Consider the following 72,089-nt stretch of genomic DNA (forward strand, 5'->3'; position numbering starts at 1 on the left):
TTGGCAAATAATAGTTAAGTGAGAAGTGAGCTTAAAAATATTTGCTTTATTTGTGTTTTTTTGGATTTATATACATATTTATTTAACGATATTGCTGCTATTTTTGTCTAATTCAATAATTTCACACAGATACATTTCAATGTTGTGTATACCACCTGTCCGCCCGCTTGCATCATAAAAGCCAAATATTGATAAATTTTATTGCTTTTCGGTAATTTTTATTGGTAATTATTTATTTGATTTGCGTATTAAAGTGCTGTGAATGTATATATGAATGTGTGGTACTTAAAATACGCAGTTTTTGCAAGTGTGCGTTTTATGCAAATTTTTATAGAGCGCTTTTAAACGTGTCCGTGTGTGTGTTCACAAAAACTAAGTGGCCTAAATATTAGTTTGTAAGCACCGATTTATGACAACTATTTAAATTATTTGTAAATATTTGCTATTAATTTCAAGCTCTTTTCATTAAATGTTTACATAAAAATAATGTGATTTTAAGTGCGAAATTTTATTGCTTTAAAATAATCAGTGTTTTGCTCTCAAAGCTAAATACCCTAAATAGTTGCGCGAATAGAAAATGTTTTAGCACAAAATTTCACTTGAATTTTTTCATACATATAACTGATATGTTTGTACATTTTAAGTGTTGAGACCCTGGCTGGCGGTTTCTACTATTAAAGCGCCACTGATGCATCAGCCTCTTTAAAGTTGAAATGCAGGCAATTTGAGCTGAAGAAAGAGAAAATTTACAAATAAAATTAGTATTTAGTAAAAGAAATATTATTTAAGTGGAATGAAGTTAAATAAATGAGTACACTCGGAGACTCCCCAAAAAGCTTACTGCGGTACAGAGTAAATAAAAATTTTCCCTCAAAACTGATTTCTGTTTATAAAGACTTACTCTCATTCCCAGCAAAGAAAATACATTTCTACTTATATTTGAACCATCCTAAAGGTTTAGTACATACAGACAACCATCTGCACAATGCAGAAGCTGCACTAGTGTACCCTTCTAAAAATATGCTTGGCATCCTTCGAAGTCAGGGATCGAAAATAATTATTATTTTAAAATTGTCAATGAAGAAAATCAAAAGCTTTCAAATATCGTAAAACAATTTCGAATACTCATCTATACATGCCAATTCTTTTTTGGCATCGTTTCTAGCACATAAAACTATAAGAATTAATCAGAATTTATAAGAAATTGAAATTATAAGAAAAAAGAGTCTATTAGCATCTTAAAGCATAGCCCTAAATCCAATTTCGAGCTCAAGAAATTATCTTTCATTAATATGAAGCTAATATAGAGATTAATATTTATTTAAGTAGTATGAATGCACTTGGAAATTTCTTGATACGAGGAAATTATTTTCGATATAATTTTTTTGTATAGCGCCAGATGGCGCTAAATATTAAAATAATATTTTGATTTTTAATTTTTTAAAAGCTTTAGCTTGATTTACATAGACATAAAAACATTTCGTGCAACCACTTTTTTTACGAGGGTTATTTGAAAAGTCCGAGCAAAGTCAGAAAGATGGCACTACTGGCGCATATCGAGGTTATGTTTAATTAGTAACATCTCTTAAAAGAACATTCACCAAGTTTAAGCCAGCTGAATCCATTCATTTGTGTTTGATATACGTTTATATCGAGGAAGTCAAGTGATTTTCTATCACAACAACGAACCAGCTCGCGCTCATCAATTGTCGGGAAATGGGGTTCGAACTCGTTTCACATTCCCTATATTCTCCAGACTTGGCTCCCTTGGACTATCATTTGTTCCCCAATTTGAAGAAATGGCTGGCGAGAAAAAGATTTTACTCAAACGAGGAGGTGATCGCAGAAAAGAATGACTATTTTCCAGGCTTGGACGAATCCTATTATTCGGAAGGGATCAATAAACTAGAACAGCTTTGAACAAATTGTATAAACATAAAAACATGAAATAACAAAGGTTCACCGCAAACAGTTGAATATTTTTTTAATTTTGCATAGCCTTTTCAAAGAGCCCTTCAATTACAATTAAAAAAATCATATATAATTTAATATCAAAAATAATTTTTGCTTGTAAACGATATTGAACATTTTCTTACATATTGACGGATTTCGAACAAGTGTGTTATACGAGTTTGAAATAAAATTGGCAACATCGGATGAGAAAGAATTGTCAAAATCGGAAACGATTTTTGAGCGACTTCATACTTGCACTTCTCTAGTCTATAAATTTATGAGCTATAAAACTGCTTAATCGAAATTTCTTTTAAGATTCTGATTGAAAAGTGTGAAATTTTGATGGAAATTTGTGTATTTGTTCTTTAATTTTTACAAAGTTTGAAACTTGGACTTACATAGTTTTTGTAGTAGAGTGAACTATGCTTTCATAAAAAATATTAGGTGCGCAACTAAGTTCTCGCTGTTTTTTTGATGAAAATGCAACTTTATTCTGAAAGAAATGGTTACAAGTGAATGATTGAAAGTATTGCCCATCGCTGGCTACTACTCTTTCCAATCTTTCTGGTACATCTCGTATGCCGAAGCGGTAAAACCATTCATCTTTTTATGCTATCCACGGATCAAGCCATTTTTTGATATCTTCATATGAATGGAACTGCTGGTCAGCTAGAGCATGTGCCATCGATCAGAACAAGTGATAATCGGACAGCGCAATATCTGGAGAATATGGCAGGTGGGGTAGGATTCCCCTTTTCAGTGTTTCCAAGTAGGTTTTAACGGGTTTGGCAACGTCAGGCCGAGCGTTGTCATGCTGTGGAAAAACTGTTTCATGCCTCTCCGCGTATTGCGGCCGCTTCTCGCGCAGTGCTCGGCCGATGATGGTTTCACTTGGTTTCAACAGTTCATAATAAATAACACCAACTTGGTCCCACCAAATACATAGCATAACTTTCGCAGCGTGAATATTCGGCTGAGGCGACGACGCAGAAGCATGACCGGGCAGTCCCCATGACTTTCTGTTTTTTAGATTGCTGTAGTGAATCCATTTTTCATCACCCGTCACGAAGCGATGAAGCAAACCCTTCCTTTTTTTCCGCTGGTGCAGTTGTTCACAGGGGAAAAAATGACGTTCAACATCCCTTGGTTTTAACTCATAAGGATCCCCTGTTTCTAAATCATTCCCAAAGCATGCAATCGCTTGGAAATGGATTGGTGTGTAACTTCTAATACTGAAGAAATCTCTTCTTGCGTTTGACACGGATCCTATTGAGCAATGCCTCCAATTCTGCGTCTTCGAAGGTTTTTGGCCTTCCTTCACGCAGACGGTCGTCAACTTTGAAGCGACGGAACCAATCTTGGCACGTTGTTTCATTTAAAGCAGCATCTCCATTGACTTTTTGTAGCTCTCGATACGCTTCAACCGCCGTTTTTTTCGAATGAAAGAGGAAAATCAACACTTCCCGCAAATGACGATTATTCGACTCAAAATCCGACATTTTCACAAAACCAAAAGTATACGATACCAAAACAAAATCTCTAATGTGTCGAAGCAGTTTGCTTACCATATGTCTAAGCTTGGTTTATGACGTTTAGGTTATGTTAGAATCTACTAGCACACACTGCTGGCGGCATCTTTGACAAACAGCGGGAACTTAGTTGCGCACCTAATATTAAAATTAAATATCATAAGATAAAGTATAAGATATATGGTACGCAGTTAGTGGTTTTAGAGGAAGAAAGCAAAAAAGCTTTGGCGAAAACCGAGGCAAAATACCGTACGACAAAGAAAGTGCATTTGAGACTTGAAAAGCTAGTAGCTATGTACAATAATAGTCAGTTATTCCATCTGCGGCATAGTTACTTGAATAAAGGCTTCCTGGAAGTTTTTAAGTCCGAACTGTGTGAACTTTCACATCAAAAACTAAGGCGCTTAGACCTCAGCTTGTAGAGCTGCCTAACTCATGCAAGAACAAACAAATATTAATTATTTTAATTTCTTTTGTAAAATTTAAAATATTTTTTTCAATTTCAAACAAAGTCAGCGTGCAAAAATCCGTGCACACAAAGTCGGTGGTGGTCTCGAATAAAGCCTATTGAGTAAAATTGGCGCTTGTCGCAAATAGCCATATCTAAGTGTGACAGCTATTGAATTCAATTTGAAATAATTATATAACGAGCCATGGCACAAGAACGGAGTTGTAAGCTTTTTTATTAATTTAATAAATATTGCTTTAACCAATTTTTTTTTCAGCACAGAACGCGTAAAAGTAAGCCACAATCCATGGCACTGTCGAACGATTCCAAACACGTCAGAAAATCACTTTATCAGTAACGCGCACGGTTTAAATTCATAAAAAAAGTAAAAAAAAAACGGCACAGAAGAAAAAAACGACTTCATTGCTTCAAAATATTTGCAACTAAGTGATGCGTAAAATTGGCATTCCTGTCAGTATTTGAAGTGTATAAAGACAGGCGCTTGGAAATATTTCATTGCCAGGAACAGAAAACAAGCAAAGTGAGTAGAAATACAAGATAAAAAAGCATGCATAAAACAGACAAAACGCAAAATGGCAAAAATTGCGAATATACTAAGCATAAAATACTAAAATAAAAAGGAAAAAAATGCATAAAAAAGAAATTAAAAAAAAAGAAAAGCACAACAATGGAATGTTGATAAGCGCAACGCATAACATCTTAGGCCAACTCAAGGTTTTCAGCTTCATCACTTGTACACTTTGCTTGATTTTGCTCGTTAAACAGTTATTTGTGTAGCCTTAACTGTTAAATTAATTTTAACAGTTTGTTCGTTTGCCGCAAAAACCACACGCTTTGGCCCAAAGTGCAGTTAACTCAACTAACATACACACAAACACACACAAGTGGACTCAAACTAACTTAGTGTACAAACAAATCGATTTGTTACGCCAATGACAGGTGTGCGCACGTGCGTCTAAAAGGCGCTAGGGCTCAAATCTAAGCACTTGGCTAAAAGCCAGGTCAAGTTTTTGCTAAACAAAAAGCTGCTGACTGAGAAAAAGGTGTAAAAACTGACCTGGGTTAATGCCGTAAAACAACTGCTTATCAGCTTTCTGTACGTATGCCTTTTTCGTTCTCTTGGTTTTTTTCATTGTATATACAGTTGTTGTACTGTACTTCCCTCATTTGTATTTGCTCAAACAAGTTTCAGCTTTGCGGTGGGCAACGAGCGAATCAATTTGGCGACTTAGCTTCACCTAAGCTAACTTAGTAGCATATCGTGGCACGGACACCCACGCACACACACACAAAACCCATCGCTTTGAGTGCTCAATACGCATACATATACGAATGATGGATTATGTTTACTTTGGTTGAAAGTAGCGCAATATTGCCAATGACTTTTTCTTAGTTTTATTTTTTTCCTATTTTACGTGCACTTTGTGTGGTAATTATTTACAGTTTTCCGCAAATCCCTTGCTTCCTCTCCCCTTCCCTCCTCGTTACTATTTAGTTTGTTTCTTGATTTTTTTGTGTCGCTCAATGGACATCACAACTTGTGCGCTAAAGGTGTGACAGGCCTAAGCGAGAATTTGTATCTCATAAATATTTTGTTGATCTATGCATTCAGGTTGAATTCATTCATATTCAAGTTGGTGTAAAATACCATAAAATATCTATTTCGTAGTTGATCAGTTAGATTCGGTTGAATAAATCCTTGAATTGCTTTGGCCTTTGACACTGCCCGAATATGAAGATGTATGCTTTGCAGTGGATAGCCAAAATATACAGCAAGTATTGTAACCCATGAACTGCTATTTAGTATAAGAAGTCAAACTAGTCCGAGATGGAGTAGTACTGCACCAGTTGCAAAATGTATAATTTTAAATATATGCCAAAAAAATATTTTTTATTATTAGGAAGAAACCAAAACGAGGTTTCATCGGCATGTTGAAAATACTAGTTGCTTTCATTAAAATAAGAGAAAGATAAAAGTCACTCATGGAGCTCAAATGAGTAGAAGAAAATTCCTGTGGCTAAGGCCCGAAAATCCTGAAGAGAATGTACACCCTGATAATTAGATGTGATCTTTTGAAAAAAGATTCATGAAAGCACACCAAATGAACTGGAGTACAACTGCCTTTGAAAGGGAGTCCCTGCCTTTATAGGACTCTGAACTTAACTGAAAGCATAGATGCTGGGATATTTGTCCCCAAAACAAAGCTGACGGTGGCGTTACGTAGTTTTAAGAGCATCTCCTATGGGAAAATGTATGTCATCTGTATGCGTGCCTAGATAAATTGCAGAAAATCATCCACAAAGATCAGATTACCATTCTAAGCAAAAGCCCGGCTGCACTGCAGCCTTCACCTTCCGTTAGTTTTTTAGTTCCATAAACTGACTAAGATCTGAGCCTTTTCTGGAGATAAGATAACATACCAACAAGGAGCTCAAGATACAACGACAACAATGTCCATATAACAAGATTTAAAGAACTTATAAGCCTCTTCAAGAATAATCTGAGAAGCTCACTGGTATTCTCGTCAGGTACTGGAGATGGTGAGGTCATCTGCACAGGGTCGGGGTATGGACTTATAAGTCTTGACCACTCTGGGACTCATTTTCAGAGAAATCGCCGCATTTGCTGCGGTACTATATCAAAAAGGGGAAGTAAGGGCGCTTAACTCAGCCCATTATCACCTTGGATTTCTTAAAAGAAATGGATTTTGACGAATATTATGAAGGTCATTAAAGGGCCTTATGCTCGAAATGCATTCCTCTATTACACGTGACGCTGAAGGCTCGTTATATTGGGTTTGCTTTCTAAAAGGAACAGAAAGTATCTTTTTTTTTTATTTAAATTTTTTTGTTTTTTATTTACTTTGATAAAAATTCAACATTTTCTGTACTCGTACTTAACTTTTATGACTTTTTAATTCAATTAGCTCTTGTGGCAAACAGTCGCTGACTTGAAATTTAGCACGCAAAACGGATCCATGTCACGCCAAGTTAAGCCATTTCACGTAGCCAGGGACTAGAACGTAATACTGGCAATGCCAGCAGCCTTTTAGGTTTCTTCAATATTGGTTAGCCCTCCTTTGCTAATCTGGTAAATTTTGCATATAAACTATGGAAATATAAACTACTAGCAAACCCGGCCCGCTTCGCTGGGCACACTAAAATAAAATAGATATGGTTTAGAACAGAAAAGATATGGTTTTCAAACTATTTATTTCTTGATTCTTTATTTGTCTTTGAGTAAATATATAATGTTGTTGGCTTCCCAACATGTGAACAGCCAACGTATAGTTGACCATGGGTGAATACTGGTTCTTCTAAATTCATCCCGCATATTTCTAAAGTTTGCCCTTGTGATTTATTGATAGTTATTGCAAATGCTAAACGAATGGGCAGTTGCAAACGCTTGAATTCAAATGGCAATTCAGGTGGAATCATTGGAATTCTTGGTATTAGAACGTCTTCATTCTTGAATTTGCCAATTAAAATAGTTGCTTGGATAACATTATTCATCAATCGTTTCTTCTGATGTCGCGTTATTCCGGGCATTTCTCATGCGCCTATTATTATTTGTCGAACGACCAATATGATTACGTGATTGCCTTGGCATTTGTACTGTAATAAACATGATTGTAATTATGGTATTCTGAGATTTTAATATAAAACATGTTTTTTTTTCAATTTTGTGGAAAGCCCAGATCAGGATTATTTTATTTTGTTGTTATTCTCTTAAATCATTTTTTTTCTTCTGAAAATTGTTGACAATTTGCTTGATAAGACTATTAATTTTTTCATCAAAGTTACGCATTTTTCGTGATCTTCTTTCGCATCCTTTAACAATTTCTTTTGTTTTTTCACTTTTTTTTACCATTTTTTTCACTCATGGTGTATCGTAGCTTATCGCATATGAACCGAAAAAATAAATCCACAAAACATAATTTCATTTAAACATTCGGATTTCACATTAAATTCTCAAATTTCGTAAGAAATTATTTACTGTTCCTAAATCCACTCCAAAAAAATTCACAAAAAATGTTTACACTTTGCACTTACGTCTTCTCCTTATGACGTCCAAATCAGAAAGAAATATTGACACATTGTAACTCACACTGTCAACTTGACAGTTCAGTTCCGCCCCAAGCGTTAAAAAAGTAAACGGCATTATGGCTGGTTCAAAAGAACGCTGTACGCGTTGCCGGTGTTCCGAATTACAACCAAACTTTACGAAACGCATTTTCAATACTTACTTAACAATGTGTGCAAGTTTGGTTTAATTCGGTGCAAAGACACGGCGGGTCCACGTTTTGGCATATATTTCGAGACCCTAGTCATCAATAGGTATGAAAATTACCCCGTTTTAAAGCACTTATCAACAGCTTTTATTTGATATCCATATTGTACATACACAACCAAAGGTTACCCGGGTCCACGTTTTGACCCTTATCTCGAGACCCCAGTCACGGAGCGGCATGAAAAATACTCTCTACTAAAGCATTCACCAACAGCTTCCATTTGATATCCATATTGTACAAATACATCCTAGGGTTACCCGGGTCCACGTTTTGGCCTATATCTCGAGACCCTAGTCACGGAACGGTATGAAAAATACTCTATACTATAGAAATCATCAACAGCTTCCATTTGCTACACATATTGTACAAACACATCTTAGGGTTACCCCGGTCCACGTTTTTGCCTATGTCTCGAGACCCTGGTATCCAATTCTTAAAATTTCAAAACACAAACATTCTCCACATGTGTCTCTTCAATGTGGCAAAGTTTGGTTAAAATCGGTTAACCATTCTCCGTAAAGTTCATCACAACGCGAAAAACGGCTGAATTTTTATATGTTATATATAGATTTTAGGCATTTATGTGAAGGAAAATTATTAAAGTTGCCAGATTGCCAAGTCGAATGTATCCAGAATGGATCAATTGAATGGACTGAAACAAGAGGGCCAGATTGCTAGTTTCATACTGGTTAAATCGCTGTTGGAGTAATGATAAAATCACTTGAAGCTATTCTAAATTATATTTAAATATTTTACAAAATACTAACAAAACGTTTTTTTTAATTAATTTTTAATTGAAGTCCTAATCTATTGGTGAATGAATAAGAAAGCAATTACTGGACGGTTATGGGAGGTAACAGGCAAGCCAAAGGCTTAATTGCGAAAACATCAGCAAGAAGTTCCAAAATACTTCTCAACTTACCAATAAATCTGCTGTAGTAGTCCGTTTCTACTAGCCGTCACGCTTTCTACTGGGCAGCGCAGAGAATCGAATCAGCGAATATTATGCGTCCAAGAACGAGAAGCAGCAGAGCTCTTAGTGCATTGGTGCACCGCTTTTACCAGATCCAAATTTTGCGTCCTAGAACCATCATATCTGGAAGCAAATAAACGAAGTGACCTCTTGTCAAAACACCTTGAGTATATTTTTTAAAAATACTTTAATCCGGAAAGCCTTTAGGCGAATGTAGGTTAATGAGATAGATTAACATGCATTAGGGTGGGTTAAATTGCATGAAACGCATGAATGCATGAAATTTGTTTTTCGAAAACGCGCTCAGTGGTTTTGGATGCTACATAAATTTTAGGAAAAAGTTTCCAGTAGAGCAAAGTTCTAAAGTCAATTTCGAGCTTTCCAAAATTTTTAAAGTTGCTATATTTAATTATTACAAAGTTCACATGAAGATGAATATTTACTAAGGTATTTTTTTTTTTTAATTTTTTTCTAATTATAAATTTTTTGACAATTATCAACGTAAAACAAACAAATATTTTGGCATTCGACCTTTTTTACTTTGAGAACTAGGTGTATTTTTTTACTTTCTCGCCATCTCTATTTTCGCATTAATTTTAAATAGCTTCTTTTCAAATCTGGTGCGTATTTTTTCTTAAAATTTCATGCAGATTCTAAAATTGGTAGGCCCGATGCCGAAAAAAATTGTGCCATTGAAATTGACCCGCCCTAATATACATACATATATATTTAATTGGAGCGTCCACCCTTTTTGGGTGTTTGGCCGAGCTCCTCCTCCTATTTGTGGTGTGCGTCTTGATGTTGTTCCACAAATGGAGGGACCTACAGTTTCAAGCCGACTCCGAACGGCAGATATTTTTATGAGGAGCTTTTTCATGGCAGAAATATACTCGGAGGTTTGCCATTGTCTGCCGAGGGGCGACCGCTATTAAAAATGTTTTTCTTAATTTTGGTGTTTCACCAAGATTCGAACCTACGTTCTCTCTGTGAATTCTGAATGGTAGTCACGCACCAACCCATTCGGCTAGGGCGACCGCCCTAATATACATACATATATATACCTATTTGACATTCTTCATTAACTAATATAATTTTTTGAAATCATAGCTATCAACTTCAAACATTTTTCCTTTAAAATTCCATATTTCATACGAAACGAATATTTCATTCCCAGTTTCAGTTAAGCGCCACAATGCCGTGTTATTCTTTTGCTTTGGCTCATTATGGCCTCATCTTTGAACTTAATGAACGTGTAATTGCCCATATTTGAATTGCAATCAGCTGCTGGAAGTCGCTCATTAAGGTAATGGATTTACGCAATGGAAGAATAAATGAATAAGAGTATTCTATTTGCATAAATACATGGCCATATAGTTGTAGGTATATTATTTGATGAACACAAAAGTGGTCAAAGGTGAAGGAAAAAAGCGAGAGCTTGAGAAAAAGAAGAAAAATGTACGTATTTTTAATATCACGGTTGATTTTCTTAGTAGCTTCATTTTATAAAAATAAGTTGAAGGGATTCGCTTGAAAAATAAAATACATGTACCTCTTCCTCTTCTTATCAGCTTCAGTTAGTTCTAGATAGGATATTGTATGATAGGATAGGACATTGTATGATTGTATGATTAGTATGATCACACACCTCCCGCATTTATTATGAAGGCACCACATATACTTATGCAAATTCGATCGTTTTATTCCTGTGCCGAACATAGGGCCTCAACAAATTGTTTCCAATGGCCCCGATTTTGAGCTGGTATTTTAACTTCACTCCTTGCTTTATTCGTCTTTTCCATCTCAGCCTCAAAAATCCTTATTAAAATTTTATACGGTCTTCCACTGCTGCAAATGGTATGCGGGCTCCATTCCACTGCAGTTCTTGTGACAGCGTAATTAAGCATGTACATGGCCAAGCTAGTTCCATTTTCGTCTGATAATTTCCTTAACAATAGGGATCTGCTTTGTGGCTTGCCAAAGCAAAGTGCATTGAATGATATTGGAATGGAATGGACCTTACGCAGACAACGGTTAACAAACACCATATATCGGCAGGTTTTAAATTATTTATGTATTATTTTTTAACTTCAATTATTTTCTATTAAAAATATATTTCACTATGTTACCGAGGCCACAAAAATTTTAATTTTTATACAAGATTTATAAAAATTCGACCAATTTTCATCAAAATTTTGAAGCCCTAATCAGAAAAATATTGGGAACGCAGCCCATAAAATTTCAGTAGATAAAATGGAAATTTGAAGTGACACAAAATTTTCGTTGATTTTCGGTAATTTTTTCCGTTGACGGGTTGCGCATTTTCTCCATAGAACGAATGCACGCAATGTTTTTTTTGATAATTTTAGGGGGTTCATAAGAAAATACTCGCTATGCACTTTCACTAATTTAGCAGAAAATGTAAGCAAAATATGCATAAGGAGGCGCAAATTAATCATCCGAGTGGAAGATTTATAATTCTATTTTTTGCAATTTGTTGTGAGAACTGTACAGCTGGAGTATATAAACAGACAAGCAATAGTGCACGTAAAGAGCAAAATAAAGATTTTCATCACTTTCCTTTATTTAGTGAAAAAACGATTCAAAACCAAAAACAGATGATTAATTTTGCGTCACCTTTGTAAGCAGGAAATTTCGCGTTTCTTCTGTAATTTATTTGAGGTAAGTAGCGAGACTGGCTTTTAGTAATAATATTTCAGTTTGTAAGATATTTGATACACAGTAGGCCTCATGGATGAAATTTCGATTCGTTTTTGAGCTTGATTTTTATGCTCTAGCTCAAGATGAAGCTCAATTTATGTTTGTCCTTATATTCTTACTTAAGTGATAGATTTTAACAAAAGCTTGACTGATCTTAAATTTTCCCACTAAATACTACGCTTGCTAGAATAAAGATGAAATTCAATTTTTTTATTTGGCCATTTTGACTGTTTGATTCCTTCAAATACTTTAGATGAAAGATGGAGACTTAAACTTGCATCATTATCTTTTCCAACTCTTGAATCACTCATATGCATTTTAGATATGGTCTTAAGCTCTTCCAACGATTCAGTCTTTATTTTCTCGATCGTTGCAAATCTCCATCCTTTCGTGGATTTTGAAATACATCGTTTTGATAGAAAATAAATTCCGAGTACACCAAAACTCGTACCATTGTTAAATCTACAGAGAAGAACTAAAATTGAAAACTTACGAGTGCGTTCCTGGCATGAAAAAGCTTCACATAAAAAACCATCAGATGCTCCGGGGCGGAATAAAACTGTAGGCTTTTTGATTTGTGGACAATAGCAAGACGCATACTACAAATTGGATGAGCAGCTCAGCGTAACACCCAACAAAATGTACGCGTCGATTATATATATAAAATATTTATTTTTGCCAATCGATGGTACTGCGGCGTAGAATTTATTTTACCTACCTATCAAAGTCGTCAACAAATAACATAAATTTCTGCTCAAACACTCATAACATATAAAAGCTAATTAAAGCTTCATTAATATCAATCTAAGGCGCACGCCCTTGCCATATTTATACTCACCAAGAACGATGTGATTTAATGCGCTAACGTGATATTTGCATGCTTCACATATGCACATAATGGTTACATGGAAATTTAGCTAGCAAGACACATCCTTCAACGCACAGACATACATACAGGGGCCGCGTGACTTGTACATACTCGCACATATGTGCGTATGCCACAAGAAAGACAAGAAGTGTCAAAGTGTTGCAAGCCAAATTACGCTAATTAATAACGTGACATTTTATAAATCCCAGCGATCTATCTTTTGAGTAACGTCCCTGCGATAAAGAAAGAAAGTAGGTGGGCAAAGCAGTAGACGTAGTGTTGCCACACACACGCTAGTACAACAGTTAGCTATTTATTTATGGGTATGTGTTCCACCAAAGAACACCCAGCATTTGACAGCCATGCTGGGTGTCCTTCGGTGGGTAACTTCCCCTTTGATAATGCGAGCCAAAAGCTGCTAACTTCATTTTGTACCCACATTTTTATCTAAATCGGAAATGAAGCGATTATTTAGCTAACAAAATGGCAGCTAACATAGCTGACACATTAGCAACTATACAGCCACTTACACTTTGTACACTCCACATACACCCAAAGCCTCTGACAGGGTGCGCGTGCAATAATGCGGCATGCCTCCGTATTAAGTTGTTGATCAAGCGTTTTAGGCAGACGAAATGTCAACTGCAGGAAGTTGGGCGAGGTGGGCGCTGTAAATTTCGGAAGTGAGAAAGGTGGCTAAGTAAGAGAAAAAAATTAACTAATATACATACATATAAAATGTATATTAAAGTATACAAGGTGGCGTAAAATTAATCACCATATCGGGAGATTTATAATTTTTGCAAATGGGGTCGCCTCACACATATTTGACACTTGTGAAGCTGTCCAGTGCAGTATACAAAAATACCAGCAATGGAGCGCGTAAAGTTATATAAAGATAACTTTCACTCCAAATAATTTGTTTTTATTTAGTAAAAAAGTTATTCAAAACCAAACTTGCAAAGAAATTATAAATTTTGCGCCACCTTGTACACCCAAAATTTTCAGTAACCAAGTGAAATTATCGCAATGCGGATTTATATTTTTTTCTTCGCTTTACGCTTCTCGTTCTTGTCCCTATCTTTCTCAGGAAGCGTGTTTTTGTTGCTTGTAGTTGTTATTTTTTTATCGTTTACACATCATACTTTGATAATGCAACATTTAAGACATCATACGAACGTGCCGCTAAGCAAAGTGCGGTAAGTAGGCGATTACTCTGTGGAGTGATGCGGTGGCGGTGGTTAGGTAGCTGGGGCGTTAGAAAAATCGAGGCAAAAATGTTTGCGTGTTTCCAGCAATTTGATTTTCCTATTAAAAAAGTACGCTCTAGGCTACAATAACGGCAACAAAAGCAATAAGAAACAATGCCATTATGACATTCAAATGAATGCGCAGGTTATCGAGTACGAAAACTGTGTGTAATGTGTGCCAAAATTCAGGAAGAGAATCTATGTAGGCGTTATGGAAAATTTCACGCTATACTATTAAAAAAAAAACTAAAAAAATTTAGAAATAGAAAAAATATAGAAATATCTTCCCTGCTGAATGGAGAGTGGCAGAAATTGAAAAGGTGCTCAAACCGGTAAAGCCAGGCGATGAAGTATAATCTTATGGTCCTATCTGCCTTCTACCAGTTCTGTCAAAAGTGTTTGAAAAAGTTTTCCTAACACGTTTAATGGTTGTTTTTGAATGCAAGCAAATAATATAATTCCAAAACGTCAGCTCTGTTTCAGGAAAGAGCGTTCGACAATTGAATAGGTCCATAGAGCCGCCTAAAAAATGAAAACAGCGCTCGCTACAGGACGACAGAAAAATCTAACATATCGATTAAGACTTGTGAGTGAATTTCTCATAAAAAGGTTAATTCTTTTATTAAACTATGAACCGCATTCACCTGATTGAGAGCTTTACTAATCGATCGATGCGCCTTTAAGGGTGTAGGGTACATAAACTTTTTTGCCGGTTTTTTATTTGTTTTGCATATTTTTTTATGCTATGCCACTGTTTTAAGCCTATTCGAGCAAAGTTGAGCATCCGCCTTGCCAGGGCGGGCATCTATTCCTGCTCGATCTTATAGCATATTTCTCTAACTTATAATTTTCGAAGCCCATATATGCTATAACTCAAAGCTGTGCAGTACTTCTTTACATAATTTACTAGGCGAAAAATTGAAAAATCGAAAAAATCTTCTCAGTGATAACTCGAGAATCTTGCAAATGCATTTTTGTTTCTTCGTTTCAGATGATTCTGCTGCAAGATCTGATGTACATCGTAAAACAGCTTTTTATGAGGCGCCGGAGGTTGCTGGATTTTTAATATTTTGCAATAAAAAATTAGAAGATAATACTCAAGAAATTTCTGAACAAGTTAATACTATCTACTTCGCAAAAAAAAAAATGTTATTCACCAATTAATTTTCTTCACTCAACCTGATAAAGATAAATTTGTGGCTGTAGCAAAAATCCACTATTAAGTTGCCCTATTGTCGACGCTTAGTGCCCGTTTTCGAAAACCTCTGGCATGAAACATCAAATGATAGAAAACGTTTTTCTAATAGCGGCTACCCCTCGGTAAAGGTAAACCGCCAAGTGTGTTTCTGCCATGACAAAGCTCCTCAAACTCTAGGCTCCTGGCTTAAAACTCTAGGTTCCTCCATTTGTGGGAAAACATCAAGACACACACACACCCCACAAATAGGGGAAGTAGCTCGGTCAAATACCTTATAAAGGGTGTAAAGGGTTATGTTGAGAAAAATTGTTTTGAAATATTTCTTTTCTACTGGCTAAGTTCCAAAGAAATATTGTCTTAAACAAGTAACTGCCCCTAAATTTAGACTACATTTAATGCATCCACAATAATGATGCCAGTCAAGAATTGTTCTTACACGAAATACAGTTTACTAGAGCATACCTTGAGATATTTGGTGAGCGATGTTTTTTAAATAATATTAATATATCTAATCCTTACATATCCATATAAGAGTTTTTTAATCATAAAATTACATTTTCTTTTAACGCATGCTACTCACATCCACTTTGTCGCTAGTCCTCTGCTGCTTGCTAGCAGTGCAATGAGGCCAGAATTGTTTACCTAATCGTTTATCAGATACTGAAATGCTAACAAAATAAAACAAAAAACATTCAGCTCGCAGCTACACATATAAATATACATCGGTGCAGAGAGTTCAGCAAAGTCTTATGGATGCCAAAATATGTAAAATGATTGAATTCTTGAGCGAACGACAATAATCGTTTTATGCCATGGCATATACGAATAGTAACTCAAAATATGTATACGCGCACACATACATATATGAATAATAATATGAAGGAAGCGGAAACAATACGATTACTACCACAAAAACTAAAGCAGTGAAGCGGAATCTCCAGATGGATTGCAAGAGTTTAACAGGAAAATAAACTAAGAACGTCACAACAGAAAGAAAGGGAAATAAGTGCAATGAAATATAAATGAAAATCGGACTTATTCCACGAATAATAATAACGAATAGTTGATAAAATTGTATGACAGCCAAATAAAAGGAATAAATGAAGGGAAGCTCCTGTAGCACTAGGAACTTGTGACGAGATTGGCAAGAAAACATTAAAATTTTGGCCTAAAAAAACAAGCGCATAAATTGTGCTGTACAGCACACCAAACGACCTGTCATTCGGTTCTAACGCAAGTGGACTTATGCTTATGATTGCGTACACGCGTTGAGCTTAGCGCTTGCTTCTATAAAAATTGTCATAAAGGAAATCGATTTGGGACCAAAAATAAATTAGTATTTGATTTCCATGGGCTATTTTATTTGGCAATGTTACCTAGCTGATTTTGATGTTCACAATTGATAGGCATACAGAAGTGTAAGCTTGCTCACACACACACGTTCGCGATAGTATGTCAGTGAAGGCGCACAAGCGAAAACAGAAATTCGGCCGACCCAGAGGCCGTACCAAATTATTTGCCAACAAATATGCACAAACATATATTTTCAGCGGTAGCAAAGTTTTGCGTGCACATAGGGTAGCCAAAAACAAGCTGAAATACTGAAAATTTATAATGTCACAATGTCCTCGATATTGGAAGAGGAAAGGCGGGTATTTTTGTTAATTTGAGATCGGCTGATATTTAATAGTGCCGCAAAAGCGGTAAAAACTATTTTTTTTACGAAATAAAAAACAAAACAAAAAATTTTATAATTGAAAAAGAAATTCATCTAAAAAATTTTTTTAATGGGAAAGCGATGTTTATCACTAGAAATAAAATTACAAAATCTCTCAAAAATCGGATTGAAATATGACAATTTTCCGAAAATGAGCTTTGCATAAAAGAAAATTGTCAACATCGCTTGCATACAAAATTTTTAATGGGAACGCGATGTTTACCACTAGAAATAAGGTCTCAATATTAATCTGATGGAAAATAAAAAAAACTAGGTAATGTTTTTTATTGGAATACAAATTATTTTTGTGACAAAATTTAATAGAATTAAGAAGATAGAAATAAAAAGAATTATAATTAAAATTTTGTATTAATTGGTTTTATTTATCATTTTTAAAATTTTGTATTAATTTGTTATCATTAGAAATGTATTAGAAATGGCATTTCAAGTTTTAATCTGACTGAAATTTTTTACTAAACAGCTATATAAAAATAGTTAATATGACACAATACTTTTAATAAATAATAATTAAAATTCTATAGTTTGTACCCTACCGAAGAGAAATATTGCTTACGCATTTAAAAATATGAATTTTTAGTGTTTTTGTACAAAATTTGTAAAAAAGCTACCTTTCACCCTTTAAAATACAAGAACTTTGCGGCACCATTAAATATCTCGAGACTCACAACAACTAAAGGTCGTGAACTCTATAAAGCTGCAAGAGAAACTGGCTGTGAATTTATCTCCACCGGCAAACCTACTTATTGGCCAACAGACCAAAATAAAACTCCAGATCTAAGTGACTTCTTCTTCTTCTTCTTAATTGGCGCGATAACCGCTTACGCGATTTTGGCCGAGCTTAACAAAGCGCGCCAGTCGTTTCTTTCTCGTGCTAACCGGCGCCAATTGGACACACCAAGTGAAGCCAAGTCCTTCTCCACCTGATCTTTCCAACGCAGAGGAGGCCTTCCTCTTCCTCTGCTACCACCAGCTGGTACCGCATCGAATACTTTCAAAGCCGGAGCGTTTGAATCCATTCGGACGACATGACCCAGCCAACGAAGCCGCTGGATCTTTATTCGCTGCGTTATGTCTATGTCGCCGTAAAGCTCATACAGCTCACGTTCCATCGCCTGCCATATTCGCCGTTGCCAACGTGCAAAGGTCCAAAAATCTTACGCAGAATCTTTCTCTCGAACACTTCAAGCGTCGCTTCATCGGATGTTGTCATCGTCCAAGCTTCTGCGCCATACGTTAGGACGGGCATGATGAGAGTCTTGTAGAGTGTTAGTTTTGTTCGTCGAGAGAGGACTTTACTGCTCAGTTGCCTACTTAGTCCAAAGTAGCACTTGTTGGCAAGAGAGATTCTACGTTGGATTTCAAGGCTGACATTGTTATCGGTGTTAATGCTGGTTCCTAAATAAACGAAGTCTTTTACAACCTCGAAATTATAACTGTCTACAGTGACGTGGGTGCCGATACGCGAGTGCGCCGACTGTTTATTTGAAGACAGGAGGTACTTCGTTTTGTCCTCGTTCACCACAAAACCCATTCGCTTTGCCTCTTTATCCAGTTTGGAGAAGGCAGAACTAACAGCGCGGTTGTTAAGGCCGATGACATCAATATCATCGGCATACGCCAACAATTGTACGCTCTTATAAAATATTGTGCCTGAGCGATTAAGTTCTGCGGCTCGTACGATGCTCTCCAACATCAGGTTAAAGAAGTCACACGACAGCGAGTCACCCTGTCTGAAACCTTGTTTGGTATCAAACGGTTCGGAGAGGTCCTTCCCAATTCTGACGGCGCTGCTGGTGTTGAGCAACGTCATCTTACATAGCCGTATTAGTTTTGCGGGGATACCAAATTCAGACATAGCGGCATACAGGTAACTCCTTTCCGTACTGTCGAATGCAGCTTTGAAGTCGACGAAAAGATGGTGTGTGTCGATTCTCCTTTCATGGGTCTTTTCCAAGATTTGGCGTATTGTGAATATTTGGTCGATGGTAGACTTTCCAGGTCTGAAGCCACACTGATAAGGTCCAATCAGTTGGTTGACGGTGGGCTTCAGCCTTTCACACAATACGCTCGCTAGAACCTTATAGGCGATATTTAAAAGACTAATCCCGCGTAATTGGCACAAATTGCAGGATCACCCTTCTTATGGATTGGGCAGAGCACACTTAAATTCCAATCATCCGACCATATTTTACATAGGAGCTGATGCATGCACCTTACTAGCTCCTCGCCGCCATGTTTGAATAGCTCAGCCGGCAGTCCGTCGGCGCCCGCGGTTTTGTTGTCCTTTAGCCGTAGCAATTCTCACTTCGTCATGGTCGGGTAACGGAACGAAAATTCCGTCGTCAACGATTGGGGTATCGGGATCTTCACATTCTCTATGACATGCGCAGCTGTCACCTTTTAACAGGTTCGAGAAGTGTTCCCTCCATAATTTAAGATTGCTCTGTACGTCAGTCACCAGTTCGCCGTCTTTGTTCTTACAGGAAAACGCCCCGGTCTTGAAACCTTCGGTAAGCCGCCGAACTTTCTGGTAGAATTTTCGGGCGTTGTTCCTGTTGGCCAGCATCTCAAGCTCTTCGCACTCACGTATTTCGGCCTCTCGTTTCTTCTGTCGGATAATACGTCTCTCTTCCTTTTTCAGCTCTCTGTAGCGATCCCACATGGCTCGCGTTGCGCCCGATCGCAGCGTGGCTCTATAGGCGGCATCCTTTCTTTCTGCGGCAGCATGACATTCCTCGTCGTACCAATTGTTTTTTCGGGCTCGCCGGAATCCGATTTCTTCTTCGGCGGCGGTACGTAGGGAACGAGAAATGTTGCTCCATTGCTCGCGCATGCCGGTGTGTTGGGCAGTGCTCTCCGAGAGCAGGAGTGAGAGTCGAGTGGCGAATTTTCTGGCTGTCTGTTGTGATTGCAGCTTTTCGATGCCGAACATTCTTTGCGTAGGTAGATGTACGTTTTTTGCTGCACAGAGGCGTGTGCGCAGTTTGGCTGCAACAAGGTAATGATCCGAGTAGATGTTGGCTCCTCGTATCGTACGTACATCTAATACACTAGATGCGTGTCTTCCATCTATCACAACATGATCGATTTGGTTTCGCGTTTTTCGATCAGGAGACAGCCAGGTAGCTTGGTGTATCTTTTTATGCTGGAATCTGGTGCTGCAGACTACCATGTTTCGGGCCCCGGCGAAGTCGATCAGCCTCTGTCCGTTACCGGATGTTTCGTTGTGCAGGCTGAATTTTCCGACTGTGGGACCAAAAATTCCCTCCTTGGCCACCCTGGCGTTGAAGTCGCCAAGCACAATTTTTATGTCGTGGCGGGGGCAGCGCTCATAGGAACGTTCCAAGCGCTCATAGAAGGAATCTTTGGTCGCATCGTCCTTCTCTTCCGTCGGGGCGTGGGCGCAAATTAGCGAGATGTTAAAAAATCGCGCTTTGATGCGGATTATTGCGAGACGCTCGTCCACCGGAGTGAACGACAGTACTTGGCCACGAAGTCTCTCTCCCACAACAAATCCGACCCCGAATTTGCGCTCCTTTACATGGCAGCTGTAGTAGACGTCGCAAGGTCCTATGTTTTTCTTACCTTGCCCCGTCCATCGCATCTCTTGGATGGCTGTGATGTCAGCCTTTACTCTCACGAGGACATCAACCAGCCGGGCAGAGGCACCTTCCCCATTAAGGGACCGGACCTTCCAGGTGCATGCCCTCAAGTCGTATTCCTTATTTCGTTTGCAGGGGTCGTCATCAGTGTTGGAAGTTCTCATCCGAGGCTTTGTTGCTGTTTTCATTGGGGGGGCTTTTTAAGTGGCGGGTTCCAAACCCAGCGCACAACCAGCTTTGCTGGGATGCTTCGCCTTCTCACGTTAGCTCACTCCCGAACGGGTGTTCGGAATCTAACCAGAGGATACGTGGGCTAATCCCGGACGTTGTGAGCTGCTTGGACCATATGTAGAAGAATCGTCCTGGCCACTCCCAAGTGAATGGCGATCAGTAACTTTCCCCACTTGCGTGGACTTCTACACATGGAACCATCCTCCAATTGACTTCTTCATTGTAAGAAAAAAAATCCTTGCTAGTATATGAAAGAACAGACCTTAATTCAGATCATTCACCCGTCTATTTAAAACTAAGTGAAGGCATTGAACTTAAACAACAAGCGCCTACTCTGACCAACAAGTTTACTGATTGTGAGTATTTCAAATATACGCTTAATCAAAACGTTCAAAAACAAAATACACTCTCGTCACATAATGAAATTGATGAAGAAGTATTATTGCTTACCCAACAAATCCAAAATGCCGCATGGTATAGCACACCAACTCAAACAGCAAAACAAGCTGGTCTTCGTTATCCAAATGAAATATATTCCCTTATCGCCGAAAAAAAGAAAGTTAAGAAGAAAGTGGCAACGAACCCGACAACCATCGCTAAAAACTTTGTTAAATAAAATGACTCAACATTTAAGAGAAGAAATTAATAAACTTAAAAATGTATCCTTCAATCACTATATACAGGAACTAACAGCGGAAAAAAGTATTGACTACTCCCTATGAAAATCTACAAAATACCTGAAAAGACCGACTATACAAAATCCTCCAATTAAAAAACCCAATGGCTTGTGGGCTAAGAGCGATATTGGAAAAACGGAAGTCTTTGCTGATGACTTAGAAAAAACATTTACAGATATTCCTCAAGCTGAAAACCAGTTCTGTTTGTCTTCGCCTGCAGAGATAAAGCGTGAAATAAATCTCCTGAAATCTAAAAAAGCACCCGGCTTGCATCTTATCACCGCTGAAACCTTAAATAATATTCCTCAAAAAACATTGATTAAGCTAACAAAAATTATAAATGCATGCCTTAAGCTAAAATATGTGCCAACATACTGGAAAATTTCAGAGGTAATAATGATACCAAAACCTGGCAAAAGTCCTCACGAAGTGTCATTATACCGTCCAATTTCCTTTGCTACCTATAATGTCCAAACTACTCGAAAACATAATTCTGCAGCGGGTAAAGCCATTGATTGAAAACAAACGCCTTATTCCTACGCACCAGTTCGGATTTTGAGCAAAGCACTCAACAATCGAACAAGTGCATAGGATCTCAAATGTGATAGAAGAAGCAATTGAAAAGAAAAAAGTGTACTCTTCCATATTTCCCGATGTTGCTCAGGCCTTCGACAAAGTATGGCATGACGGACTACTCCATAAAATTAAAATCTTGCTTCCGAGGGAGTTTTCGGACCAATTTACTTCGTATCTAAATAACCGATATTTTAGGATCAAGTGTGATAGCTCTTATTCAAGCCTAAAGCGAATTAAAACCGGGGTTCCACAAGGCAGTATCCTTGGCCCTATACTTTACGTGCTTTTCACATCTGACCTACCGGTTTCTGAGACTAGCACTATAGCTACCTTTGCTGACGATACGTGCATTTTAGCAATTGTAGACGATGAGACACAGTCCTCTCGCAAACTTCAGGAAGATGTTAACAAAATCACCGAATGGACTACAAAGTGGCGTATAAAACTTAATGAAGCCAAGTCACTTCATGTGGATTTTACAAACAAAACAAATCAATATCATCCTGTATATATTTCTGGCTCGAAAATTCCTTACTCCAATGCGGCGAAGTACTTAGGGATGACGCTTGATGCCAAACTATGCTGGAAAGAGCACGTTAAAATAAAACACGTGGAATTAAACCTCAAAATACAAAAATTAAACCGGCTTACTGGAAGGAGGTCTCCTCTTTCCATACAAAATAAACTTTTAATTTAAAAACAAGTATTTAAACCTGTGTGGACTTATGGTATACAGCTATGGGGCTGTGCCAAACAAACTCATATCGAAAAAATACAACGATTTCAAAACAAGTTCCTAAAGAACGCAGTAAACGCACCATGGTATGTGAGGAACACTGATTTACATCGTGACCTAAAGATGTCATTAGTATCAGAAGTTGTCAAACATTACGCTGTAGCTCATACCGAAAGGCTCGAAAAACATACTAACCCGGAGGCTCGGCGACTTGCCAATTTAGATGACCAATGCCGGAGACTTAAACGAAAAAAACCAAATGATCTTGTTCCAGAAATTTTGATGACTGACAAATATATGTAAATTTCTGTCAGGTGTCTTCCAGTTACATATATACGTATTTCCTGTAAATACTCTTGAATTTAATAAAATAATATTACTTGATAGTTGTGAACTAAGTGTAATAGAATGAAATGTATTTAAATATTTATAACGATTCAATAAAAATAAAAAACCATTAAATATCTAGCGATGTAAACTAAATTGGAGAATACGAGTTTGTTTTTTTCAATATACAACAAAACAATTTTGATATCGACTTTTTGTTTACTCCCCTAATGTACATGGCATACGGACATTTAAGCGAAGATATGTGCATATGCCCGTTAAAAAAAAATAAAATATTTGCCTTATTATGCCTGCCTATGTATTGTGCACTATACAGTTGCTATGTTGCTTGTATGGCCTATTTGCCTACTTTTGAGCGCTTACACAGGTCGTTGGCGTATGCTGCTGCAATTCCCCTTAAATCTTATGCCATGTTAAAAAAAATGCTTTTAAAAAATTTTTCCCCATATATTGCCACACAATTTTAAATAATCATACATAGTTATGTTTTATTAACCTTTCAAAAATCGCTGGATAAATTCTGTATACTTACAATTTGTATGCTGTGCTCATTCTACACTTGCGTGCTTCCATTCATGTGCATTGCCTATTTACCACTACCTACATTTGTTACATATGCTGGAGGATATTAAATATACAAATATATATATTTATCTCTGCATATCAGTGTTTGTTTGGTTTAATAGGGAAAAGTGAAAAGAGGCTAAAGCCGAGATAAAAATTGTCTGCTTGTGCGATTTATTTTGTATTATTCGCAAATGTGTGTGAAGTGGGTTACGGCACTACCAATGTAAGGGCGCTTTAAGTACTTTAAATAGTTCGTATGTTAAAGCAAAATCACCAATTACTTCCAATTGCTTGGAACTGAGGATGAAAACTTGTTAAATTTGTACAATAAGAGGAACACCTTCGTTAAATGAACTATGCGTTCCTCTTTAAGCAGTGAATGGGAATATCGAATTAAAAATAGTCTACTTTTCGGCGATATGTGAATTTAATACACGTAGATTTAAGAGTGCAATGCAGATAGAATAGTTCATGGAGATGAATGTAATATTTATATATTCCAAAAAAAAAAGTATTTAAATTGAAAAAAACAAGTATTGGAAAATCGAAGAGTGACTGAAAGAGATTTAGTAGAAGCCCTAGGCATCTCATTAGGCAGTGTAAGCAATATTTTGACTAAGGCAACTAAGGCATTGGGTCTCAGAAAGCTGTGTGCGCAATGGGTGCCGCGTACGCTAACAATGGAACAAAAATACATTCGAATGCGATTTTCTCAGCGACATTTCAAGCATTTTCGAAAGGATAAAGTGGATTATGTTCATCACTACGGATGAAACGTGGATCTAACGCCATAATTCTAAAACAAAACAAGAGCCTAAAGAATGGTGTGAACCTGGTTCTTTGGCTGCGAAACGAGTTCGTGCCCAGAAATTGGCCAAGAAGGTGTTAGGATCAGTGTTTTGGGTTGCGAAAGGAATTTTGAACTATTTGCAAACTGGTAAAACAATAAATTCTGAATATTTTTGTAACCTTTTAGACCGCTGAAGAAAACAATGTGTGAAAAAAGAGCCAGTTTGCAAAAGAAAAAAATATTTTTCATCAGGCCAATGCCACGTGTCATAAGAGCATTTTGACAATGGCTAAAATCCTTGAATTAAAGTTCGAATTGTTGGAGCATCCACCGCATTTACCAAATTTGGCCCCTAGCGACCTCCATCTGCTTCCAAATCTAAAAAAATTCACGTGTGGAGCGTTTTTCATCAAATGATGCGGTCATAATAGCTCTGGAAGCGTTTTTTCAGCCCTTCCAGTGCCTCACTTCAGGGGTGGAATTTATAAATTGGAGTCTCGTTGGAACAAGTGCATTGATGTTCAGCGAGACTGAAGAAGGACTAAATAAAGGACACTGAAAACAAAGTATATTTCAAACCATAAAATTGTGTTTTTCTTGTCGAACTGCAAAACATATTGAACAATCTAGTACTTAGCTGACAGTTTTTTTTTGTAATATAACATAACAGTAGTACATTTCCTGTATTTATTCTGTAGGTGCAAAGTAACAATGACATTACTAGTCTACAAGAAAAAATTTGTGACTAGATTAGCAAAATTAATGAATTAATTTTCACATTTTGGGAGGGGGAGGTCAACTAAATACTCGAAAAGGGTGTAAGCGCCAATTACATACATATATTTTCACAAAATCAGGTTCTTGTAACTCAATGGAACTTTTACTTTCAAAATCCAAGATTTTTTTCCTTTGAAGCTTTTTTATTTTAGAGTTTTGCTTTAGTAATTTTTACTTTGGAATTTGTTAAGTATCTAAAATAATAGTGGATATTTTGAATAACACATGAATTATTCTATTATTTCTAGTAATAAAATAAAGTGAACAAAAATTTAAAAATAATAAAAAGAAATTGTATAACTTAAAATTTCAAAGTAGATACTTGTCGTTGGAAAATAAGAATATATACAACTAAACACGGATATGAAAGTGAATATCAAGTTATTTAAGAATTTGCAGTTCCCATAAAATTCAAATCCTTTTTTATACACGACACCCTAATCAACTCATTTTTTTAATTGTTTTTAATACCATTAGTTTCCTTTAATTTTTTGTAATCTTAGTAGCCAACAAAATTTCACAAATAATTACGTTAAAATATCACCATTTAAAAATAGAAAAACTCAGACAATCCATTTAGTTCGATTTTTTCGCGTACACCAAATCGTTTGAGCAACACGAAACAACTGAATTGTAGGAATTTCGAATTTTACGAGATACTGCTTGTTTCCACTTGGGGGTGTTAAAATTCTCGCCGCTATCCTGCTGTGAAGTGATTCAATTTTTGAGTGCATGCAAAATACCTGACAGTGGAAAGCAACTGACAGTTCCAACAAATAGTTCGAAAATCCATGCGTACTGAGAAAAGCGATATTCGAAGCTTCGCGGTGTTAACAGGCCGCTGCTTTTAAAAATGTTTTCGCAACATATAAATTCGAGCATAAAAAATGTTGCTAGGTTAGAGTGAAAAATTCACCAAATACGCATTTCGAAAAAGTCTAATTACGATATACGATTGCTAGTTAATATTGAGGAGTAGCAACATTGTGTTGTGCAAAGTGGAGAGATGATAGCAACATGTTGATAAACATTGCATAAGACAACGTATGGAGTGAATGTATCAGAAGGTAAGTTGTGTGCTTCTATATACTGTAAGCACCCATACGCAGTTGCTGATATTTCTAAGCGAATTTCATATTTTTTAAGATACCCTGACAGGGGATGTTTGAACTTTCAATTGCGGTTTTTTCGCGTTACTTCACTTCATAGGCTGCACTGTTTGTCGAAGTTGAAGAGTTATGAGTTCTTGCTTTTGTGACGCAGTAAAATGGGCAGTTAAACATTTGACCCAACTATGCGCTGACCATTGTTTCATGGGCAGGCAATCAGTTATTTCACTATCACTATCGCGTGTGACAATCTGCTGAGGATGAATCGTTCGATGCATCTTTGTCTCGCTTGAAATGATTTGATGTTTCTTGGTGGGATTAAACTAATGTCAGTCTCATGCTTGGTATCTGTTCACGTGTAGTTTTTTATGATTTCGCTTTTATTTTACTGGCGCTAGCACACTCACTTGCCTGACAAAGATTACTTGATTGGAATATACTTTTTTTTGTTTTGTTTTACATAGCAGAATATTTTATTTACTTTTAAACAACTATCAATAACTTACTAACCCCAATAGAAAAATCAGAGCGCTCGCTCTTTGTTATATTGTATTATTGTTATATTTTTATGACATTGTGAGTCTAAAAATATCAGTCCACCTCAACATATGAAGTAACAGCTGAACAGCCACGCAACAGCCGGCCGGCCGGCTTACAACAACGCTTATCAGTCTGCTTGCTGCGCATGGAAATACGCAAACACCAACATTTATGCCGCCAACTGGGCGAGTATAAGAACGACAACATAGGAGCGCAAGATCATTAGAACACTTTGAGAAAAACAAAGAATTTCGCTGTGCTCATATCATAGCATTCAAGCTAATACTCCTCACTTTAACGCACATTTATTTTTAATTGAAAATATGCTCTCCTTGCAGACTCGCAAACGCGTTGATCACACGCCAGCGCTCTTACATATACGCAAACGAGCCATACGAAATTCGAATAGTTGCAGATAGTGATGGTGGCCTATTGAGGGCTATTGCTGATAATTCTCAGACTGAATTATTTCTTGTAGCGTTCTGAAGTTAAGGCAATCGCTTTTAGATTTTCGTTTTCATCTGCTGCGATCAGTGAGTGCTATAAAAAGCCAAGCGCGTCTTGAAAAAGCTTCAGTTCGTTTGGTTTTCGGTTGGTTTAGATTTGGTCCCGGGTAAGAAGTGATTTGTGTGAGAAAATAGTGAGAAGTGCGGAACGGAAGTGAAGGCAACAGCTAAACCTAGAAAAGGGGTCAGTAGGCCATGTAGCAGATATGCATTTAACGCAAAAAGGATACTATAAGGGATATTGAATTACAGAATCGGAAAGTTGCAAGAAGTGTTTTGATAATTGGAGAACTATTAATAAAAAATATAAAAATGGCAAGCATAATACCGGAAATATTGCTATAAATAAAATTCATATGCATATAGATGAGAGTGTGTGTGTGCGTGTAGAAATATGCAAAGCATACGATTACATAAGCGTACATGTGACACTAACCGGATATTACATTTGTGTGGTTTGATTTGAAAACAAAAAAAAAAAAGATGTTGTTGAAAATACTTTATTATAATGGTGGTTTTATTACGAAATTTTAATTCAAATAAAATGAAAAAAATTTATGTGACAAGGATTATGCAATACTACATATTGTGGAACACGTCCGCGAATATGCAGCCACTTAAAGCAGCAAGATGTATTTAATTAAAAAACGGATTTTTGGTTTTAAATAAAAAAAATAAACATTTGAGTAAATACAATTATTTCAATAAAAAAAATTATAAAACTTTTTTTAATAAAAATTAATAAACTAAAATTTCAAATGCTTGATCTGTAAATTTTGAAAAGGAAATAAGTCGCGCTATAAAGTACACAGTCGCCTCAGGAATTTCAGTTCTAACAGTTTTTTAAGTTGTACGAGGATTGCTATTTATGTTTCTGCTCTTGGCCTAGTGTTGTGAGGCGACAATGAATTTTCTATGAAAAAATTAGACAAAACATATTTTATCATATTGTAATATTCCAAGGTGTCTCGGAAATTGGTCAAATGTATGCACAAATGTATTGATCATAATTGGTATTATTTTGAAAAACAGTAAAACCATTTTTAACCACCAATGCCTGTTTTCCCATTCTTTGATCAAAAACATAAATAGCATCCCTCGTATAGTATTTTTTGAAAAATAAAATTGAAAACTGAAGGTAGTGCATATTCGAATTTTTCACTTTAAATAGCTTGCGTTTTATTGAGTCAGTGGTTAATTGTGTGAAAAAACGGTTTTGTGAAAACGGATTTAAAAGAGTAATCGGTTTTGTAGTTTCATTGTTAACTTTATTTAAACAAATAGGAAAGAAAGAGGTTTGAATTGGTTTTAAAATAATGTTTCTTAGAGTAGTAATAGCTTTTCATTTTATTTTCGACTTGGTTTGACATGAGTGATGCAGTCAACCGGTACTTAGTAGAGCTAAATTAGGAGTTCCAATGGATAATTAGATTCTAACTTAAGAATGTATGCGAGTATTTGATTAAATTTTCTACATATTTTATTTGAGTCCTAAAACCGATTACCTTCAACATTTAAGTAATTGCGCATACGAGCGCTCTGCTGCATACCGGAAACATTTCGAAATTATCAAAATATTATTTTTAGTTGTATTCCTTTTGTTTGTGATTTAATTTTTAATTAACGAAAATGTACCTGCAAATACATAGACAATTAACGCACACAGCCAAGTTCTTAATCGGGGACAAAGCAACAAATTTCGGTCATTAATAGCTTCAGACATACCAGCAACAAAAAAGAGTGAACTCAAATCTATGCTGTGGCTTGATAAGAGCCGCCATAGTCCGTATAAATCGAATCAAATATGCGGGACAAGCGGGAAAAAAGTTGAAAGCGCGTATACAAACACACTCGCACGCATACACAATTAATCAAAGCAAATACAAACACACATATACATATGTGTGTGTGGCCATAAAAAACAAAAGTAATTCAAACAAAAACAATAGTAAAAAAAGCTGACTACCGCTTTTTTGGACAAGGGCATCCCACTTCTAATGGCTGTGTGTGTGTATGCGTTTTATCAATTCAAGTTGATGACCTCGTCCAAATAAACTGAGATTACTGTGGATTGGCCGAATGAATAAAAAAAAAACAAAAAAAGAAAAACATGGAAAAAAATGAAACTAGTCTCTGTTGCGATGGGGACGTGTCACGTTCAAAAATGTTTTTAGCGCAATAAAAACACACACATAAAGCAACGAGAACGACTTGTTCAAACAAATGGTGGCAAAAATAAAAAACTGCACTTGCACTGAGTTCACTTTTGTGAGCGTGTTGCCTACGAGCAGCCGGTTGACCCAGTTTGGCTGCAGTAAAATCGAAATCGAAGCGCTGTCGCTACGCATTGCCCGTTGATGCGAACAGCAGATTTCGGATTTCGGCTTTTAAATTTCGTTTTTTCGGCTTTTAGTCCTTTCATGACATTGCCATTTCCATTTCTTTACCTATAGTTTGTTATTAAAGCTGTTTTTTTTTTTGTTTGTTTTTGGTTTACGCTTGCTTATCCAAATCCTGTCATTCAAAAAGATTTGTTTGTTTTTTGTTCACATTTTTTGTTTTATACCTTACATTGTTTTTATCTATTCCTGTGCAGTTTATGATGCAGCAAATGACCTTATGAATACTTAATCCAAAGCATTTTGAATTTTTCGCGATTCAAAAAAAAAAAAAATAAATAAAAAATAAAAATAAAGATAAATAGCAAAACAAAAAATGAGATTCAAGCCTTTACATCTCCTATGCTTCGCATGCGTTCTGTGCGTTTTGCTTGAGTGTGCTTGGGCGGAGAACTCTGCTGGAGCGCATGTAGGAAAGCGAAAAACACGTACTAAAAAAGTGAAAAAATACCGTAAAGCATTTAATGAGCGACCGCAAGCAGAGGAGCCGCAACCGGAAGCCGATTTACCGGGCACAGATGAGTTCGAAGCATACGATTACAACAACTACGAAGATGTGGACGTGGGTGAGTATAAGGAGAAGTTATGTGGAAAGGAGTAATGCAAATAATAATTTAAGCGAAAGCCGGAAAGAAAGCATTTCACATCTTTCACATAACCATAAAATTATACAATAGAGCTCATGTTTCATTATACAGTGAAGGACATAAAGCTCTTGTTATTTCATATATCCAGAAAAAAGGCGCCAGAAAATACTTACTCGAACTTTTCTTTATTGGAAAGCGTAATTTTTGTCATTAAAAATGAAATACAATTTCTTTCAAATGACTTTGAAGAGAGTTCTGTGTTCCTTATATATATACTTCCACATACTACTTATGTGGCTTTACGCAAAGAAGTCAGGTTAGGTGAACTTGAAACATAGGAAACTTTAAACGAATTTTAGGGATTCATTTTGAAACATGGAGTTTTAGTTTTTTACTTTCTTTGAAAGCATATCACTTCCTGAATGGCATATCAAAATTTCAAGGAAATCAGAGAAAAACTTAAGAAAATATGTACTTATAAATAAGCGTAGGAAAGTTATTGTTTCGTACTACCGCGCTATTGGAGAGGCTTTTTGGAAAATATCAAACTACTGATATTATATCAATTTCTTTATGGACTTAAAGTTCAAAGTAAACTATATGTAATATTTACTTATGAAATTCAATTGCCCTAGCCACTACTGATTCTTACCTCTACGATTTCTACTCATATACACCTCGAAGCAAAACAAATTTTTGTATTGTTTTAAAAATTCAAGAAAATATTCTGTGTATATCCCAAACAAATATTTTCCAATGCATGCCTTTTTATTATTAACATCTTTTTCATTGACGTCTATCGAACTTCAGCAATTCATCTCTGTGATATGTACTTACGCACACACACATATGCGCACGCTTTTAATGACATCTCCATTCAATTTCAATTGCTCAGCTGACAACCTCGTTTGTTGCTAATTGGAGCGCAGTAAACTTTTATGTTTGTTGCACGTTCAAGCAAGCAATCTTATTGCAACATCAAGGAAAAACACAAAAAAAACTAAAATAAATAATTTCGCTTTACAGCGAAATCTATGTGAATGATGCAGAATTTGTGTCAAATACGAGAATAGCGCATCTGCAAATCATAAATGAATGGACACAGAGAATGAGTCCATTGAAGTGAGTGTGAAATCGATTAAGGCATTCGATGATTTTCTTAAGGGAAAAGCGAATACATATGAATTAATATGCAGGTCATACGGCTAGTGTTTGTTTTTATGTTTGTAGATGTGCAGATGGAAATGAACTGATTAAAAGTTGTATACTTTTCAAAGGCAGGCAGGCAGGCCAGGCAGAAGAGAAAAAAGCATAAAATGTGAGTGAGCGATAGGCACGTCTATGAATATATTTGCGTTTTTGTGCGTATTTAGATTATAGATTTAGACATAAACCTTTTTGATAGATAAAAGCATTAAAAAAAGAATGATATTTGCGTATAAACTTTATAAGGTAGAGCGACTGTACCTCCTGGGTGGTGTATGGCAATTTTTCCGCGTTAGTATGTCAGTCGTTGATGGCTGCATGAGGAAGAGGTTGCTGCTCGATGCTAATAAGTTAGCTTGTTAAAGGAATGAATCAATTTTAGTTTGTGATGCTGAATAATTGTTTTTACTACCTGTTATATTATTGGCTTTACCTTTGTCTAAGCTGCTATAGAGTTAGCTTAAAGAAAAACGTTTTAAACCCCCGTTGGATCTTCTATCGTCTGCTGCCGAAAGCTAAAAGGTGTGACTATTGAGTAATGTGAGATAAATGCTGCTAAGCTACCGCTAACGGTTTTGTGTAAAGTCTTATCTTCCAAATGTTGTACCTCTCACTTCTATAAAAAATACTGTAGATAATTCGTTCAAATTACAATTTATTTCGCAGGAAATATTGGGCCTAAAAATTTTACGCTTGAAAAGGAAATCTTTTTTGCAAAAATATGAAATGTAAATGACACACATTTATTGGTATGGGAATAAAAAAAGCACGAAAAATATAATTAAATTTCAGAACAATACATATGGAACTTTGTGCACCTCAACTGAGTTTCTGAGGGTCACTGAGGTACAAACCAACATTACCACCAACACGCTTTTGCTGAACTTTGTGATATAGCGAGGAAAAGAACACCCAAATTCTGAAGGAAAGGTCGTGGGCTCTTCAACAATACCATACGCAGTTTCATACGAAATTCTCGGGTATTAAATTTCGAGACGAGTACAACATTCCAGTGTTACACCATAAGCGCGGTGCCTTACACTGTGCCACTCTTATGAACAAGATTTGAGTCTATTGACTGACAGGAGAAGATTTCCAGCACTGTTAGTCTAGGTTAGGTATAGCTGGCTGATCTGAATAGATCTCACATAGACCGTTCCAACACTGTTACGAGAAGTGGATAATTCGCATGGAATGGGGTTGGGATAGTGGTGTGGGGTATATTTATACACGGGGACTTGCTAACTTATTGACTTAACTTAATTTATTTATTTGTCATTTGATTTTAATAATTTGTTAATGAAAATATGGTTCATTTTCGTACAAGGGCCATATGCAGTTTCAAGGTTTGTTTTATAGCCCATTAAATTCTGGTATAACAAAGTGCAAGGTTGAAGCGGCTTAAAATTGAATGGATTTTTGACAATTCTTTCTGCTGACGGTGTTGGGTATTTTCTTCCATATAAAAAAATGTGGAGCAGGCGTTAAGGGGTTATATACCTTGTGGTCCGGTGAAATTAGCGAAAGTTGGGTTTTTTTTAAAGATATGTAGCAATAATTTTATTGTATAAAAGTTTTTATTATTGGATATTACAATGTTTAAAGAAAAAAAAAAGGCTTTGTTTGTGTAAAAATATTTAAAAATGGCGGAGTTATGGCGTTTTCCCCCAAGACCCTTTTTTTGGAAGAGGCTTGCGGTGGACGCGATTCAAGTCCACCAAGTCAACTGAAATCAAAAAATCGAAAAGATTTCATTAGTATAGGGTTATATCTTCTTAGTGAACGATCAATATATTAAATATTTTGATTTTTGTGAAAATAGGAACATGTTTTTAAAAAACTCCACTTCTACAGTCCTAAAATTGGCATTAAAAAATTCATATCTGCAAAATAAAAATTTATACATAAAAAGTTGATCGTTCACTAAGAGGCGACATCAATTACGAACAATTTAAAAAAAAAATTATAAAAATCGGTTGAATACTTTTTTTGCAATCGCGTCCACCGCAAAAGCATTTTTGGAAAAACACGTTTTTGAGATAATCGCGTTTAAAGTTTCAAGCGCCGCATGAGGCCGTACGCTCAGGACGTGACGACGCACAATTTAAAACGCTGTAACTTTCGATCTATTGCTCAGATCTCTATGAAATTTTTGGAAAATGTTCTCAAGGGATTGTACTTTACGATAAAGAAATAAAATTTATTTTGATTTTTTTGAAAAACACAAGGTATATAACCCCTTAAATGGAGAAAATGCACAAGATCGGGACTGAAACAAATTCTCAGAAAATCAGTGTGATTTTTAGTCTACTTGAAACCTGCACTTTATTGTACCAAAATTCAATGATCTATAAAACTGCATTCCCGAAATTTTTGTAAACGTTCTGATTAAAAGTTTGATATTTTGTTGCAAATCTGCCGAATTTTTACAAATTTTATACAATGCTCCCAACATTGTTTTATATGGTTTTTGTTGTGGTATGAACTATATTAAAAAAAAAAATAAAAGAAATAACAAAATAAATAAATAATTAGTTACAATTTATTTTCATGTAAAAGTAACCACAAAGTTATCTAAAGGGTTGCCCATATTAGACGGACCCGACGGACTTCGATGACTCTTTGGGCGCAGGCAACAATCTTTGCGTCAATTGAATCTTATACGGGAATAAATGCAAATCAATGCGGATAGTTCGTTGTAAAGTGGTCCGAGCAGTGCCCAACTGCTGAGAATGGCGATTTTGGGATGTCCTTGATGTCCTTTGTCGGTTTTGATTTGGCCTCTTTGGATTAGAAAGAGCATACCCAGTCGAAAACCTTTCGTACAAGCGTTTAATGGTGTTCTTAGAAGGCGTTCTGTTTTTACATTATTTAATTTTTTATACGCACGTTGAGTTTTCACAATTGATTTCTTTTGTTGAATGTAAATTTCAACAATTTGGGAGCGCTTGCGCGGTGTTTACTGTTCCATGGTAAAAATCTGCTTAGACTGACGCTTCCAACGCGGTATGTAATTAAGCGATCTGACGTCTCTGTCAAAAGATACAGGGTTGCCAGATGGGCCCGTTGAATATTGGAAACCTTGTATTAATATTCGCCGCCAGCGAGAATTATTATACTGCCAAATCTTTCTTCTGATATTGGCTTATTAGGCTGTGAATTTGCTTTGTGTTCCCCTTCTTCTCATTGTTGTTGCTGACTCTCGACTAAAAATAAAAACAAATGCAAGCAACTCGCGTAGCTATACCTGTAAGCAGTCATTAAACGTTTCCAAACAAATGCAATTTTCGCAGATCTTTTCCAATGCTGCCAACGTATGTTTTTTGTGCCAGTCGCTTCATATGTTCGTTATCCTGATGATGATTCGAAGAGGGCTTTTAACGCAAGTGTGTAAGAATATATGAAGAGTAACTGTATTCAATTTTTTGTGTAAAATAAGACTGAAGCAGACCACTGTATTGCTGAGACTCGTTTCATAAGTAGATTACCATATAAATAAATTGTATATTCAACTATTCTTCCGAAATTACATTTGCTTGATTTGCAACTGATGAAATGGGAAATTTTTGCTATTCAAAATAAATATATACATACCGATGGGAATGTGTGTATGTTTATAATTGTCTCGATTCTCATGTTGACAAAGCGATAACAAAGTTGTAATAGCATAATGAAGATATTAATGCAAGGATGAAGATTGCTCTTAATGAAAAGTGCAGTAGCAGAAATTAATTGGAGTTGCACAAGTGGAACACATGTCGGGAATATTTACATTACTTATGTGCGCTAGTAACTATTTGCTTTTAGCAAAACACTAGCACACATATACACACACACACATACATACATACACATATATACACCCTTTTACAAGCTAAGTTACTAGCACAACCATGTAAACTATGCGCTCTCTCTTTCCAGATGCCGACGTGAATGTAGGCGGCACTAACGGTTTCGATACCCACCAGGAAGGTATAAATGTTCATTCATGTTTTATACAATTTTATTGACTTATTTGCTTCCATACATTTTCCAGCAAGCAACCCGTCGAATGTGCCAAATGTTGAAACCCCCGCCAACGTTGTGGGTGCTTTTTCATGTCTGTATGAGGGTAATTGGTATCGCGATGGTGATGAATTTACCAGCGAGCGCAATGGCTGCACAAATTCTTGTTCTTGCACTGAAGGCAAGGTGATCTGTCGCGAGACTGAAAATTGCATGCACATCCCACCAGCAACTTCCACCACAACAACTACCACGACGACAGAGCCTAATCTCCCAGATACCGCTGAAGACAATCCCTATGCTGGCGTTTCCACTGGCCCACGCGGCTTACCTGGTTATCCGGGTGCACAAGGTCGTCCGGGAGAGGGTGGTATACCTGGTACGCCTGGTAATCCAGGTGTGCCTGGAAATCCTGGCGTGCCTGGCCCGATACCGGATATGAGTTATTATCACCAACAGTTGGCCGCTGAGTATGCAAATTCGGATAAGGGTCCCAGTTCGTTACCATTCGTTCCGGAGTTTCAGTATCTGCAATCATCTGTGGGAGCTGTCGGTCCACGTGGTGCACCTGGTAGCTCAGGTCCTGTTGGCCCTCAAGGTTTTCAAGGCATGCGTGGTGAACCTGGCGAGCCTGGACCACAAGGTCCACCTGGTTTGATGGGACCACGCGGCTTACCTGGTCCACCAGGTAAAGATGGTTCTCCTGGTGAGGATGGTGAACCTGGATTGCAAGGTGCTGCAGGTATACCAGGGCCACGAGGCTTACCCGGTATGCCAGGTATTCCCGGTTTGAAGGGGCATCATGGCTTGCCTGGTATTGATGGCGCAAAAGGTGAGCTAGGTGCTCCTGGTGAGAAAGGTGGCACTGGCCCAATGGGTGCTGTTGGCCCTACAGGCCCACAGGTATGTTTTACTGTTGAATTTCCTTTTGTTTATGAAAATAGATATATAGTTTTTATTTGATAGGGCCCTGCTGGTCCTCGTGGGGAGCGTGGGCGTGAAGGGCCACCGGGTCCACAGGGCGCCAGAGGGTTAGATGGTAATCCGGGTGCTGCAGGGCAACCTGGTTCTATTGGCAAGCCTGGTCCACCAGGTTTCCCTGGTAGTCCCGGTGCCAAAGGCGATTGGGGACATCCAGGACCAAAAGGTGATCAAGGATTGCAGGGTCCACGCGGTGAGGCTGGACGTCCAGGCGCTGCCGGTGAGCCTGGCATGTCAGGACCGCCTGGTAAAGATGGTTTACATGGTGACAAAGGTTCGATGGGTGCACCTGGTATTGCAGGACCGCAAGGTTTTCCTGGACCCCGTGGTCCGGATGGCATACCTGGCAGTCCAGGAGAACCTGGTATAAAAGGCACACCAGGGCAACCTGGCGAACGTGGTTATAAAGGTACTACCCCTGTTTGGTGTTTTATTTGTAAGGTCTTTTAAAAACATAAATTATAACTTTTCTAGGCGATCAAGGTATTAAAGGAGAATCTGGTCAATCAGGTCCGCGTGGCTTACCAGGTACGGTAGGGCCGGAAGGAAAACGTGGTAAACGCGGTATGCGAGGACCTACCGGACCTTCAGGCCCAACTGGCGAAAGAGGACCGCAAGGATTGCCTGGAATTTCTGGTCCAGATGGTCCTATTGGTCCAAAAGGTACTCCCGGCGACCGCGGCATACAAGGACCACACGGCATAAAGGGAAGTCCAGGCGATGTTGGACAACCCGGTATACCAGGAGTTCAAGGTTTGCGTGGTTTGCCAGGACGTATAGGACCTCCAGGAAAACCTGGACCTGTGGGTGAGAGGGGAATTCCTGGCGCCGATGGAAGGCCCGGTGAACAAGGTCTGCAAGGCTTGCAGGGGCTACCTGGACCAATGGGCATTCCTGGCGATAAAGGTTTCACCGGAGAACCTGGTAAAAATGGTGAGCCAGGTCCACCGGGTCCGCAAGGGCCCCATGGAGATAGCGGCAAAGATGGTTTGCCTGGCGCACAAGGTCCTCGTGGTCCTCCTGGTCAAGATGGTGAGCGTGGAGAGCCAGGCACTGCTGGCCCCAGAGGTTTCCAAGGTCTACCTGGCGTCGCTGGTAATCCAGGCGCTCCAGGAAAAGATGGATCTGCCGGACCACCTGGCCCACAAGGTCTTGTTGGCCCTTCTGGATTACGTGGTGAACGTGGTTACCCTGGTGAAAGAGGTCCAGTAGGTCAGCCTGGAACACCTGGAGAGCGTGGAGAACCTGGTGCGCCAGGGCATGACGGACCACAAGTAAGTATAATTTGAGAAAAAGCATGCTTTTTCGAATAACAGTTCTTTATTCAATATAAATTAGGGTTTACCTGGAAAACTAGGATCTAAAGGACATATGGGAGCGCCAGGAATGTTGGGATTGCCTGGTCCGAGAGGACTTTCTGGGTTGCCAGGAGAAAAAGGTGAGCGTGGTAGCATAGGACCATTTGGTCCGGAAGGTCCACCAGGCCGTCCAGGCGATCGTGGCCCACAAGGAATGGTAGGACCACCTGGAGCACCCGGTGAATCAGGAGAAAGGGGTGAGCCTGGAAGCCCTGGGCAACCAGGTGAGCAAGGAGCAGCAGGTGGTCCTGGTGAAAGAGGACCAATTGGTTTGCAGGGCCCACCAGGTTATCCTGGAGCCCCAGGCTTGGCAGGATTACCCGGAGCAAAAGGCGATCGTGGTTTAATGGGTATCAAAGGCGAACAAGGCATGCTAGGACCTCATGGTCCCCCCGGAGAGCAGGGTCTGCAAGGTCCCGTGGGCTTAAGTGGTTTGAAAGGTGCTCGAGGTGAACCAGGACTCAGGGGAGAACCAGGATTAAGCGGATTGCCTGGCAGACCCGGTGATCAGGGTCAACCTGTAAGATGTTTAGTCTTTGTTGTCAACATAAAGACAAATGATAATGAACTGTTTTATAGGGACAACCCGGAAGCCAAGGGTTACCTGGTGTGGCTGGATTTCCAGGAGCTAAGGGAAATCCTGGGGAACCCGGTAGACCAGGAAATCCTGGATCTCAAGGTTTGCAAGGTGCAACTGGTTTGGAGGGACAAAAAGGTGAAACAGGCAATGATGGACCTCCTGGGCCAGCGGGTAATCCAGGACCACCCGGTAATGTTGGTGAACGCGGAATGCCAGGCTTGTCTGGTCCACCAGGCGCGGCAGGTTTGCGTGGCTTAAGAGGAGTTCCAGGTGAAGCAGGTCCACAAGGTAGACCCGGAAAGGATGGTGCACCGGGAGCGCAAGGCCTGCAAGGTATGTACAAATTTTAGTACAAATAAAATTAATTTAATATTGTAGAGTCTTGGTAATAATGTTTGAATATCACTTGTAGGACCACAAGGCCTACCGGGTCCAATGGGTGAGTCTGGACCTGAAGGACCAGCTGGTAAAGCTGGACCTCCTGGAATTGCTGGTCGTGTTGGTGATAAAGGACCTCAGGGACAAGTAGGAAATCCTGGACCACCGGGAAATCCTGGTCTGCCCGGTCCACCTGGTGCCATGGGGCCGGTAGGTTTACAAGGTGAGCGTGGACCAAAGGGCGATCTTGGTTTACCAGGTGTTGAAGGACCACAAGGCCTGCGTGGCAAATCTGGCCCACCAGGTGTTGAAGGACCAAAGGGTGAACATGGTGAGCCTGGTCCTAAAGGTATCAAGGGTCATCGCGGTCTTATCGGTTTACAGGGTATGCCCGGCCAAGCAGGTCTTAAAGGTGACTCAGGTCCACCAGGCATACCCGGTCAGCCGGGAAAGTCAGGAGAGATGGGAATGCGTGGTCCACAAGGCCGCGATGGCAACCCTGGGCCTATGGGCCCGCCAGGTCAACCTGGTCCACGTGGCTTAAGCGGCGGTGAGGGTAAACCTGGACCCATAGGACCCGCCGGTCCCCCAGGACCACCAGGCTCACCTGGAGAATCGGTCGGATACGATGTAGCTGCACTTACTGCTTTACTCAATCAAGGCCAAACAAAAGGCATCGATTTTCAAAGTGACCAACCGAATCTCCTACCAGAAGGACTTTCCGATGACGAAAAGGAAGCGATGGTAATCAAGGCGTTCGAACACTTGAAGGCATCTTTTGAGAGATTGCGAAGACCCAACGGTCAGCAATCGGCACCAGCCAAAACGTGTCGTGATCTTTTCGCGGCCTATCCTGACTACAAATCTGGCGAATACTGGATCGATCCAAATGAAGCTGATCCACGTGACGCTATCTTGGTGTATTGTGAGCGTGAGACGCGCGGTTCGTGCATACTACCGAAGCCACAAGAAACGCCAGTGTTAAGCTACAAAGGCGCTGAGAGGGAAACGTGGCTGAGTGAAATGCCTGGAGGTATGAAAATCACCTACAAAACCGATTCGCATCAGTTGGGCTTCCTGCAATTGCTTTCCGCTAAGGCCTCACAAAGAATCACTTTCAATTGTCGAAATACAATTGGCTATTTGGATGAAGACAAAACGAACGATCGGTAAGCGGAAAAAAGTTTACTTGCTGTGTCGGTTTAATGTTAGTTATTGTTTCATTTTAGAAATGGCCTAAAGCTGTTGTCATGGAATGATGCAGAATTAACGCCAAAGGGACCGCTGCGTCTGCGCTTTGAAGCAGAAAGCGATGAATGCAGGGTACGTGACAGAGGATTTCTTCCACCGCGAGTTATTTTTTTTATAAACCTTTTCTTATTGCTTTTTCAGCATCGCTCGAATTCTTGGGCCAAAACGGTGATCACATATAAAACTGAGAAGCCACAGAGGCTGCCAATTGTTGATGTTAAAATCAGAGATGTTGGCGAGGCTAATCAACAGTTCCGCATCGAATTGGGTCCAGTATGTTTTTATAATTGATAGGAATACACAACTCTCTCGCTCTCTTAGGTATAAGATATATATACTATACTTTACTTGATTTATTCTTTTGATATTTTGTTTTGACTATAGCAAAGGGCTCTCAAAACGCATTGTAACTTAATTTAATGCTTTTTAATTTTACTTCTTGAACGTCTGAATGCTCATAAATTTCGATGTAACTCTATACTGTTGGCATATTTTTAAGGACAATAAATGCACTTTTTTACGTGAAATGATTTTAAACTTTATTTTGAAGCCTCGAATTTTCAAAATCTATTGGCCCACCGTCCATGAAGATAACCTTCTTCATTTTCCTACTTTCCTACATTCACCTACTTCACGTTCCCACGACAGTCGGTTCTACGTAACCGGAACGACCCGGATTTATATCCGGCTAAGGACTGTCACTTCAACAGCATTCCTCGTTATGCACGGGGAATGTTATGCTGCTACAACAACAACAACCTACTTCATCGCTGTAAGTTGTAAAAGGTTTCTAGTTCTACTTTCTGATTTATAAATTAGGTGGCAACAGCATTTCATGTTATTTTAAAATTTTCCTAATCCCTTTTTTTAAATCCGTATTTCAATAATTAATTGCATCGCGCAATTATTCACCATTTTCGTATGAAAATTATGACGTTGGCAGTTATAAAAACGTTTTGCTTTCATTTTGGCTTTCTTTTTTATTTTAAGCAAATTTCGTACAATATACAAATATTAAGTTCAGTTTAGTAATTGATTTATATTTTTTCTATTAAAAATTAGGTGGCAACGCTATTTTTTATGGTTTGAGCCTTCACGCACATGTTTTGTTGTTTAAGGATGTTTTAATATTAAGTAGGTTTTGGAATTTATTTCTAGAATTTATTTCCAAAAATGTTTTTGAATGGACAATATCCATAAGCATTTGTCGTTGGATACCCTTTTTTTTAAATTTTATTCTAAGTTTGGTAATTAATTTCTAATATAAAATTAAATATAAAGTGGCAACGCCACTGGAAATTTTTTTTATCAATATTTCTTTTTAACACTTTTCGTTTAATACCAACTCTTAGTATTTATTCAGTTGTAAAATAAGTTAGAATTCTTTTTTAATAAATTTCAGGTGGCAACGCTGTCAGGTAGGTAGGTAGGTAGGTAAGATGGCAAGAGTACCCCAGGTACACTACAAGTAGCACTTACGTGCCGTTTTGATACCATAAAGTGGACCACTACCTGTGAAAGGATTAAGGGAGGAGATAAGCCCGTCTACAGCCATCCAGTGCTGTTGATGTAGCGGAGGAGAGAAAAGGGATCTAGGCTGGAGAATTTCATCAAGTCATCCCCAAAGGGGACGCTGAGGAATCTCAAGCGCCTAGCCGCCAAGGCCGGACATCTGCAGAGAAAGTGTTCCACAGTCTCTTTCTCTGCAGGATCCCCACAGCTTCTGCAATGGGGGTTGTACGGAATTCCAAGCTTCTCCGCGTGAGTGCCGATCACCCAGTGCCCAGTGATCACCGCAATGAGTTTGGAAATTGAATGGCGGGGAGTTCCCATCACCTTAAGCGTTTTGTTTATGTCATATTGAGGCCATAGTGCTTTTGAAATGGCACACGATGAGACAGACCTCCATCTGTCTTGCGCTTTTCTTAGAAAGAAGTTGTGTAGTTTCCCTTTAACGACGGCCAAGGGGATACCGATGTCTGAGAAGAGGGCAGCTGGATTTGGTTCTGCCGCCCCTTCCTGGCAAGCTCATCGGCAATTTCATTTCCCTCTATATTCTTGTGCCCAGGAACCCAGATGAGGGAAATGTTTCCAGCACGTTCGAGGCGTTTAAGTTCCTCCTTGCAGGAGTTCACGAGAAGAGATCTGCAGTACGGCGACGACAGTGCCTTGATTGCAGGTTGGCTATCGGAAAAAATTTTAATGTCTCCCTCCCAACAGCGATCCCGAAGCATTTTGCATGCCTGCAGGATCGCGAAGACCTCTGCTTGAAAGACGCTGCTTGTCTCCGGCAGTTTATAGGAGACCGAAATGCTGGCTGATTTGGAGTAGACCCCTGCCCCCACTCCAGACTCCATTTTGGATCCGTCAGTGAAAACAGAGGCATCTATATCCGCAACAACTCTCCCCTCTTTCCAATCTTGCCTGCTCGGAAAGATAGCCCTAGCACAACCCTCAAAGCACAGTTTGCGGATGGAGAGGTCGGTGCGAATATCAGAGAAGGAAGGGGAGATCTGCTTCAAGATGCTGCTATGCCCTACAGGGAGTTGTCTCCAAAGGCCAAACTCCTTCAGTCTAATAGCGCTCTGAGCAGCAATGGACTTAACCTGCAGATCCACAGGAATTAAGTGGATAATAACGTTGAGCGCAGCGGTGGGACATGTCCTACAGGCACCAGTGATGCCTACACATGCAGTTCTCTGCACTCTCTCTAATTTAGTGAAGTTGTAGCCCTTCTGAAGAGCTAACCACCAAACTATGCAACCGTATGTCAAAATTGGCAGAACCACTAAGTTGTACATCCAAAGTACGACACGTGGCTTGAGGCCCCATTTTTTGCCGAACATAGATTTACAGGCGTAGAAGGCTATATTAGCCTTCTTAACTCGATTTTCTATGTGCGGCTTCCAGTGGAGCTTGGGGTCAAGTATTACACCAAGATACTTGACTTCCGATGAAAGTGTAAGACACTGGTTGTTAAGTCTAGGAAGCTTAAAAGGTGGAGGCTTGTATTTTCTGGTGAATAGCATCAACTCTGTTTTGTCAGAGTTGACTCTGAGACCGCAACTGGCGGCCCATCTGCTGAGTGTAGCCAGTGCTCCTTCCAGAATTTCAGCCATTACTGATGGGAAGGGACCTGAGACCATCAGGACCAAGTCATCGGCATATGCTACCACTTTTACCCCCCCCTGTTTAAGCGAGTTAGGGCTTCATCTACAGCTACTAGCCAAAGGAGAGGCGAGAGGACGCCGCCCTGTGGTGTGCCCCTATGTACGAATCTGGTGATTCTTGCCCCTCCTGCCACCGCATTTATTTCCCTACTACCAAGCAGGGACGAGATCCAGCGGTAGATAGGTATTTCCACCCCTAGCCTGTTTAGAGCCGTGACAATTGACTCCGCCGTAATATTATTAAAGGCGCCCTTTATGTCTATAAAGGCCGCCAAAGTGAATTGTTTCCCCTCCAGAGATTTTTCTACAGTCCCTACTACCTCATGTAAGGCTGACTCGGTAGATTTCCCTTTCAGGTAAGCGTGTTGGGCTGGAGAAAGTCTGGTTTCACAGTGCTCTCGGATGTGACAGTCGATTACTCTTTCAAACACCTTGAGAATAAAGGAGGTAAGACTTATAGGTCTGAAGTCCTTGGCCAGGACGTGGCCCCTCCTTCCTGCCTTAGGAATGAAGACCACTTTGGTTTTCTTCCAGCTAGTAGGAACGTGGTTCAGCGAGATACACGCCGAGAAGATCTTTTGAAGAACGGGAACCACCACGGTCTTAGTCTTCTGAAGCATTACTGGCATGATACCATCGATGCCTGGAGATTTGAAAGGGGAAAAACTCTCGATTGCCCAGTTTATTCTGTTGACGGACAAGACCGGTGTCAGGGACATCACAGGTAACCCCTCCTGCCGGTTCGCGTCTTCGTTACAGACCGGATCAATAGAGTTTTCCGGGAAATGGGCATCAATAAGGATTTTTAAGGATTCGCCTGCAGATTCAGCCCACTCCCTGTTCTCTCTTTTGACAAGAGTTTTACAGGAGTGGTCCTTGGATAGGATCCTGTTGAGTCTGGCCGAGTCTCTTACGGATTCGATGGATTCGCAGTACTCTTTCCAAGAGTTGCGCTTCGTATCTCTAATGGCTTTCTTATAAGCTTTCAAGATTTCCCGGTAATCTTGAAAGTTCCTTATTTCGTAACATTTGTTGAAGACTCTCCTAACCTTCTCTTTCAAGTCGGTCAGCGTCTTGCTCCACCAGGGAGGAAAGTCTTCCTTGCTAAAGGATACTGGACAGGCCACTTTGAAGGCAGTCTGATAGGACCCTTCTAAGTGTCTGACTTGCGTGTCCAGTTGTTCCTTAGTTGAAGTCAAGAACTTACTCCTATTCAGCTTCTTGCAGAAAACCCTGTGGAAAAGAGACCAGTCTGTTCGTTTAGGGTTCCTACGGGGTAGCAAGGTCTCCCGAACGAAATCGATTTCGTAGAGGATCAACCTGTGGTCCGAAAACGAGTTCCTCTGGGAGACCGTCCAATTTTCAACCCTGACAGCAGATGAGTTTGTAGAAAGAGAGATATCAAGAACTTCCTCCCAACCCCTTGATGTTCCCAATGCCGGGAAGACAAAAGTTGGGGAGTTGCCCTTGTTCCAGATAAGTAAATTACGGCTTAGTATAAAATCAAACAGAGACTCACCCCGTTCATTGATCTCGCTGCTGCCCCAAATGGTGTGTCTGGCATTAGCATCGCATCCGATCAGGATGTTCTCCTTCTTGGGCTGGAGAGTATCCACTAGATGTTGCAACTCCTCAGGAGGCGCCGATCTGTCATGGGCCATGTAGGCAGACACCAAGCAGAAGCAACTGCCACTGGATGGTTCCACCCTGACCGCAGTCACATCCGGTGAACTGAAATTAGACAGCAAAAAGGCATTAATTGTGTTCCTTTGGACATAAAAAAGGTCATAGGATCTGTCCCTCAGTCGAATGATTTTTTGCTGCCAGATCCATGGCTCCTGAATCAGGCAGACATCGATGTCCTCCTCCCGGAGGGTGACTCGTTGGTTATCTGTGGCTAGTTTGGAATGACGAAGGTTAATTTGTAATACTTTTAACAACCTGTTCAAAAGTGTTACTTACCTTTTACGACTGCTCCCCCAGTTCAGAGTCTGCGTCCGTCCCAGACTGCCGTAGATCGTCGAGCAGCTTCTTGGTGTCATCCCCCAATTTCTCCAAGTCGTCGTCCAGGGCGACAGAGGCGGGGAAGACCTTCACTTTGGCCAACCTGAGGCCAAAGCGAAGTTTAAACTGCTGTTTTTCGAGTGCCTCCAGCGACCCGTTGTTGATCAGCAGTAATATGGCTCAGCTATGCTGCTGAGGTTCTTCTACTTTGATGACAGACCAGTCATCCATAGGAGCCTCAGGATTCTGTAGCTTGAGACACGGGACAATTTCCGAACTGTCCAACTCCATTTTCGGCAACCAGATTCTGGCTCGTGGTCGCCTGGGAATTTCTGAGGCAGGGATGAGCTTTAGCGAAAGCCTCCTCCTTCGAGTACTGATTGGCACATTTTATCACCCTACAGCCTCGACAGATTTCGCCCGAGTCAAAGAGCGGAGCTGGCCCTTTTTTATCCATGAGGTGTCTGACGACCATGCCCGATAGCCGTCCCTCAATGGCATCCCAAAGGGGTAACACCGCTCTTCCACTATTGGTTTTTGCGTCCACGAGGGCAACTTGGAGATGATCTCTGGCCACCTCACTGTAAGCCGCCCTCGAGGCCGCACCTGCCGCACTGGTTGAAGGGCCCCCAGCCCCCTGGGTTGAGGAGTATTTGCTCCTTTTGGCCACACGTCCACTCACATCCTGTGAGCGGTTGCGTTTAGCAGAGCTCCGTGCCGGTTTTGGCTGTTGTTGTGGTTGTTGTTGTGGTTGTTGTTGTGGCTGGTTTAATTTTGCTGCGGACGCGGCCTCGTACTCTCTGATCGCGGCCTCGTACTTCACATGGTCCTCAGCGTCCCGCTCGTGCGCTTTACCGGCTTGTTCATTCTTGGCAATCTTTGCCAGAATGAATTTCGCCCTCAGGTAGCGCGCTTTGAGTAGGGTACCGGACGACTTCTTGTTCTTTTTCTTTTTGGTGACCTTCGTAGTGGTCCCCGGGGCATCATTGCCAGGGGTCACCTTGGCGGCCTTACCAGAGACCCCCAAGGAGACCTTTCCAGAGGCCACCTTGATTACCTCACCAGAGGTCGTCTTGGTAGCCGACTGGAGAAGGCTTGGTCTTAGAAGCGGGGTGCTGTGTTTTGCACCGCTCGAACATGTCTCGACGATCGTTTCCTGGCTGGAAGCCAGAAGATCGTCCTCGGAGAGAGTGCCCAGCACACTCTCCGTTAACTCCTTTACTTCTTCTTTTGTTTTTTTGTTTGTTTTAGAATCCATTAGCTTTTTGGTCCCACGAGTAGGCACGGAAGGGGTGGTCCGCCACGGCAGAGCCGGCATGCCGTGGTAAGGCACTTAATACAACCGACCTAGCCTGGGCGTCGGAGGGGACCGTTAAAGACTGGTTATTTAGACACTACCAGCCATGCAGCTCTCGGCACGGGTACCTCGACACCTTAGCTTAAAGTGCTGACAAGGTTATACCGCCTTGTCACCGGTCGACAGAGCCTCGTTAGCGAAAACAGGGAGTACCAAGTCCAGGGCATCAGTTCCTGGACAGTGGGTAGAGGTTGCCAATTGGAGAGGAGTGGCTATATTGTACGCATCACTTTCCCATCTAACCCCCCGCTGTCAAAACAAAAAAGTTTTCAGAGTCGAGGTTTACTAAATATTCTTTATCTCAACATTTATTTCCGTGTAGTTTTCGTAAATTACTCTTATTAAATTACTCAAAGATGGCAGCACTCTAAAAAAATGGTATTACAGAAAAAACGAGTGTTGCATATGAAACATTTTCAAATAAAGTAAAAACACGTATTAAAATCGAGTTTTTGAGTAATTTTTGAGCATAGTTCTTTCTCTTTCATAGAAATTTATGACATATATCTACATGCATATGTAGAAGTCTATATCCATCTTAAATTACAATATAATATCAGCTTTAATCTGTGCTGTGTTTAATAAAGCGCCTGTATGTAGAACAAATGTGTCTGCATGTATTTGTTATATGATTTCAGCCGACACTACTTTCAAGCATTTTAGGAGATGCATATCTTTAGGCGCGCATTTTATTTATGTAATTGAATCAGGTGAGAATCATATAATTACGTTACAGAACTTACGAATTATACAAGAACCCTTTTCAGCAACTCACCACTACACATGCACTAATTTCGCGCTCAATATTTATCTATCGATTTTTCACGTATAATACATTTATTTGCCACAGCAAGCACACAACTTAGAGCTCAACCCATCTAACAATGTTGAATCGTTTTCGGATCGCATGTGCACTGTAAATAGTTGCAGCTGGTTGCCATTAAACATTTTTTTTTCAAAACGCAATAGTTACCTCATGCCATTGCAATTACTGCCGTATTCTTGCTGTTGTGCTTCATTTCCCAGTTGCCGATTATTTTCCACCTCTCGTTTCGTTATGCCAGCTTCTTGCTACTGCTTCTTCGTTATTTGCAATGTTACCACACTATTTCTGGTGCATCGTACCAGGATCTAAGCGGATTTCTTTTGCTCGATGGTATCCACCCACTTGCATTGCTAAGACGATTGTATTGCTACCTACCTTGGCAAGCATCTAAACATTGTAATTTGATTTAAATGCAACCAAATCTGCTGCTTCGGTATTTGTACATATACTTGTACCGTAATATAGCTTCTGTGATTTGTAAGTGTGCACACTTGCATGTCAATAGACATATGTATGTTTATAAAATCATTGAAATTTGTTTTCCTACCCCCGTAATGGTGTATGTTTATGCGCTTGTATGAGTTTGATTGGAAATTGTCGACACAAGACTTACAACTTTGAGCGGATTTAGAACCCAACAAAATACAAACGTGTGAATGTATATTTGCAGGTGTATACTTAATTGTACAAATATCTGTAAGTGGTCGTGTACAGTGGGGTTGCAAATGAGTAAAATATGATAGTTCGCAATACTCAAAGGGCTCTTGTGTTGAAGAATTTTAATAAAGGGTCTATGAAAAGATGCGCCTTGAAGTTGTTTTGAAATAAATCGTGCAGAAATTTAGATAACTTCTGGTTTGACTATTTTTATTCAAAACCATAAGCACGTCGACAGATAAAACATGCCAAACAGTTGATTCACTAATGCTGATTCCTGAATTGTTGATAACGTCAAGATATTGATGGTGAAGGCTGTTAAGCAACACTTTGCGTTACAGCAGCAATATTCTCAATAGAGCATCTAGTTTTTGGTCTACCAGTCCTTTTTCTAACCTCGGCAGAACCAGTTCCTTAAGAGGATTACCGAAACCCTGAAGTCTTGCTCTAGCTAGACCTGGACATTCACATAGTGTGGTGTAAAGTACTTGCTTTCACCTCTTCCGCCTGACACCTTCTGCAGATGGGATTGAAAGGATGGTTAAGTTTGGCTATATGATCCCCTTGGGCGAGATCATCCTAACAGTTAAATCGTCCTTTGGATGTTGTACGATGGACATGTTTCTCTTGTTCTGATACATGTATTTAATTGCGTTCACCTTTTTTCGGCTAAAGCATAGTAGTGTGAAGCTACTGCCTCTGTTATATCTAGCGCATAGGCGCATTTTCTTGGTAGCTCATCAGCTATCTCATTACCCTTAATACTTCCATGACCGGGAACCCATTTCAGAGTAACTGCAAAACTAGTTTCGATGAAATGAAATTGGAATCTAAGGCCTTGATACTGCTTGACAGTCTGCAAAGTTTGGTACTCTTACACCAATTTCTTTGTAGTGTTTTAGGGATTTGCATGTTTCTTTGATTGCTGATAGTTCTGCCTGGAAGACGCTGGCATAGTCAGGAAGTTGAATTGATTTGGACAATTTGAGCGGCTCCAAATAGGTTCCAGCTCCCATATCACTGTTCAACTTAAAACTGGCAGTGTAGATTTCAATGCCGAGTCTACCTATCACCTTCTTTTTCCTCTATTCGGCTATCGGTGGGAAACGTACTGTACAATCTTTCTTGAAGTTAAGTTCGTGGATTGTGAAGTCGGATTTGTTTTTGAGCAGTGAGGGCCCATTTAGGAGGATCTTGCTATATTTTTATGTGTAAGTTCAATGGTAATAGATGTGTTAGTATGTTAAGCACTTCAGTAGGGCTGGTGCCAAGCGCTTCTGAGTTTAGGATACACGCTGATTTTTGCATCTTGTTCAGCTTGGTTTGGATGTATATCTTTACTATAGCAGGTCACCGGCCTAGTGCCACATATATTAGTAAGGCTGTATAGCACCAATTGGATAGCTTTGGTTGAAGACCACATTTCTTATCCAACATTCTGTTACACTTGTAAAGTAATCGGTGAGGTAACAAATGAGCAGCCTATATACATCAGACCTACATAATGACTTAATGCCATCCTTAGTAAACCAAAGGGCATTCGCCTGCCTGAGAGCCTCCATTAACTCTCAGTACTCACTCGGCTCTTAGTAAACCAAAAGGCATTCGCCTTTCTGCGGCACTCTATTGTCTCTCAGTACTCACTCGGCTCTTAGTTCATCTACTCAGCAATAAGAATGATGACCAATTAAGGCTACAATATGTCGTGCAATCGGTTTATGGAGAAAATGCGCAACATCTTTACATATTTATGCTCTGATTACTGCCATAAAGACTATTGAGGGTCGTTTCTCTTCTCGTGTGCACACTCCGCGTAAGTCTCTCATGACAGCACACTCTTAGCATGGGGCATTTACAAGCACTTGGTTTAATTTATTGAAATGCTACTTTTTATTGAAATTTATTCCGTGCTTTCTGACTAGCAAATAATGCATTTGTATGTATGCAAATCGTCATTGTATAAACATTGAAATTAATATTTAAATAAATAGAATTTTTTGTGGCATGCGAAAATGTGATTTATTTGCTGCCTTAGTGTTGGCAGAGCAAAGGTAGTTAGTCAGAACACCACAAATCAACAAATCGTCATACATAAATGCATGCCATGCGTACACTTCTATACGAATGTGTATGTGCGAGCATAAATTTGCTTTCAGTGCTCTATTATTGTCACTACTTTTAATGCCGTAATGTAATACATACATATATGTATGTATGAACATATACGTGCACACCAATTTGTAATTTCCGTGTGTCGCGAATGATCGCTGTTCCGCAACTATTTAGTGTTAGTGGACTTTGATTTATGCAAAATTCATGTGCGTATGTTTATATACACGAGTATGTACATATGTGTGTATTTCTCTGGGTTTTTGCCACATTCGGGAATTCGCATTGAAAATCATGGCATAAATTCAAGGTACAATTTACTTTATAGAAAAAGGGACAAAAAGAAAAACAAAACAAAACAAAAAAAATTATAATATTTGACAACAAATATTTGATTGGTTATTGCATGCAACATAAGCACCAGTGTGCGCAATTTCCGCCCGCACACAATCCCACTCAATTATGAATTTTAATTTAGTGTGGTTATTGACGTTCTCTGCGCTATATATACAAATATATTTGTACGAATATATATATATTAATAACATATACAGTTGCTGTCAAAATAAAAGTTGTACTAGTACCGCAAACAGTAAAATATTTTTATTTTTCTCGTTGTCTTCTTTGTGCATTATTCTCTTTAAGATACTCTTGCATAGACAGAGTTCAATGAAAAAAGCGCCCCTATCCCTGTATACGTTAGCACTTGGAATCGAGATTTCATTTATTTTCATGTGCATTGGCTAATGAGTCAGCAAAAATAATAGTAGCGCAAGAAATGTGCTGCCAAAAAATGCATATAATATATTTATTTGAGTGCTTTATTTACGAGAAGGTAAATACTGCCTTTCCTTTCCAAATCATTTTATGAAAATCTCATTCGATTATGGGGACGTACCACTAAATCAAACATTGAAGTTGTACAATGCCTGTGGACATATCCTCAGAGACATGGTCAACGCATCTTGGTATGTGCGAAATCACGACCTGCACAATGATCTGTCGGTGAAAAAAGCGCTGATACAATCCCAATTATTACAAATAAGCATGAAACCAGGCCGAAAGAGCACACAAACCCGGCCACAGAGTTTACCAAAACAGTCTGCACAAGAAGACTTCGAAGAACTAAGCCACGAGATTTAGTCGCCAAATATTTATAATTGTTTTTAAATTTCAATGTTAAGGATAAAATAATTTTATTTGTTAGCTTAAGCTAGGCGTAATACCATGAAATGTATACAAATTTTGTAAAGTTTCAATAAAAGAAAAAAAGAAATTTATGAAAATCTGATAAAAAAATGTTCAACTATGGAACGAGGCAAGCATTGCACCGCCGAACAGCGCAACCTTATCAAAAAATTAATTTCGAAAGGAAAACTTCGAAAGAAGTTGAAGATATTGGAGGCTGTTCACCGAAAATGATTTGTTATGCATTAAAATATAAATTACAACCTGAAACAAGTAGACGATGTCCAAATCAATTAATCGTGTGGTTAGGACTCAGAGAATAGTTATTTTGCTCCGACTACTAAAATTAAAAGTGAACTGGAGCTGGAGGCAAGCTTGGAAACTATACGTAGAGGTTTGTGGGAACAGAACTTGAACGCTCATAACCTTAGAAAAGTGCCATTACTGTCTAAAAGGCAACTAAAGGTTGCAAATGAGAACTTCGATTGGCCCACCGAGAAATAGAAAAATATATTGTAGACAGATGAATCCAAAATCGCGCTGTATGGTAAAAGAGGACGCATACAAGATAATAATGCATCACACGTCCTGCTGATTCCGAGTACAACCCGAAATGCACAAACAGAACTATTAAACAAGGAAGATCAGGTGTTATGATTTGGGCATTTTTTCATTTTATAGTGTCAGACCGATAAACTAGATAAAGGAGACCGTTCAAGAAAAGAAATGCCACTGTTTTTGATCTTCCAATAGTACATACAAACAAGTTGGCGCAGCAGTGGTTTTAGGGAAATAGGGTTGAGGGTGGGAAATGGCCTGCACAGTCCACTTATTTTAGGCACTACTATTACTTTGACCGGAGCTGATTGTATATATGTACACCCTCACAATCACTACAGGCAACAGATACTTGTTAAATATACTCGTGCATTCAGTGCCGTATTTCGGTTGCTATGCCCCAAAAACAAAAGCAGAAAAAAAAAACAAACAAACAACAAATAGCTGCTGTAAATAAGTGCAAATATAATATTGATGTATGGCCGTTGAGAGTATACAAAATCTGATGTGCCCGTCGGCGGCAAGGTAGTTGCGTATACGCCATGTCAGGCTAGTCGGTGAGGATATGCATAGACACTACAACGAGTAGATATTTACGTTGCGTAGCTTTTGACAGATGCAATTTTGGCAGCAATCAGTTGCGTGCATTAGTATTTGTGTGTAGATTTAATATTGTAAAATAAATAAATTCAATTTGTTGGACGGGATTAAGTGTAATTAGAGTAATGAGTTGTAGGAAAAATGTGTTAATTTTTTGGAGCGGAAAATGATAATTATAATTATACGTGTTGATTAAAAGATAACAACTAAACAAAAAAAAAAAAAACAAATGATGGTTGCATATAATTAATTGTGCAATGTGGATTTTATAATTACAGATGCATATTTTAAATATAATTATGTGATATAAAGTTACGTGTGTACTAAGTATTCGAGCGTAAAATTTGATGCAGCTATAATGAAAATTTGGCAGAATATCGATTATCACCATTTATGGGTTAAAATATTAAAATATCTAACTGATTGCTTGCCTTCTATTAAATTTGAAATAGAAAAACAACAAAATCTATTTTCATTTCATTATTTTATTCTAGCTTAGCTGCATTTAAATATCAACAATATTTCGCCTTTTCTCTTCAATATCAAATACAAATAAGTTGAAAAACACTTGAGCTTAAAATATATTATTCTTCGCATATCATTTATGATTTTTTTCAGTTTTCATATTAAAATTAGAAATTTCTTTAATGTGCAAATTGTGATTCGAATTGTGTAGGATTTAGTCTGTTACGAAAATTATTGACTATTACAAATTTGAATTGTTGCTGTTGTCAAGAATACTAACACCATTCAATACTAACACCATTCAAAACATTATATTTATATGTATGTAAATTTAACGCTTATACTTCATATTTTATAGCTAAAACTCTCAGTTCCCATTTTCGAAATTCGTACTTATTTGTATATACTAACAGAAGTTCGGTAAGCCGATTTTTATTTTAAATTTTTTTGAAAAATTTTTAATGCCATTCATTTTGGTATAGTTTGCTATATTTCTTTTCAAGTTCCAGAAAAAGAGGACGCAAAAACGTGAAATAATTGATCCAATGTCAGCTTGAGTAGACGACAAGCTTCATTGTTAAAGTATGATTCGGAATCCAAACTGCAGTCAATGATATGGAGTCTGAAAGCAGCACATCCACTTGTACAAAAGTTTTGATCGCGGTTTACTTCACCAGAGCAAACAGTTTGCTGCTAGGTTCTTCTCATGCGGTAACTGTCAAATGGTATACCTAAAAGTGCTTACCAAAAGTGTTCAACAATTGCTTGAAAATTGAAAAAACGACAACTTCTCACACCACGATAACGTGTCAGCTCACACTACTGAAATGACCAGTAACTTCATTGCGCTGGCTAGCATTGAAAAAAGTCCAATAATTTATTTCCAAAATTAAAAAAAAAAAATTTAGAGGAAAATTCTTTGGTAGCAATGACGAGATAATAAATTCTGTGAATACTGAACTTGAGAAGCTGTAAAAATGCGATTTTGAGAACTGTTCTCAACAGAGTAAAAAAATATTGAAATTAATGGTGATTATATGGAGAAGATAAAAATAATAAGGATTAAAAAAATGAATCTATTTTTTAATTCAATTTACCGAATTTTTGTGAGTCCCCTTGTATATATTTTTATTTTTCTTTTTTACAATTTATTTCATTCTCGTTTAATTTTAATAATTTTTGCATGAATGGTGCATTCCACTATAAAAGAAATATAATTAAAGGTTCAAGCTTTGTGCAAAATTTCAAAAAAATTCAACGAATTTTCGCCCAAATTTTAAACTTTTTAATCAGAATTAGTAAAATAGGCTTGGATTCTATAGCTCAGTGAATTTGGGCACAATAAAGTGCAAGTTTCAAGTGGCATAAAAAACGCGTTGATTTTGACAATTTTTTCCTCTGGCGCTGTTGGGTGTGTTATTCCATATAAAAAATAGCGGGCAAGACCGCCAACAAGAAAAATGTCAAAAATCAACACGCTTCTTTAGACACTTCAAACATGCACTTTATTACAACAAAATTTAATGGTGTAAAAACATCATACTAATTTTTTTAATTGTGATTAAATGGTGTGAAATTTTAATGAAATTTTTTGATTTTTTCTGACTTGCAAAAAGTTTGAAACTTGAATATATATATTTTCATAAAAAAAATATATATAAGAATTCAATGAGAAACAAATAAGTTGTCAATAAGCTCTATTGCCAGAATTATTTAACGCAATGTATCGTCCTTGGCTTCCAATGGCAATTTAATTGGGTAAACGCACACATAAATTTTGAAAATTTCGGTCAAACCGCAGCTGAATGTATTTTCAAATAACCCATTTTCCGTATATGTATTTCTGCATCCTTAATGCGTGTTTGTGTGAGTGTCTAAAATTTTGATTTATTACCTTGCATGAGTGGAAAATAAGTCGTATGAAGTGAGTAGACAGACGAACTTACAAATATCAGAGGTTAAGTGGGTTTTCGTTTATTTGGTAGAGCGGCACATACCTGTGAGCCATTATGAAAGCGAAGTCCATAGATTAGTTATAAATATATAATTATAAATATGTAATACGTAGTTTTGTGACTAGTCAGTAAGTTTAGTGGTGCTGTGTGCACTGATATTAATAATTTTCGAAATAATGTCAAGGTTTTGTTTATTATTTAATATTTTTATACCATAATATCATTTCTGCTTGTATTGACATTTGCAATCCAAAAAGTTTATAGGCAGCTTAGTTATTTGTGGCAAATTAAATAGTTTGATTTCAATTATTGTTGTTGCGGTCATTATAAATAACTTTCAGTGGTTAATTTGTTTGAAAGTGAGTGATACACTGAAAGTTATGCAGCCTGGGGCGCAGTCAAAAGATTTACGCAGTGATAAAGAAGGGGTGTGAAATAGTTTTTTCTCTTTGATATTTACTCACCGAAGCCTAATACGATTCATAGAGCTTGTTAAAAGACAAAAAATAATAATAATTTTCGGTTTGCAAAGTTGACTGAAAAAGCTAATTTCAACCGTATTTATTTTTCCTCGATGCACGATTTTTTAAAAAGTTATTTGAAGTAATTAAATATGTGCTGCAGAGAGTGTGACTTAAATGTCAGGATACTAAAGCAATGTAATAAAATGAACTTTTTTGGGTACAATATAAATTAATAACAGTATGCAATCAGCGTCAAACTAAAGTATGCATTACATACATAGAGAAAAGTATCTGAAGCAGCGGTTTAAGTTATCAGCGGAACCATCCCTATAGATATTCTAGCACAAGCGCAAACGGAGATGGGAGGCAAAAAACAGAGGAATCCCAGTACCATGCTATCTTCGATATTAGAGTTCAAACGCTCACACTTTGGCAGGCAAGATGGAACTCCGAACGATACGGTAGATGGATAGCGAGACTAATACCCGATCTAAAAAAGTGGGTAGAAAGAAAGCACAGTGAGGTTAACTATTACCTCACACAGCTTTTGTCCGGACATAGATCCTTTCGCAAGTATCTGTGGCGAATGGGAAAAGTGAGCCAACCAAACTGCATATATGGAAATACTGAGTATGATGATGCGGAGCACACCTTCTTTAAATGTGAGAGGTGGAACATAGAGAGAATAGGTCTGCAACGAGCTATTGGTGTATTTACACCTGAAGAAATTATCGAGAAAAAGATGATAGATGAAGAAAAATTGAGTGCCGTCGCAAATTTCGTGGAGGATATTATCCGAAAAAAGAAGCGTGAAATGAAAGTCTTTCTGAAGAGCATTAAGCATAGGCTTCTCAAAACAGGCGACTCTAGACGCAGGGTGAGTAAGTAAGTAAGTACCCTTTTTAAGAACGCCGTCTGGGCCCTCTACCTCGAAACAATGCGGAAGCAGTCTTGTGGTGGAGGGAAAAATCGAAGAGAAGAGGAGGGGTATTTTTTTAGTGGAATCACCACACACGTAGTAGCGGCGGTTACTATATGGTGCGAAGACACTTTTAACCCAACCTCCCCGCCAAAAAACAAAAAAAAGTAGGCATCACATATTTATAAGTTTTGACTTTTTCCTCTATCCTGTTTTTGATTTTTTTCTTTTAAATATATTTAATACCTCCAACAAAAACAATACAATGTAAAGCTTCAAACTTTATACCATATTTATAAAAATTCGGTCAACTTTGGTCAAAATATCAATCTTTTTAGTCAGCATTTTTGGAAAAATTGGGAATACACAGTTTTATGACCCATTCAGTTTTTGATTCAAAAATCAAGTCTCAAATGGCTAAAAATTCATGGTAATTTTTGAAAAAATTTTTCCTGAGATTTGCGCATTTTCTTCAATATAAATACATTACAATGGCATTCTGCATGGTTGTATGGATTAGTGTTTCGATATACTACTTTTAATGGGTGATCAATTTTGAGGTTTCGGATTTTAAATTGAAATAAATCAACAAAAATTTAAATTTATTGGGCAATTTTTATTATTTTTGTGTATAACCACTCATGAAGTTAATTTTTTAAAGGTAATCCCTTTCAAATGTTGACCGCAACTACGCCATAACTCGACCATCTGTAAACAGCAATTTCGAATGACCCATTGGAGGACTTCGGTCTGTATCTCCCGAATAACCTTCGTAATGTTGGCTCCCAATGCCTCAATCGAAACTGGTTTATCCACAAAGCATTTAGATTTACATATCCCCACAAATAAAAGCCCAAAGGTGTATATCACACGATCTTGGTGGCCAATCTACTGGTCAGAGACAAGAGATCAATTGCTCACTGCAACGATGACGCAGTAAATCCATTGTTTCACAACCTGTATGGCAAGTAGCGCCGTCTTGTTTTGAACCAAATGTTGTAGATAACACGGACTTCAATTTCCGGCATCAAAAAGTCGTTTTTCATTGCGCAATAGCCATGTAAAAATTAATACAACAATAAATAGTTTAGAAAGAAAGTAGTACAAGAACTTATTGGTGACACTTCAGCCTTCCTCGGTGCACGAAGGCAAAAAAGTCATGACGTATGACCAACGAAATCTCGTAGTGTCGATTAATACCAGTTCCTAAATAATAGAGATTGCGCCTGCATGAAACCACAAAACTATTTTTTGCAAACTAATTTGGCTTACTAAATTACACATTATATGAATTTTAAAAATAAAGTAGTTGAATACTTTCATACGTGAAATAATTCAATACAGCTCAGTCAATTATAAACTTTATGTATGCAAATTAATGACGAACCATGTGCAAAGCTGTGCGTGTGGGCGTGCCACTATGCTTAACAAAGGCTTTCATTCTATTTGCTATTTATTGTCATTTTGCTCTAATTAATATAATTGCCCACAAAAAGTGAAGTGGCACTCGCTCGGTTTTAATCATATAATTACATATGTAGCCAAAATTTGTGTAAATAAAATGGCACTAGCTTACACTCTGTGCTATAGGAAACCGTGTGAAATGTGATATTAAAAGATAAATGTTGAATTTTTTTCCAACATTTATATGATCATATTAGTTGACTCTTAAATGGTGAAAAAAGTAGCAAAGCTGAACTATGTTTTCTCAGTCACTTTTTTTTTGCCTGTTTAAGGCGCTTTTCGCATTTTTGGTGTGACCTCCAATCGCAGCAATAATTTTTACTTAATAAATGGAATAAAAAAAGTTACTTAGTTGAATAATTTCATATGCAATTTCGAAACTCTTGCCAAGCGACTTCAATACCATTTCTGGTTGGATTTTAGAAATCATCAGCGTCATTTGAATTTCAGAAAACTTCATTTGGATTTTAAAATAGGTATGTGGAGTTTTTGAAGTTTCATTTGGATTTAAGAAAACGTCAATTGGATTTTAGAAAACCGAAGTTGAATTTTAGAATGGTCAATTCGATTGGTTAAAGTTAAACAAGAGGCTACACATTTGAGAATCTGTGATGTGTATGAAAGTGAAATAAAAAAATTAATAGACTCTTCCATTGATCATTTGTAAAATCAAATAGACTATTTTAAAATCTAGTTTCAACTGACTATTCTAAAATCAAGGCGCACGCCATAAATAGGAGGAGGAGCTCGGCCAAGCACGCAATATACCTCACAGATTTAAGTATAGGTATGTGCAAAGTTTTTTATACCGATATCTTTCTTGATGGTAACGGCACATTTTGGTTTGGTATGCCAAAGTCTGTATTTCCAATCCAAGTTAACTATACACTTGCAAAATTCTTCTTTAGTCATTATTCTTAGTACCGTTATTGCAAAATTGTGTTGCGAGATTTGGATTTCATACGAAATAACGCGTTTACTAAAAAGAATATTGTCTAGTATATAGAATTTCTAGACGAAGTAGTTATTACTTTTTCTCATTATAACTTCGATGCCGAGTGGATTTTCCAGCTTGGCAACAAAACCGTTCACGCATCCAAAGCAACAAAAAAGTTTATGGCAGCGAAAAAATACCAATTTTTGAATGCCCTGCCTGCAGTCTTGCTTACGAGAAAACGGAAATTGGATGGACTCAGTCTTCCAACACTGAAAGGTGTGACACTTGGTCTTTCCGATGAAGTTAAATATCTAGGAGTAATCTTGGATAAGAAGCTGACTTAGGAGATACACCGCGGAGCCTTTGGTAAAACCTGGGGTCTGAAATCTGCTGTGGTCCTATGGATATACAGAGCACTTATCAGACAAATCATCCCTTACGCTTCTGTGGTCTGGTGGCGACGGAGCATGGTTAAGTCCACAATCCGGGAACTATACAGGCTACAAAGAAATGTATGTTTATGCATCACGGGTGCCATGAGTACAACCTCTGTTGATGCCCTAAATGCTACGCAATAAAAGCAATGTGCAGACTCCATAAATATGGTTTCTGGCACGAAGATAGGACTTCGGGACACAGAGAAATCTTTAAGTTGCTATCTGAGCAGTATCCACTGTTTTTGGCACCTAAAGACGATCTAATACCCACACTTTCATTTGGAAGGAAATTTGATGACAGATTTCCATTGCGTGAGCAATGTAGCAATTCAGAATGTATGCAGAGAAGTTTGACGGATATTTTCTTTACCGATGGGTCCAAGAATGAAATAGGGTCTGGATCCGGATGGTACTTAAACGATAGTAATAAGTATCACTATACTATGAGGGATATGGCAACTGTTTTCCAAACGGAAATTTTTGCCGAATGGATAATCGGGAGGAGATGGAGCGGGAAACAGATTGGAGTTTTCAGTGACAGTCAGGCTGCACTGAAGGCCCTGGAGAACGCGAAGAAAACCTCAAAAATTATTGAAGAATATAAGAAGAAGCTTAATTCTGTCACAAGATAAAACACGCTTGTACTTATATGGGTTCCAGGACACTCAGCTGTTCAAGGAAGCGAAAATTCCGATGAATTGGCCAACCGCGGATCAGCGGTGCCTCCACAAGGGCCAGAGTCAATAATCGGGATCAGGTCCGCAGGAATCATGAATTGGATTAGCGATTATGTAGGCAATCTATATAAAGGGCGATAGTCCGGCCTAGAACGCTGCAGAACTGTAAAGTGTTTTGTGACAAGTTCAAACAGAAAACTGTCAAACTTTCTACTAAAACTTGGAAGTAAAGACGTTCGGTTGATGGTCGGCATCATTACAGGACACAACCCATGGGGTCAGCATATGACCACCATAGGAATCATGGAGGACCCAATGTGCCTGCCATGCTTGGAGGAGGCGGATACCACTGAGCACTTTCTATATGAGTGTCCTGCCTTTACTAGAGCACGGCTACGAGTTTTGGGTTCCAATGCCGTGACAATGAGTAATATTCGTTCTCTAAAACCGGAGAATATTTACAGATTTGCCAAGGAATCTGGAAAATTCTCTCAAGACTAACTATTTCTATATCTGTCTCTATTCTTCCCTATCTCTTTCTCCGATACTTGTCTCCTTCCCTCCTTGACTATCTACCCCCTTTCCGGAGCTTTAAATACAATGGGCTTTTTAGCTTGAGTATTTTAGGAGCCATCAAATCTCTTGGTGCTCCTTGGCTCGACCTTTTCAAATTTCAATTTCAAGCGATTTAATTGCTTATGGCTGCCTGACTATCTATGCAAAAGTAAACTTTGGAGGTGGTCCCACTAGAGGTGATATACTATTGACTAGCGCATCCCCAGTGTTGTATACCGAAAGTACATTTATAAATAAACTTGAAATGAACATTTTCACTAAAGCTATTAGAGGTAGAGTTTCTCTTTATTTTCGCGTGTGAGTAACCCTCTCCTATAGAATACTACATACCCGCCTAGTCCCATATTCACTTGTATGAATATTAGTGAGCAAGTTTCACAAGGTTTATACATTTACATGTCTTGTACACTTTTGGGCTAAATTTTTGGCAAGGGCTTTGCCTTCACAGCCGCATGCCACTGTGCACATCCTCGCCGTCATTGGAGGAGGCAAATGCAATTGTCATCTCTCTTATTGTTGGGGTTGTTGTATGTTATGGCTTTAGTTGGCAATATTTGCATGACTGTTGTTGCATTACTGCTATTGCTATTGTTGTTCTTATTGTTGTTGTTCATAATTGGCATTTGAATGCCTGCCGGAACAATGACTGCGCGCACGCGCCTGCCGCAAATTTAATTTATGACCAACTGAGTGACAGTCTCTACAAAAGTCAGAATTTCTATATGCTCGCACACTTATATATATATGCACGAATGCATGTACATTAATATGTTCAAATTTACCAGAACTGCCATATGAATATTACGGCACGTATGGCCTGTTGATGACAACACTGCGACACCAGCGCACATACGCACGCACACTTTGAAATATTTAGGTAAGGCTACTGCATAATGCACCCACAGCTTTTGACAGTGACAGAACGCTTAACTATTTCAGCTAATTAATTTATCTGCTCAAACTATTGTTTAAAGGCATTTAACCGAACGGGTGCGTATGTTAGTGTGTGTTGGCGCAGGCAATGCTTTCTTGCCACCCAAAGGCACGTTATTGCTGCTATAGTCAATAGCATTGAAAAATGTCAAAAACGTCAATAAGTAAATTTCACACAAAAGCGAATTTACTATAGCGTAATTCTTGTAAATACCTGACAATCTAAGCGAATTCAACCAAATTTTATGTGACGATTTTCGAATACGTGTCGACTTGCGAAAACTGAGAGGCTTCTCATCGACCGAGAGGACGAGTGTTAGTTAGTATTTTCTTTCGGGTCTGCTGTGGTGAATGAACCCAAGACTTACTGCTGGCACATCGCGCGCAACAAAATTGGCTCTGCCAGTCACCTCGGCATACTTGCTATAAAATGCTCATAAAAAACGGGAGCGAGTTTTTCGATAGAAGTTAGTTGATTGCTTAATTATACTCAAAGAGCCAAGCGGCAGTCAGCGCCCTAGGCTTGATGGTCGTGAACTCAAAACTGATTGGAGAATGCCTGACTTCACTTCCGATTGCCACCGATTTTTTTATGTAAGTCTCATCTGGGTACCTGGTGATAATGAGCATTGCAGAAAACTGCGGATCGGATGAGTTGGCTAGACAAAGGCCCTGACTACTTTGACAGAGTGTCTCTCGCATAAACTCCGCGAGCGCTGGGTAAGTAAACAAACTTGTAAAGTCGTGGCCACAGGACAATGTCCGTGAATTTTGTATGTTATAAGACTCAGCACCTTCTGCTTAGCTGCGTTGCTCTCGTTTGGCTAAGATTTAAGAATCTTGGCTCTCATTTCTTTGCTACGCCTGCTGATATAGCTGTTCTTGTTATTACTAACTACCTGATGAATTTCATTAACAACACGAAGCGGTTAGCCCAACAGCAACTCAGTCATCGTACGGTCATCATCCCTTTCGTGGAAGCGGAATTTGACTGTTGGGGGATCTAATAAAACCCAAGCAAATCTTAAGCATTTTTAAAACGCATATCGCATCGCTTTAATATTCAATTTAGACAACGAAAGTGGAACTAAATATCACAGATGTTATGATATTTAGGGGTCATTATATTTAGTAGGCACTCCATGACAGTCGGCTGCTTCTTCGGAAGTCCCAGCATAGCATATATCAACATAGGGAAACAAGTTATTAATAAATATTCTAATGCACCTTACACACAATATAACAAATTTTAATTAATTATACTCCCCCACGTGCGTGCATTTGTCTCTTCTCTACGCTTGTTGAAATCCATACGCCTAGTGCTGTGCTACATAAGCAATATGTAATATATGTATATATATATGTGTACACAATTAATTTGTTTTAGCCATAATACAGGTTTCACCGCCCCCTTTTCGATTAAAAACATATTTATAGTTAAGTTAATTGCATGCGTATTTAAACTCATCGATGTGAAAAATCAACAAAAGGTCGAGAGCAAGCAGTCACATGGAGGCATCAATAGTTTGCTGTCGCATGTCAAGAAGCAGCTTATTGTCAGCGAGACTCAGCGCGCCTATGAGTACAAATATAGTTGTATATAGGTGCATATATATATGTATATGAATGCTTATAAATATTAGTATTTCTTTTCTCACATAGAAGCCAAACAAGGATTTGAATACCGGTTCATTCTTGCATGAGCTGAGTAGCTTGCATATTTGTGGACTTCATGTATGTATGTTTTTATTTAGATATTTTGACTGTTTGAAATATATATAAAACAAAATATATGTTGATGTTGGAGTCGTAGACAATAAGTGAAAAAGACAAAAACAAGCTCCAAGTTTTTAGGAGAAAATTTTGAAGACAAATCTTCGTTGCAAGCAAAGTCAACGGCGAAAGGCGTGCGAGTATTAGATGGAATTATGAGCAGGCCCAGCATACAAGATGAGAAAAAAGTGTACGGAATATTTTACGGTTCATCAAAGCTCAAAGCCTAAGATGGCCTAGCCATCATGAGAATGGACTCCACGGGAGCTGAACGAAAAATAATTGGCGCTAAAACATTTGCAACGAAAGCAAGAGGCAGACCAATGTCAAGATGGATTCACGAACTAGAAGACGACATGGGGAAACTTAAGGTCAACTATTGGAAGGAATCAGCCAAAGATCGGAACAAATGGACACATTTTGTGCAGCAGGCCAAAGCTCACACAGAGCTCTAGTTCTCACCAAGGGAACATTCTTTGCGTGATTAGCAACATTGCTAAGGTTACGCATGGAGAAATTAAAGGTGTTTATTTTCGAATGATTAGGAAAGTCAACAGCTCCACGAGAGCTGTTTAATTTTTAATTTTTTGGTTCATAGCTTCTGATAAATTAAATAAAAAGCAGCACTAATCAAATTAAATTTCTAACATTAGTTCTAAACGTACAGTTTATGCTTAAGACTAAAATAAAACTGTGTTTTATAAATTTTACACTTTATTTCGCACATGAGGCACAGAGATCAATTTTATGCTCTCCGTACAATCTTTTTGGACATTTGGCACTTGAAGATTGAGTTTTCGCCGTTTTGAAGCTTAACAAATCATGCATAATAATTCTGCATATGCAAGGTGATTATCCCTCATGACAGCCGTTAGGGCTAACGTAGCTGCCAAAGCTTTACTTTCCTCAGAGTTTGATTATTCTATTTGAGCTGCATCAGTTGAATTAACACAAGAGCGTTGGCTGATTTCAACGATGGCCCACTGAACAATTTCTCCTATCATACGACCCACTATAAAAAGTTTGAAAACTTGTAGTAGGTCCACAATGCTTTTGGACAAGCGAGTATCTATCAGACTTAGCTTTCTGCGTCGACTACTCATGACGAGGTTTTCCACGTAATATAGTTTTCGAAAATGCTACTATATTAGACCCGTCATGAAAATATTCGATGGAACTCATCTTCACTTAGCTCTCCCAAGTCAGATCAATAATGTTCGTCAAGCGCACCATCATAATAAAATGTAAACTGCTGCCGAGTGTCATCAAATCGACCATGAATGTACATCTAGAGTTAAGAAAATGGGTTGTAAGAGCAGGCGCATAAATGGCAAAAAGCTGGCGCGAATTTCAATAGAAATTCGTTGGTCTGGTTCTTGGGTGTTTTTCGGGTGCAAACTGCTGCTATACGTATTTACACTCTAAAATTCGAATCATTATCTGGCATTGCCTTTATGTCGAAACCATGAGAGGCCAAACCTCTACGTGACTAAAATAAAGCCACTTTCATTTAACGCAGGGAAGATTTGTTGGTAATTAAAGCGGGAAATGTCAAACAATTGCTCGTTCACTCGCATTTTTAATACTTTTAATTATTATTTATACACGCTAACACACACACATACATATATATAACATATGAGTGCATTGGTGTGCATAAATATATATGTAAATATTGTGCCAATGTGCTCATCCCTTAAGTCCCATGGCAAATTACATGGGATGTAACATTAAAGGCATTTCGAGCGGAAGTGATTGCCAAAATTATGCATGGCTGCATTTGATGGCAGCAGTGCTACAACACGCATCTCGCAACGATATAGTAAGCACCGAAGAATTCGAATATGAGCAAGTAAATTTCACTCGGTACATCTATACACACATCTACATGAATAGATATGCACATTTCTGTAAATATGTTTTGGCTACGCCCTATGCAATTACCTATGTTTCATATGTCAATGCATACAGCTTACCACCGCAAACGCTCGGTTTAGGCGAAATAAATCGAAGGAAAAAGTGGTAATTTGTTCATCGTCAACAATTATATAGCGAGTCATGTCGCTGATACTTAGACTACTACAGCGTTTTCGTCACTGAAAGAAATTAACTTACTATTATTCACAGGCTACTTTTTAAGAAAAGTCATCGTGAATCCTGGTATTACCCTTGACAGGAAAAACATGAAATGGCCTATGGCCCAAAGACTACCTATAAATCTGTTTGTTTCTTTGCGTCACTTATCTGGAAGTGGTAATTGGCTTATTGAGCTTCACTTCCGCTTTATGGCGTGTACTGCTTGTTTAAATTTTACGCCACCCGCCAAAGGGCAAAATGGTATGCGCCAGCCACTGATCGACTATATTTGAACAAATTCAAATATTAAATGCTGATTTGGGTGGGAAACAGACTCAGATATAACTCATAATACGCATACAGAAACCATTTTGGGTCGGTGGTGATACCAACTGGCTTAGGTATGGCATTATTATCGATCCTCAACCCATATATTTTTCTGGCTTCTTAGACCATTTATGGTCTATGGATGTTGGCCAAAAAACACTGAACTGGTTTATTAAGATGCTAAGTTGAGTATACGTGGAACCCGTGGTGGTCGTTATTAGAGGCGATGCCCTGTTTCTTTTCAGGTCACTTACAGTCCGCGGTCGCATCAAACTAGTCTCATTATTTTCTTAGAGTCTCGTATCAATCTGAGAAAAATTGATGCCTCAAAGAAAATAATTTCATTAAAATTCGCCAAAATAAAAAAAATCATCATCATTTCCGGTTATGGAAGAGCACAAAAATCAATAAGGTGGTGTATGTATGTATGTATATAAGTGCGTATGTTTGCATCTCTGTGAACCTCTGAATCTTCATAAAACACCAGATGATAGAATATTTTTTTTCTAATTGTTGTCGTATCTCGGCAGGCAATGTCAAACCTCAATGTATTTTTTGCATGAAAAATATCTTTGGGAATAATCATCAGCCCTTCGGCGAACATCGATGCATTACACAAATTGGAGGAGGAGCTCGGCTAAACAACAAATAAAGGGTGTACGCGCCAATTATATATATGAACAACGTTGCCCGATGGATGGGAATTAAAGTCCTGGAGCTAATATAAATGTAATGACGATGCCAAATAAAAGTTATATTTTGGATTTTTGGAATGCTCGGGTTATAATATATTTTGCTTCTGCATATATAGGGTGATATGTACGTACATATGTATAGTATATTGTTTGTATAGAAATATATATAATAATGTTTAGTGGTTCCTTTATTTACCGGTGGTCGTAAGCAGAAAGCATTATAAGGGCATCAGTCATCGTATGTGCCTAATGGTTCATACGAGTTATCTAACCGCTGTTATTGTATATTTTTATCAGACTAACAAAACTTAGCACATATGCTATTGATGTGCTTCTAATGCTTCCTTGGTTCTTCTACAATTTGTCGTCTTTTAAGTACAACATTTTGTCATCTATCGGCAATTTGTTACTTCTCGGCGAGGTCGGCAAGTCTCCAACTCTCGATCAAACCAAAATCCAAGTGGACATCTCACAGGCTCCACAGCCCCATTGCGGCAAACATAGAAGCGGGAACAACATCTAGGGTCTACAAGGAAGGTGTTATCAGGCAAGTTAACACAATCCCTTGAAGAGTTTCTCACTCGAACAATATGCCCACTGTTGTTATAGTCGTAATCAGTCAATACTTCTGGACAAGGTGAGGTTGTTGTTTCACAGGGACAGGATGTTGTTTTACAGGGTGGAGCTGTTGTTTCACATGGTGCTGTTGTTGTTTTACAGGGAGGTGTTGTTGTTTCACATGGTAGAGTTGTTGTTTTACAGGGTTGGGTTGTTGTTTCACATGGGGGTGTTGTTGTTTTGCATGGTGGAGCTGTTGTTTCACATGGTGGTGTTGTTGTTTTACAGGGAGGGGTTGTTGTTTCACAGGGTGGTGTTGTAGTTTTACATGGTGGGGTTGTTGTTTCACAGCCTGAAGTGGTTGGTGCTGCTGTTTTACAAGGACATGGTGTGGTTATTTCACAGGGGGGTGTTGTTGTTTCACATGGTGGTCTTGTTGTTTTACTGGGTGGGGTCGTTGTTTCACATGGGGGTGTTGTTGTTTTGCATGGTGGAGCTGTTGTTTCACATGGTGTTTCTGTTGTTTTACAGGGAGGGGTTGTTGTTTCACAGGGGAGTGTTGTTGTTTTACAGGGTGGGGTTGTTTTACAGGGTGGGGTTGTTGTTTCACATAGGGGTGTTGTTGTTTTACATGGTGGAGCTGTTGTTTCACATAGTGGTCTTGTTGTTTTACAGCTTGTAGGTGTTGGTGCTGCTGTTTTACAAGGACATGGTGTGGTTATTTCACAGGGGGGGGTTGTTGTTTCACATGGTGGTGTTGTTGTTTCACATGGTGGGGTTGTTGTTTCACATAGGGGTGTTGTTGTTTTACATGGTGGAGCTGTTGTTTCACATGGAGGTTTTGTTGTTTTACAGGGAGGGGTTGTTGTTTCACAGGGGGGTGTTGTTGTTTCACATGGTGGGGTTGTTGTTTTACAGCTTGTAGGTGTTGGTGCTGCTGTTTTACAAGGACATGGTGTGGTTATTTCACAGGGGGGGATTGTTGTTTCACATGGTGGTCTTGTTGTTTTACAGGGTGGGGTTGTTGTTTCACATGGTGGTGTTGTTGTTTTACAGGGTGGGGTTGTTGTTTCACATAGGGGTGTTGTTGTTTCACATAGGGGTGTTGTTGTTTTGCACGGTGGAGCTGTTGTTTTACAGGGTGGGATTGTTGTTTCACATGGTGATGGTGTTGTTTCACAAGATGTTCCATAGATTTCAGCTGAATAATACTCGTCATACGGATCGGGTTTTTGCTCCCGAGTCACATAACATTTTGCAAGTTCAGGAGATGTGCAGGCGTTCGTTTTAGAATCAAAATTTAATCCTTGTCGGCATCTATGTGACACGGCTCTACCCCTTGTACAGATGTAATAACGCTGACAATTATAACAGTCTGGCACGATTTCATTATTACGCAAGAGCGAACAGTCGGGAGCCACTTGGGCAAATATTTGGGGAGCCACAGCAAGGACTAGCAGTAACCAGTTTACTGGAAATTAAGAACATGTATCAAACGAAATCAAAAATATATGTCTAGTGGTGTTTTCCTTTTTTTTTTTTGTTTAACTCAGTAACTTTAAACGAACTTACTTGGACTCATCTTTGCACTACTCTCTTTGCCGGACGGATGTGTCAAAACAAACTTTTCTACTATGAATTAGAACATGCAGCTTCAACTTTTATATGCCACAACAATTAGACTCAGATCCACTAATTACTTTTCACTATGCAGAAAAGTGTATGAAAACACTTGAGATTTTCTGTTCCGCATATGAAAGTAACATTTGCTCTACAAGCAGTTACTGCATACTTCGAGACTGCTGACAAAACAAGCAATTACTAAATAACTGATAAGAAATATATTTGCATTGCTGTGGAAAAACAAATTTACGTGATTACATATATGGTATAGTTTAGAAAATATATATTACTTACATTATCATTTAGTTAAATTTTATGATTACATCTTAAACAGCTTTAAGAGCCGAATTGGTTGAAAATTTTTCTGAGTCGTTCTATGCACGCCTTTAGTATAGGTACTACCATTAGTACACGAAATAGGGAGCACTCGAAGTGGAACCAATTAAAAAGGGCATAAATTTAGTTTGGAAAATTACTTTTATTCAATTCAAAGTAAAAAATGTGTGAAAATAAAACAAAATTAAGAATTAATTTACTTTTGCTCGTTATGAATCGGAAGCTGCCCGAATGTGACTTGCAGGTATTTTGGCCCACTGGCGGACAATTGTTTTTTTCAGCGCCTCGAGACTGGTGAATCTTTTAGTTCGGACCTTGCTCTCCAAAATGGTCTAAAGAGAGTAATCCATCGGATTCGCGTCTAGTGAATTTAAGAGCCATTGTGTGAACGTTACGAAGTTCGGAAGTTTTTAGCCGCTTCTGGTTCACTCGATCTTTGTGGGACGGCGCCGACTCCAGTTGAAATGTCCATGGTCTTCCACCGAAATGTTTGTCTGTCCACGACCTCAGAGCAATGTCAAGAATAACTTCCTGATAATATTTAGCATTTACCTTGACGCCAGGCTCGATGAAAACGTTTGGAAGTGACCATTTGCGGTTACAGCGGCCCAAACCATTACCTGCAGCGGGTGCTGGCTCCTGGAGGCCAATCGATAACTTAAATTCTTATATGAAAGTTCGATCAAATAAACTCTATCGTTTTGGGAGTTAACGAATTGCTCAATTTGAAAATTTTTCTCGTCATAAAACACAATGTTCGGAAATTGACTACTTTCGGCCAAGCGAAGCAAACTCTTCGCTCTCTCAAGACTGACTTGTTGCTGCTTTGGTGTGAGACAATGCGCCCTTTTGTAAGACTTGACCTTGGGATCATTTTTCAGTATGCGGCGGATGCTATGGGCAGATCTTTTTAGTTCTTTCGCAATTTGATTGGCACTGCGTCGGGGATTTCCATCAAACCGCTTCTTCACATTTAGAACAATTTCATGTAACGTTGCAAACTTTTAAGGATCATCTCCATGACTTTTCGCGATGCTGCCAGTATCATTGCAACGAGTAATGGGACGATAAACAAAAACTTTATTTACTGTGATGATTTTCCCGCCAAATAAAATGCAATCACACTATTACGTTTGAAATCCATTACTAATTTTCTTTTTTCGCGTTTACTCTCGGAAAAATGCTTCCGCGCGCTTGTAAACATTACTCTGGACTATCATTTAGCCAACTAACATACAGCTGATGCCCGTGCATGTGCTGGGCGAGCAGTCTGAAGTTGGTTACACTTCGAGTGCCGAGCCTTGTACTTTCAATACTACATTTACAGTTTCCTTCACCACCTGTTTGAAATAATTATGACTTTCTTGAGGAGCGGTCACATCTTGCGCAATAATAAAAAGTTCGAGGGACTAAATGCAGTGTCATACGGTGGGTGTGGCAACGTTAATATATATATATATTTGAAAAAACTCTTGCACAATGAACGAGTAGCTTAGGTTACACACGATGAATGCGGGTCCGCAGATTGTACATAGTATACACATACGACTGTCTAAATATTGAATTCAGACACATATTCACAACGTCTATGCCGCGCATATCGGAAAAAAACAATCTCAATTGCCTCCAGCTGAGTCGATGTCCATGTATCTCTATTTCGTTGGTCGCTTCCAACTCTTTTCTACCCACTTTTTTTTATGAGTCACGCTCAGACTCAAGCATTGAAGAATTACCTTGAGTAACTAACCAACTCTTCGACATAACGAATAACGCAACGTTGGCACTTTCTGCCGTATTAATAAATTCGCAGAACGTATACAAAAGTAAGATTAATCACACAGTTTTAATTTCTCCACAGTTTTAAAATGGATTTACTTATATTTCTCCTCACTGAGGTTAATCACTGTGTTGTTAATATTGATGGTTCATCATCCTGTTACTTCATTCCGACCTCTGCTGTCTGAAATAAACTGTGCCGCTTCTCTATATAATTTTTGTTAATGAGATGAGGTTTTTTTACACAAATTTCCTTTCGCATGATGATAACTTAAAAATATACTCCTTAATTGCGAGTACAGCTGACTTTGTAATTCAATATTCTTTAGTTTGTTAAGATCAATGGGAGTTATTAATCATGGAGTGGCGTTTGGCTCGAGATTATAGTTTCGGCATTTAAACAAGTAAACAAACTTTTGCTAAGTGCGGTTGTCCTTTGATTTGCGCTCTGGATTTTCTTAGTTTTCAGTTAATACATTAACATTACATTCGTAAATATGTTATTTTTGTGTAGTCTTAATTTCCAATTAAATGACTCTAAATTATTAAATAATTTGGTTATATAATTTTTCAAAATTACATGGCTGTGCAAAGAACTCTATCACCTTAAGCTGTGTTAATATTTTGCCGATTGATTTGGAGTTTTTTGCTCTCAGCATTTTTATGCAGAAAGTGTTCACCCGCTCCTTACGTTCGCCACAGCTATCTGTTGCTCTGGATAATACAGAGAATAATCGTACTGCCGCATGCCCTAATAGCTCAACTACTCTGAATAGCCAAAAGTAAAAAGTAACGGCATGAGTAATTTGTCACAGCATCCAACAACAATGCCAAACTTTGGTTCTCCTCGTCAGGAAATATTAAATAGCAGCGGACATATGCAGGGTGTAAATATACGCGAATAATTAACATTGCGGTCTGTGTTTGGTGAAATTGCTGCTCTCAGAGCGGAGAACAGTCGCATTGTTGCTATTGTTAATTAGTTGCGTGAAAATACTGGAAAGAACAACATATGTAACTGTACAGGTTTTTCTAAAATGTTCGTTTGCCGAAAGCTGCATTCACGCATTTGCCTACAATTTTGGCAATCAAATTGCCAACGAGTGTACGAAATACATCAATTCCCACATTTCTCAAGTTATCATCAGATCTTCTATACTCAAGGATCATGCCTACTAGGCATAAGATCTCACTGGAGGTCCCAAGCTGTTTAGTTCTGTTGGTATGGATTCCCTTTCATATTGTATTACTTCCATTGCGCATTTACATTCCGCGATTAAGAAATTGTGGTAAACCAATAACCGTTTGGAAACTGTTCAGAGTTGCTAATTTATCGAACGATCCATGCTCACTAGCACTTGAACTAATTATCGACAATCGCTCAATAGTCGTTTATCTACAGCAATATTGGTGACACTCGCAATAGCGGTGACTATT

General features: G+C 38.6%; 2 protein-coding genes and 1 long non-coding RNA gene across 5 annotated transcripts; 1 reads left to right on the forward strand and 2 right to left on the reverse strand.

The window, feature by feature from the left end:
* Window positions 1-231: 231 nt before the first annotated feature.
* Window positions 232-25,870, reverse strand: LOC128867755 (uncharacterized). Its single transcript, XR_008455017.1, has 3 exons — window positions 25,764-25,870; window positions 9,166-9,339; window positions 232-729 (listed from the first exon to the last, which is right to left on the reverse strand). It is a non-coding gene; the product is annotated as an uncharacterized LOC128867755 (long non-coding RNA).
* Window positions 25,871-27,447: 1,577 nt separating this feature from the next.
* Window positions 27,448-40,707, forward strand: LOC128868003 (collagen alpha-1(I) chain-like). Of its 3 annotated transcripts, XM_054109689.1 has the most exons (12): window positions 27,464-27,631; window positions 30,044-30,412; window positions 35,561-35,611; window positions 35,676-36,547; window positions 36,611-37,034; window positions 37,100-37,899; window positions 37,964-38,503; window positions 38,563-38,896; window positions 38,976-40,110; window positions 40,171-40,264; window positions 40,334-40,513; window positions 40,577-40,707. In XM_054109689.1, exons 2-11 carry the CDS (start codon window positions 30,163-30,165, stop codon window positions 40,481-40,483), a joined length of 4,650 nt encoding a protein of 1,549 aa, XP_053965664.1. In that variant the 5' UTR covers window positions 27,464-27,631; window positions 30,044-30,162; the 3' UTR covers window positions 40,484-40,513; window positions 40,577-40,707. The 3 variants fall into 3 exon arrangements, with proteins under 3 accessions (XP_053965665.1, XP_053965664.1, XP_053965663.1); XM_054109690.1 differs by having other exon boundaries at window positions 27,448-27,554; window positions 40,334-40,707; XM_054109688.1 differs by having other exon boundaries at window positions 40,334-40,707.
* A 25,704-nt stretch (window positions 40,708-66,411) lies between these two features.
* Window positions 66,412-68,578, reverse strand: LOC128867780 (mucin-2-like). Its single transcript, XM_054109273.1, has 2 exons — window positions 68,490-68,578; window positions 66,412-68,388 (listed from the first exon to the last, which is right to left on the reverse strand). Exons 1-2 carry the CDS (start codon window positions 68,497-68,499, stop codon window positions 66,752-66,754), a joined length of 1,647 nt encoding a protein of 548 aa, XP_053965248.1. The 5' UTR covers window positions 68,500-68,578; the 3' UTR covers window positions 66,412-66,751.
* Window positions 68,579-72,089: the final 3,511 nt, after the last annotated feature.

Source organism: Anastrepha ludens, chromosome 6 (genome assembly GCF_028408465.1).
Source record: "Anastrepha ludens isolate Willacy chromosome 6, idAnaLude1.1, whole genome shotgun sequence".
NCBI classification, from domain to species: Eukaryota; Metazoa; Arthropoda; class Insecta; order Diptera; family Tephritidae; genus Anastrepha; species Anastrepha ludens.

Bases quoted from the DNA above. Each gene is read 5' to 3' on its own strand.
- LOC128868003 (XM_054109690.1), top strand. From the start codon at position 30,163: ATGAGATTCAAGCCTTTACATCTCCTATGCTTCGCATGCGTTCTGTGC. The intron at 37,035-37,099 runs GTACTACCCCTG...TAACTTTTCTAG, and splicing joins TGGCGAACGTGGTTATAAAG to GCGATCAAGGTATTAAAGGA. The intron at 40,111-40,170 runs GTAAGCGGAAAA...GTTTCATTTTAG, and splicing joins GAAGACAAAACGAACGATCG to AAATGGCCTAAAGCTGTTGT.